The 66,863-nt window shown below is 40.7% G+C and overlaps 1 protein-coding gene across 1 annotated transcript; it reads left to right on the top strand.

Annotated features, from left to right (window-relative positions):
* Nucleotides 1-21,453: 21,453 nt before the first annotated feature.
* Nucleotides 21,454-66,229, top strand: LY75 (lymphocyte antigen 75; the record flags this gene model as incomplete). The annotated part of the gene is made up of 35 exons (XM_084265028.1): nucleotides 21,454-21,683; nucleotides 23,930-24,304; nucleotides 25,248-25,421; nucleotides 25,699-25,863; nucleotides 26,444-26,554; nucleotides 28,406-28,546; nucleotides 30,105-30,293; nucleotides 30,935-31,092; nucleotides 31,977-32,087; nucleotides 33,249-33,337; nucleotides 33,694-33,866; nucleotides 34,070-34,266; nucleotides 35,654-35,796; nucleotides 41,889-41,970; nucleotides 42,536-42,604; nucleotides 43,928-44,051; nucleotides 44,888-44,923; nucleotides 45,172-45,347; nucleotides 46,443-46,507; nucleotides 47,523-47,599; nucleotides 48,615-48,751; nucleotides 50,346-50,451; nucleotides 52,282-52,442; nucleotides 53,084-53,213; nucleotides 55,663-55,895; nucleotides 57,559-57,727; nucleotides 58,963-59,124; nucleotides 59,961-60,083; nucleotides 60,517-60,711; nucleotides 61,083-61,303; nucleotides 62,379-62,553; nucleotides 63,036-63,203; nucleotides 64,406-64,528; nucleotides 64,982-65,149; nucleotides 66,054-66,229. The coding sequence occupies exons 1-35, from the start codon at nucleotides 21,599-21,601 to the stop codon at nucleotides 66,227-66,229; spliced, it is 5,187 nt and encodes a 1,728-aa protein (XP_084121154.1). The 5' UTR covers nucleotides 21,454-21,598.
* Nucleotides 66,230-66,863: the final 634 nt, after the last annotated feature.

The following is a 66,863-nucleotide window of genomic DNA, read 5'->3' as shown; positions in this document are numbered from 1 at the left end:
AGATTTAACTCTGTGACCTCTCACCTAGGTTATGTCAGAAATGGAATCCCATCAGCTTCTTTTAAAGTCCTTTTTGGGCAATATCTGTTTGAAGAAAAAAAAAAAAACAAAACTGCCATAGATCTTGCTGAAGTTGTGGCAATAAATAGCTTTACTTTCCACTTGCAGTATTCCTGCAAGCAGTATTCAGCCTCGCTTTTCTGAGACTCTGCTCTCAAAAGCTAAGGACGATCCTCCGTGGGGGAGCCGCATTGCTGTTCCCAAATGGTGCTGTAGCCCTGTACCCCCACATAACAGAGCCTTGGAAGGGCGCTTTTCACTTTCAGTGTTCATACTAAGGTGCTAACGAAGGAGATACATTTTGCTGACCAGTTGGTCTGCGGGCTGATGGTTGTGAAGGACCCAGCTCAGGTCTCTGCACTACCTCAGTTATGGGCCCCAGGACAGCAGTGCTTACTGTCCATGGGGCTCCCACCACCCAAACCAGTCCTCCAGCCACGTCTCTGAAAATACCTGGAAGCTTTTCAGGGAATTTATTATTTTTACTTTTATGGCAGTGTGGGAAAGCAAATGGTTAGTCGTGACAAGTTACTTGGGAATGGATTTACTTGTGCCTCCAGTCATCTCCAAAAGCTGCTGCCTGCGGAGGGTGGCATTTATTGTTGGGTCTCTTGGTTTGTTTGTTTTAAGATGACTCATTCTGGGAGTTTTGCAAGAGCCCCAAGATGGAGGTACGTTCCTCAGAATTAAGCAAGTGATTAAGGCCAACTGAAATGTTTTTACATGGTATTTGTGCCCATGCACAGGAATGTATAACTGCCTTCTAGTTAGATTTCACACAGCAAATTCTAGAAACAAAAATTGCCTGTTCCATGTCATAATTATGTATAGGGCTATTTTTAAAGATTTAGTACATAGAATATTTCAGTACTGGTTTACAGAACTGTTCAAAAATGTGGTTAAAGAGGCTGAGGATGGTTTTGATCTCTATAATTTTGAACTTACTGTTTTCAGTAACTTCTATGGTTGCAGCTATCACAAGTTCTTAATGTGAGATTTTTCTGTCATATAAGGTATAAATAGCTTTTCTGTTCATATTTTGTCTGATGGTTTAACCCCAGACATTAGTCTTCAGTAACGTTTTAAAAGTTTGGGTTTAGTCCTTCAGATCTATCTGTGGGACTGTTTCTGTGTCAAGTCCACTATTAGAGTTTGCGGAATGCAACTTTGGAGTACAACTGCCAGATAATCTGCTGCTCAGGTGTATGACCTGTGATAGCTTTGTTACCACCAAAAGAAAAGCAGAAAACAGGTTGTGACCATCTCTCTCCCTTCCCCATGACTATTTCACCTATTTCAACTACAGTCAGAGGAACTTAAACCATCAAATCCCCTTCATTGCCTTCACTGATGAGTGTGTAATTGCCTCCTCCTCACAGCAAGCAGAGTGGCTTGAGGGATTCTTTTGGTTTGGGAGCGGAAGCTGTGTCATCTTCAAGGACGTGTGCTTATCAGGCTGCAGAGCTGTTGATCTTGTCAGATTTTGATGTGGTCAATGAGGGAGGGTTTTTTTTTTTCCCCACAAAACTTGACATTGGCTTTTTATCAATTTTCTTTGAGGCATGTTGTAATCTTTTAAATTTATTCAGAGGACGGTGGCATAATATATAACCCTGATCTCAAAATAGTGATCATTGATTAACATCAACTCTGATGCAGATGATCTTCATTAAGGGAAAAATAGTTCAAGCAGTCTTTTCTTCATACTTCGAAATGGCTTTGAGGGAACAGAGACCCTTCAATATTTATTTTCAAATCTTTCATCATTTAACTTTTATAATTGCAGGTATTACTCACTCAAGAATGTAATCACTGATTGCTTTCTAGTTCTTGTTGCCATAGCTTTCGTTTGTTTTCCCTTAATCAGAGGTCTCCCGTACTACTCCTGATCAGCATATGTGGTGACTATGTTCTTACTGCTGACCTTGATGATACTGGCAGCCAGGTTCACTGTATTATTTCTACTGAAAAATTAAAGTGTGAATAATAATTTTCTGTGCTACGACTTTTCTTGACTCTTTCCTCAGCTTTACTTAGCTGCCAGGCTCTAGTGTCTTGTCACAGCAGTTTCCAGGCTTTGCACCAGGTCATCCTGGTAGGAGAGGGACAACTCGCACCAGCATCCTTCCTGGCTATATGGCTGGACCCAAACTTGGGCACTGCATGTGTGGTGTCCCCACTGTTTCCCAGACCCCCAGGAGGAGTGTGCAGGAGATGCTGGGAGGAGGAAGGAGCCACAGCATGGTCAGGAAGGATGATGGATGGGAGCATGGCACTGATGCACAGATAGTCTCACAGCCTGCTGCCCATTCCCTGCAGCCCTGGAAGCTAGGGCCACCAGGGATGAGTGATGGGAACCCATTTGTTTCTGCCATAAATAAGGTGGAGATACATGGACTGCAGCACAGTAGCTTTCATGGGTAGTGTTTCAAAGTGTTTCCTATGTCCAAGAATTGGGTTCTCCAGAACCTGAGCAGGCAAATGAATGTTGGGTTTTCCTCTACCTTGTCTACCAGATATTAGGGTTTGGAAAAAACCCATGTGCTTTTGCAGACTGTTCCAGGAGAGAATTTACCTCCTGGTCCCTTTAGCAGTTCTTGCAGCATATCTCTGAGGGAAGGACATACCTGATGGAGCTGTCACATCCCAGCTGCATGGGAGTCTGTTGTAGGAACATATGTATGCTGGAGATGTCCAGCATGACTGGGCAGAGCAAAGGGTTATGGCACGAGGCTGTAAGTGGACAATATGACTTCTAAGCACAGCCCTTTCCAGCTGTGCCTCTCCTGCATGCAGTGCAGGGATTCTTCTCCCTCCTGCTCTCCTCCCTTCCCCTACCTTTGTGGGCATACGTACACACGCGTACACACTTGTGTGGGACGAGAGGAGCTGTGGGGCTGCTTGAAATCTCTGCAGTACGGTTCAGAGGGAGTGTGGGGGGAAAAGTAGGAGTTTGCACACTGTGAGACTTGGCCAGCTCTGGCTGCCAGGGCACCATGGGACAAGTTCCCGTTCAATTTAGCCCCTACTTTTTTCTTTCCTGTGTTGTCCCTCCCTCAGCGTAGTAACAGGCATCCTCAGTCTCTTGCAATAATAAACCCAGTGTAATGAAATCCATGGCTACCCTTCCTCCGGGGCATTTATAGAGAAGCAGAATGTTTCGGTTAAAAGCTAAATTGCTCACATTCAGCAACTGGTCTCTAAATCCTCAGCTAAAAAAAAAAAAAAAAAACAAACAAGAAAAAACAAGCCTCCTCTTGAGCTATAATAATATTTCCTTTGCTAATCAGTGGAATGTTAACCCTGGAAGCCGGCGCTGATCTCTTACAGTCTGCTGCAGTCCTTGTATGTGAGTAACCATAGGGAGCAAATTCGCAGGGTTCAGAGATGGTATGAATTCAGGGTGATCTCAGTGCTTGGAAACACAACCAGTCCCAGCTTGGCCAGTAGATGGTAGTGGTACACATAGAGCTGACAGAACGGGCTGTGCAGAGGGATCAGCGGCGGGTCCTTTATAAGTTTAATCAAATCAGCAGCAAAAATCCCAAGTCGTGGGACTGCAAATATCAGTGTCAGTTCTTAGCCATGGCTGCACCATTACAAAGCTGTGTTAGAAAGGCTTTCCAAGCCTCGGTGTTTCTTCTCAACCACCATGATGGGATGCACTGAAATGCTCGGAAGGGGATGATGCAGGTACTCATGTTGGTCTGAGGGTGAGCGATGGGAAAACCCACTTGGGTTTCTGAGTATTAAATAAATAAGTAAATGCATCTTTGTGGTATGCTTTGGTTCTGAGCCCTTTGATGGAAAGGTAATTCACTGAAAATTCTCAAACCAGGTCTCTTTAAATGGATTTGTTTTAATGCTTTATGTCTTGACCTTATCAATGCAGGCATTTACTTATGAATTTACATGGGAAAAGGAAAATGAAGACATAGATGTGAAAATCATTAGACGTTTTAGACATCCATAGCATAAGCAATCATTGCACAGCACTGTTGAAAAAAGATTTATTTTTTCCTCCTCTTAATTTATTCTGTACTTTGCTCAGAGCATTAAGAGTTGCTTAACTCTTTCTATATCCATTATCTTTACACAGGATGACCGTGATTTGGCTTCTGATCCTAGTATCTTAACCATGAAAAGGGGCATTGCAAATTGTTTCATAATAAAGCCTCAAAGTCATAGTTTTTGTAATGTTTCCTTAAACTGCAGCTCTTCCAGACTTCCCCATCCTCCTGAGATGAAGCAACCTCAGTTGTCACAAGAAGTGTATTAGACCCAGCTGCCAGAGTGCCTGCAAGTAGCATCGTGGTAGTTCATAACCATGAAAATGACTCTCAATTGCAATTGTTTCCAAGCATGCACAGCTAGATGATAGCGACAGTGTTCCTACTACCATTTCCTTTATTTCTGATGGTTTTTTTTGTTCGTTGACTTGTTGCTATTGTAACAAATCCCACTCTTTTCTTAACCTCAGCCTACAGGCTAAACCTCCACTGCCATTCTTGGAAAGAAGTGCTTCAAAACATCATTTTAGTAGGAAGTTTGTAGCCACAAGATACATGTTGATGTGTAGTGGGCTAAAAATCACTCTCTTCTGCATGCTAGCAGAGGAAAATAGGGAAGACTTTTTCTTTGAATCACACACATGAAGGCCTGACTGACAACCTGCTTTCCAGGGATGTGGCCAGCCTGGAGATAACAGAGACAGTCATGGGGTGCTCGAAGGCCATCCACCACCACCACTGGAAGAATTAAACAGCTGAGTCAATGTCTTGTACCATACACTGGAAAAACAAAACTATTCCTGTATCTGTTCAGATTTGTATAGATGGATGTTCATCTCAAGCAATTAAAACTTTCCATTTATGCTGTACCAAAAAAAAAAATCCTCTATTTTTTCTTTAGTTTTTTAATGAATACTGGAAATTATCCCATCTAACACATTCCTCTTGTGGAGCTGTTTATTCAGGTAATTTTTTTCTAAAGCACAGTCTTAAGCCTTGAACCCAGTCATAAACTGGCTAAATCTGCTTTGCCACTGACATAAACTTTGTGTGCATTGTAGGTGAGAAACCCCTGGAAAACCCTTGCTGGAAGCCAAAAGGAAACTTGCAGAGAGCTGATAAAAGACAAACACTACCTCATAAGCAGCTTTGGGTGGCGTGGCTTCACTGACGCTGGATTTTAGGACCTCAGCCTAGAGCTTGATGCTTCCAGGTTCATTCAGGTACATAAGCAGAATCCTTAACACTGGACGCTGCCAATGAGCTGGAGCACGTAAACATTTAATATAAAGTAAAATAATATTCCAAGTCATGTAGGGCTTCGCTTGTTACGGTCCTAGCACAGGTTATGCATAATTCCGCTTTATCTGTACTAGTTTGTTTTGGGAAGTGTCTCCTGATGCTAGCAGGTTTACCTATTACCTGAAATCTGATTCCTGCCTACATGCTTGCATGACCTAGACGTTTTGTTTTCTAGTATTTAACGTTGTAGAATATTGGAAGGATTATTTCTGAAAAGGGAAGAAGGTAATGTTTCTGCTGCCACATAGCGTGTCCTGCCAGTCCTGTGATGAAAATGGTGGTGAGAGGCAAACTGAGTCACTTCAAATGTTGTTTCAAAAACAAATATTGAAGATGGAGTTGTACATGCAGGACACATTGTGGCTATAAAAAACATAAGGTACTGTTCAGTTAAATGTGGAAATGCAACAGAACAGCTTCAGGACTCTTTCCATCTGGAAAGAACAGATTAATAGAATACCTATGGAAACAGCAGCTACTTCACCCTTTAAAGTAGTGGTAGTCCAAATAGCAGAGTTACTCTTTTCCACACACTGTACCCAGGAATGCAGCTGATGTTCTTATAACTGGAGGCTCCTGGAAAGCCTTGCCCCACCGAAGATGGCATCTCTGGAGTGTAAGCATCATGTGTCTGAATGTCCCAGTGCAGTTAAGTTGTGGGGAAGGGAAGGAAATGCAATATGGGCTCCTTTCTCCCTCTTGTACCTGACCATCACCCTCCCCTGACCTTTGCTGATAATCTGGATTCTTAGTATTGCTACTTGTCTATAAATTTGTTTCATTCTTGCCTGATTGAAAGAATGTAAAGTGGAAGTTGGCTGAGTCTCAGTTTCTCTTAGAGGCTTCTTGCCCACTTGCTCTGACATTGCACCAAACAGCCCCTCGTGAAGGGAAAGATGAAAGGAAGAGCTGATCACTGATGAAAGCAAAACCAGAACAGGCAATAGTTATTCCTACTAGTTGGGAAGATTAGAACAAGAAGTAACTGAAACCACAGCAGGAAACGTGCGATTGATAACCATGGGAACAGCTGGGACAAACAATGAGCAGCCAACATAAGTGTTGGCTTTTCAGCAGCAGTGTGCACTGTCAAATTGGATAACTGTGATTTAGAAATAAACAGATCAATCCACCACCACTGCTGCGGGGGAAATGATTTCACGACACTGCTGGGTGGCCCTTTCAGCTCAGTGTGGGGAAAAGTTGAGCAAGTATCGGTGTGTACGTGTGGGGGTGATGTGATGCATCACCCCACTGCCTTCTAGCCCAAATCTAACTTCTAGCCCAAATCTAACTTCTAGTCTTCTGAGCCACACAAGTGTTCAACAGCCCAAAGTTAGGACCTCTGTGGACACAAATTCCCTGCAGCTGGAGTATGGGAAACACCTCTGGTTAAATTTGTGGTCTGCCTTGGGATAGAAATAAACAATTCTGAAATGAGTAGAGCTGAAGGTTTCTGTCTCCCTCTGAAGACAGAGGAACATTCATGGGATGCTGAAAAAAGCTGAAGCCCCACAAAGACCACGTTGGAGTGTGTTCTCAAATACAAGACACACAAAGCAGATGCAAGATTTAACTTAAGGTGCACAGTGCTACATCAGTGCTAATGTTCATTATATTTATGATTGCATATTAAAGCAGTAGTTCTTTTGATCCATGCTAACTGCTGGGCAGGGAAAGAAAAATAAAGCTTACATAGAAAATAACCAAACTTTCTGGCTGGAGGCCAAAACTTCACAAGACAATACTGAGGCCTAATATGTTTTGTTTGACATCTTTGTTTCTGATAGATGTTGACTGAATTCAGGAGGGTGACGCCACTTTGAACAAAACCAGCCGGGGAATTCAGTTTGCTAATTGTTAACCCTCTAGGGAAGAGACTGAATTGGAAATGTGCATATGGAACATTCTGGGAAAATTAAAAGAATAAAAAATAGTTATCTTTGGAAAAGAAATACTTCCACTGCATTCAATTTTTTAGCATGAAGGGAAGGGACAATTGGTGATATTTGTCTGAATTCCTCAAGATGGAAAACAATCCAGTCTTAGATTCGTTTTCTCCCTGTAGTCCAATTCAGCAGTCCTGAGGTTGAAATAAATCTAAGATTATGGAATGATTTTGGGAATAAAAAGAAGTTATATATTGATTGTGACATAAACCATAGATGGGAGAAAAAAAATCAGCCTCTTGACCACTTTGTAACTGGGAAGGGGGGATTTTCAAGGCTATAAAGATGAGAGGAGCATCAAGCTGTGTACTTCACCTTAGAAAATATTATTCAAAAGCTACTGTGATAAACGTTCAGATACCTAATGTAAAAATACCAATAACAAAAAGGGGGAAAAAGCATAAGAATCTTTGGACAGTAGAGACTGCTGTGGCATATTTACATCTCACTCTATCTGTACGCTCTAATCTTTCCTCTACAACCTGCCCAAGAGGTGACTATACACTATTTTTCCTTCTTTCAGGTGTTTTAGGGATAGGAGAAGAGATAGATATGGACACTACATCAAATTCCAGTACAATTCAAAGTTTAACTGGTGGCCAGACTTGACTATAATTGTAGCATGAAATGGAAACAAAAAAAGAGATTAAAGGAGAAAGATATCCTAGTAAATAAATTAATAAAGCTGGGAGAAAATAAATTTAGGAACAATTTTCACCATTTGCTTAACATTGGAGCTCTTTTCCTGCTCAGTACATTGGTTGCAGCACAGAGATATCTGCTGTTAGCCAGTAAGTGCCAAAATTGATATAGCAAGGTGCATTATTGTTTAAAACAAACAGATTGTTGGGGATGCTGAAACAGTTTTTGTTTTCTTCCTCATAATTCCCTGTGCAGTCATTTTAGGTGTCAGAGTGTTAGAGAAAAATCTTATTGTTGTTAGACAAGCTTCTAAAATTTGAATTGCTTGACAATTAATTTAGGATCAGAGATGTGTGTATTTCTGACTTTTTAATGCTGCAGGGAGTATTACAAACCCAGCTAAAGTCCCACCCAGCAGTAGAGCAGCTAGCAAAGAACCTTCTGAACTTGTCCCTTCTCTGATTATTTGCAACTCTCTTCAGTTGCTTTAAACTGTTTGTATGTACTGACAGCTCTTACAAACAGCAAACAGGAGTAATTATCACATGTACTATTTCCAGAAAGCTGCAGTGGTCCCCTGGCTGTCCCAGGACTGATTAAAATCACAGCCAGTCCCGTGAAGTGAACACTTACAGCATTTTTGACAGAAAGCACCCCACCCCCCTCCCCAAGTGAACAGCAAACGGGGCTTAAGATGCTACTGAGCACTTCAAGATTAGAGGGGAAATCCACACATTTGCACAGGAGTTACTGGAGAGGGAACTCAGACCTGACTCCCACCTTGGATAGAGGGTCCTGCTGCTTCCACCCAGCCCTTGTGAGAAAAAAGCGAACCTCCCTCCAAACAAACATCCAGCAGGTGGAATATTCAAGACGTGTGGGCATGCGTCTCTGTTTCTTCACTTAGGCTGTTACCATGCTAATAGCAAGTAGCCAGATGACATCAGAGCAATTTGAGTCCATGAATCAGCCAGTCTTTATTTCTCTGTTTCAGAGAAAAATCAGGCAAAGAGAAGGAAAAAGCTCTGCATTTTGCTGTCTGGGATGCTAGTGCCAGGTACAGGCAAAAAGATTTGCCTGACTCTGGGAGCTGAGGAGGTCCAGGCTCTGTTTCCTGGCCTACTGCTATCACTATGTCATCTTGGACAACTCACCTATTTTTTAGCTCTGAGTATTTCACATATAAAATGGGGGAAAAAAATATTCGTTGGCAGTCTTGTAGGTAAAATGATTGCCAAGTACCACAGGGGTTGCAAAAATAGCACCTTGTTACTAAGGGGAACCCCCCTCCTTGCAGGAACTGCATGATGTACCTCATTCCATCATTGTTTCCAGGCTGTTGCTGAGGCCAGATTGATACATGTCTTGCCAGAAAATTGTTGGTGAAATTTAATTTCCAGAGTTCTTTTCTTCCAACTAAACTTGAAGTAACTTTTTCTCTCAGTTCAGGCTAATCACAGTAATAGGAAGAAGTTAAAATGGCAATACAATGAAATGGATGAAACAAGTCTATTTTCCATTATGTATTGGGTTAAACATATGAGATTACCATCCTAAACTTGTTTCATTGCAACATTGTTATGGTGTTATATTACAGCATTAACAATATTGCAAAATCCATGCCATTGTTTAGAAAAATAAACTAATTGAAGGCAGCTTCTGTTTAAAGTGATCTCTAACGCTGTGCTTGTGTTTGCTCACGCTGTCTTTTCACATCCAACATTTGTGTTTAAACATGTTGTGTTAGATAAAGAAAATACACTCTGACTTGGAGTCTCCACCAGCTTTTGCTTTTAAAGTCAAGACTCTTGGCTTTACTTTCACTTGTTCCTGCTTTGCTGTGCCTGTCATGTCCTCTTTGGCAGGGCTCGTGGCTGTAAAAGTGTGTGGGAGTAAAGGTTAAAGATAAATGCTGGGTTTAACAAATACGGTTATTGTTGCAGTAAGGATTCAATTCTGAAGTTAGTGGTTGGATCATTCTGTTTTTAAGGTAATACTACTGCATTCTGCATCCATGCCTGAGTCAAAGTTAAAATGAGCATGCTTTTAGCAGTATGTCTTTCTAAAGACATCAGGTTGTCAATTCAAGGGCTAAATTCATAAGGAGAAACAGTCTAACCATTGGACTTTATACCAATAAGTAAACATTCAACAGGTCACAATGAGAATGAGTGAGAGACTGCTCCAGGAGTAACAGCACTCCTTTGTAGGGAAAGCAGAGAGTGAGGCCTACATTCTGCTTTGTGCTCTCATAAATATTTCAAGTCTTTGGGTAAAGTGGGTCAGCTCCAGCAGGAGATGCTGAGAACTTGCTTTAGCCTGGTGGTTACTGAATTAATCTGGATCAATGTGGGTTCAGATTCCTCTTAGAAAAAGGGATTGCGTTTGAGTCTTTTGTAGCAAAGATGCCCAAACTGTCCATATATTTGTTAAAAAGGGGACAACAGCATCTTCTCTTTCTCTCTCTGGGAACTTTCCTAGTGGACCAGTCCATTGACAAACTTTAGAGAAAAGTGAGGAGCCGAACAGTTCTGCACTGTCAAGACTTCACTGAGTGTATCAGCAGCAAAAGGAAGACTATGTAAACCACGGGACTGCTGTTGAGTGGGGTGGTGGTAGCAAAGGATGTGGAAAAGGCAGAGATACTCAATACCACCTTCACCTCTGTCTTTATTAGTCAGATCTGCTTTCAGGAATCCCAGGCCTGTGAGACTAGTGGGGACATCTGGAGCAATGGAGACGTACTCTCAGTGGAGAAGATCAAAGTATTTAAATAAATTGGACTCAAATGAGTCCATGGGATCAAATGACCAGCACCCACAAGTGCTGAGGAAGCTGATTGGTGTCGTTGCAAAGCCAGTCTCAAGTATCTTTGGAAGGTTACAGTGGTCAGAGGCAGACTGGAAATTCAACATGCATGCCTAGCTTCAAGAAAAGTGGAGAGGATGTGGGGAACTACAGGACAGTGAGCCTTGCCTTGATATCCAGGAGGAGAGGCAGCAAATAATTCTGGAAACCATTTCCAAATATATTAGGGACATGAAGATGATTTGGGTTCACCAATATGGATTTATGGAGGAAAAATCATCCCTGACCACCCTGATAGCCTTCTATGATGAAATGACTAGCCTGGTGTATGAGGAGAGAGCAGAGAGGATGCTAATCAGAGAATCACAGACTGGTTTGTATTGGAAAGGACCTTAAATATCATCTGGTTCCAATCCCCTGCCATGGGCAGGGTTCCCCTCCATTAGATCAGGTTGCCCAAAGCCCCATCCAGCCTGGCCTGGAATATTTCCAGGAAGGGAGCATCCACAGCTTCTATGGGCAACCTCTTCCTTTACCCTCACAGTAAAGAATTTTTCCTAGTATCTAAATCTACTGGAAGGCTACAATAAGGTCTCCCTGGAGCCTTCTCATCTCCAGGCTGAATCATCATAACTTCAGCAAAGCTTTCACCACTGGCTGTCACAGTATCCTCGTTAACAAACTGCTGATTAGAAAAGTGGACAGTAAGGTGGGTTGAAAATTGGCTTAAATGCCAGGCTCAAAGGATTATAATCAGAGGCAGACAGTCCAGCTGGATGACAGTCACTAATGATGTACTCTTGGGGTCGATACTGGGACCAATACTGGCCAATGATCCTGAGCAATGGTAGAGAGTGCACCTTCAGCAAGTTTGCAGAGAGTTGAAGACTGAAAGGAATGGCTGCTACACCAGATGGTTGTGCTGTCATTCACTGGAATCTCAACAAGCTGGAAAGATTGGCCAAGAGGAATCTCATGGAATTCAACAAAGGGAAATACCAAAGCCTGCTCCTGGTGAATAATGTCCCCACACATTACTAGAGGCTGGGGACAAACTGTCTGGGATGTAGCTTTACAGAAAAGGACCTGTGAGTCCTTGTGAATACCAGCCTGAACATGAGGCAGCAACGTGCCCTTGCAGGAAAGGTGGCCAACAATATCCTGGACTGCATTAGGAGGACTGTTGCCAGCAGGTTGAGTTGGGTGATCATTTTCCCCTACTCAGCACTGTTGAGACATATCTGGAGTGCTGGATTAAGTTCTGAAGATCTTGGAGCAGGAAAGATATGGATTTACTGGAGCAAATCCAGAAAAACAAAGCACAAAGAAGATAAAGGGACTGGAGCAATTGTCAAATGGGGAGTGGCTGAGAGCTGGAGGAAAGAAGGTTCAGGGAGATCTTATCAACATATCTAAATACCTGAACTTGGGGAGAGTAAAGAAGGTGGTGACAGATTCTGCTCTTTGGCATTCAGTGAAGGGACGAGGGGCAACAAGCACAAACTGACATACAGGATTATTTTTTTTTAAATGGAAGAAAAAGGGGTTTTACTGTGGTAGTGGTCAAACACTGGAGCAGATTGCCCGTGGAGTTTGTGGAGTCTCCATCTGTGAGGATATTCAAACTGCAATTGGACACAGTCCTGGGAAACCTGCTCTAGCTAACCCTGCTCTAATCAGGAGGGTGCTCTAGATGATCTCTAGGGATACTGTGGTTCTATGGCTTAGTTACTTGAATTCATTTCAACAGGACCTAAGTATTTCTTCCAGGTTCAAAAAGTCTTAATATAACTACTTAGTTATTTTAGTGATTACATATAGCTATTTTTTCCTTTTTTTTTAATTTAAAAATATAACTAGTGCAGTGCTAAAAAGTAAGTCTTCCATAAGGTGTCATAATGAGCAGACTTACTCCATGACAGCCTCAGGAAAGGAAAGGAGAGTCAGCTCAAAAGCAAAGCCAGGAACAGGCTCAGCTTGGACATGACTGATGATCTCTACAGTGGGAGTATGTCATACACGGAGGTCACCTCTGAAGTACCATATCCTGAGAGCTTTATAGCTTAAAATCTACTCTGAAGTTTTGTCTAGAAGCTTATTAATGGTTAGTGCACGTGCAGAGCACTGCAGATCTGAGTCATAAGGGATCTGTGCTGCTCTGTACTATCTTTGTCTTCCAGATTCTCCCTCATATTCTGCATCAAGCACAGGAAACCAGCTCACCAGCAGTACTTGTGCAGTGATGAAAAGCTGATGGCAATACTCCCATAGTCTCTCCCTGATTTACCCATGGTGTCAAGCACAGAGAGAAGTTCTATAAACTCATTTGTATGCACTGTCCACCCACAAACTTTATCTCAAGTTGAGTGTTGAGTCACAGACAGGTAGTTCTTGTTCAAGTCCCAGCTTCATGTAAGCTGCGGGTAATAACAAAAGCTATTTCAATCTCACTCTCAGCAATAACAAGAGTAAGGTACAAATAATTTCTTTAGAGCAAAACTCCCTCAAATCAATAGAAAAATGCAACCAGCAAGTTCCAGTTAGGAGTGTCTGCTGATTTGTTCGCCCAGCAGGAGTGTTCATCTAGATGAAGAATGGACCAGTGGACCATCTCAGCCAGATCACTGTGGTCCATGCCTGCTGACCTTGTAAAAAAATTGTTGAGGCCTAGGTGGTAGATACGACATTTAGAGAAGATGCGTTGGCATTGCCCAAACAGATCCCATTTATCCAGTCCCACACTAGTCCTTTATCATAGTTTCTACTGCTTTGCCTGGCACTGATGTTATGCTCACCAGTCTTTAGTATTGTCCATCCTGTCCCTTCTTTTTCCCTCCAAAATCTTTTTTAGAGATTGGTGTCACATTGCCACCCTTCAGGCACAGAGAAATCTTGAAGGGAAAGGTAGGTTCATTAGCAGATCTGCTATTTCTTACCCATACTCCCTCGGAAAAGATCAAGTCCTGGGGATTTTTTACTCTGCAGACTTTAGATTACAGCCTTTCCCAGCCACCACACTTTCAGGCGGAGTCTCTGCCAACTCCCTCAGAAAGAAGAGTTCAAGTATGAGTATCATCTGCTTATTCCAGTGAACTCATGCAAATACATCATTCAGTTTCTTCAGAAATGTGTTGGTCACTCCTCTTTTTTTTTTTTTTTACTCTGCGGTTGTCATTTGAACCATCAGAGTTCTTGGTCTTGATATATTTAAGGAAAGCTTTAATATTAGCTTGGATTCCTTTTGCTAGCTGCTGATCATGCTTTTTTAATTGTTCTTTGACTGTGGTTTTGTTCAACACGTCTTCTTATGATAATTTCCGCGCTTGTCAGCTGGAGATGACTTCAACTTTTTGTTTCTAACAATCTGTGGTGAGATTAACTGCCCACTTCCTTTTACCATTTCTCAAGTCTCTAGTAGATGGCTGACACTGATACTATGCTGTGCATCCTGAGAGAATCTACTGTTCTTCGCTCTCCCTTTTTGTTTCCACTTCACAGTCTTCCTCGTTTCTATGTCTGTGTCCCTTTTGAAACTGGCTGCAACTGCCACAAACACTTGGCCTTTTCTCAAGCCTATGAGAATCTTGAAAGTAAACATGGGAACAGCAACCATGAGTTGGAGATTATTGTGCATGATTGAGGACCAAATCAAGGGCTCCATCTCTTCTGTGGGTCCCTTGACCAGGCAGTCGGTGAAGCTGTATTGGTGGAGTCTAATATAGTCTCCATAATGTTCCAGTGCTGCACTGTCCAGACTACATAGGGGTTACCACAGGGGTACAGTTTTGGGTGCATATCTCCTGCACACCCTCTCGAACCTCCTGCTCAGGCAGGCAGCCTGTAGGCTCAGTACTAAATACGCTGCCAGCTGGCATTTTAGTCCACGTAGATTCTGTGTCACCTGCTGGGTCCTCACTTTGTTCATTTGATTTAAGATCTCACTAATGAATTTCACTACCCCATCACCAGCAGAGATGACTCTTACCTTTTCTGTGTATTTTATGTTCCAGTACTGCGATGTCCTACATGTGGCTAGCATGTCATTGTCTTTGCATACGACTAGGCACTTGATTTCCTTCACTTTATTCACTGGATTTTTAGCATTTGTGTAAAAGTCTGTGTTGTTGCAGGCTTTGTTTCCATCTTCATCTCCTGTTTGAAAGGCACTGTTTGTTTTCCACTCGTTATTTCTGATCTCTGGCCCCTCCTGCACTCAAGGAGGCACAATGTCTAAGCCTCTGCTGATGGCATACTACTGGGCTGCAGCTCCTCAGTTTAGAGCTGAATCAATCACAACCTTTAAATGCCAGCAGTTTAACCTCCAATGAGTCCATCCTTTCCAAACAGGCTCCCTTTATTTCAGAGGCACTCCCAAATCCAGATCAATCTGAAAGTTTGTGCTTTACACCATCCTTTCAGCTGCACACTTAAGATTTCCCTCTTTTTGGTCACATACAGGGCATGGGGCATTTTGGAGAGTGCTGTTGGAGAGACTCTTATCTTCATCTTCCCTCCAACAAGCTGAATTTTGCCTCCAGAACATCTGAGACTCAAACCCACAGGATCTTCCCCAGCACTTTTAAGTAACTATTCTGCTTTGCATGTTTAAAGAAAAAAAAATAAAGTTTTTTTGCTTTTTCATTTAAATTTAAAAGCTCTTCCACCTGAATTAATTTTTATTTGCGTAAAAAACATGGAACAAATGTAATGTGGTACAAAATCTGAGTTGCCAGCTCCCACAACCGTAATTTGAGTAATAAACCTACACTGGCACAGTAACAACAGCAAACAGCTTTGAGGAGACTGAGCATGTTCCTGCTGCCAGTAGAACTGCTGTGTACACCACAGCACAGTTTCCATTAAAATTGCACGGTACAGGTGTCTGAGGCACTTTTTGAAAGTGCTACAGAAGAATATAATTTACCACTTACTTCATGATTTTAAGTGATTCTCAGTGTTAAAGTGCTGCTTGTATTATGTTGTTGTTGTTTCAGGAGCACATGGAGATCCCAGCAGGAGTCAAAGTCAAACCAACACACAGAGGAAGACATTCCCTGCTATGAACAGACAAAGATGCAGGTGGATGTGTCCTTTCTTTGTTGGTATTAGAATAAAGGTTTGTGATTTCTTTTATTGTTTCTGCAAGTTACCTACTATGTTTCTGTGCAGTGAGAGAAACAGAACAGTCTCTAAATTGCTACAGTTACATCGAGCCTGTTTGTTATGAATGATGACACTTTAAGAGAGTAAATGCAAGGATCCCTAACAATAACAAACCCTTCAAATACAATGAAAACTACAAACCTTGGAACTCATGCCAAAGATTCATGTAGAGATTGTTAGAAATACATAAAAATTCAGCTGAGCAAGTGTGAGATTTTCAGCTTTTTTCTATTTGTGCAATACGAAAGCTTCAAAATGTACTAAAAGGTTTGGCTGCTGCAAATGAAACAGGAAATCTTAAGTAACGTCAGAGAAAAGACATTTCCTTTGTGTCCCCTTTTTACTAAAAGTGAAATATTCTTTAATGCTTAAAAATAATCAAGTACTCAAAATCCAGTCAAAAAAGCCAGCAAATAAAGTAAGTGTCCATGAAGAAAAGATCCAAGTGGAGTTAATGCAAAACCAAGTCAGTAACATTGCTTTAAGAGCTCTCTCTCTATCCAAATCAGTTGCTGGAGGCTTGTCACCTCCCCATTGAAATCTAGTGACTCTCTTTGTCATGGCCATGATGGGATTAACTCGATCAAACCGCACTTGTGCATATGTCAAAAAAGAATCATTTGACTTTTAGCTACACTTACGGTAAAAGCTGCCCTCGTCCAGCTTTCTGTTCCATTGAACTGTCTTTAAACGTGTCCAGGGACGATATTTTAAATGGCTAGCAGACACTTTACTGAAAGCAGAGCCATGTTCTAGTATTAAATTTAGCAGCAGAGTCTAGGTAGGGTTGAAATCTTTGTCTGCTGGCTGCTTTTGTGGGCACCGCGTCTTTCTTAGAGAAACTCTTCTGCCTCAGGAAATAACTGATCCTGCAACTACCGTAAAGGCCTCATTTGTTTGGTGGGGGTTTGGGGATGGTTGGGCTGTTTTGTGGTGGGTTTTTCCTTTCTGTAAGGTATTGCAATCACCAGTGTTGCAAGGTGCAAAAAGTAATAAACATCTAATGTTCCTGTTTAGATGTCAGTTTCAAAATCACTGCTGGGGGGGTGGGGGTGGGGGGGTGGGGGGGGAGAGAAGAGCAGGAATTATCATTTCTAGAGACTCTCCCCACTATTTGGAGATGCTGGAGGTAGCAAATCCCTTTCGAGCATTCCTTTTGTGCTCTCTGGCATGTGGATGTGCTCAACCTAGCCAGAAAAACTGGATTACAATGTGTTGATTGTAAAAGAGGGAGGAAGGTTGCTCATGCAAAGTATCTATTTCATGTGGTGAGCACAAGAGAGATGGGGTGGAGATTTATGGACGGACAGGTGTTGACACTTTCTGCAGGTAATGCTATTGTTGTAAACATATGGGCATAAAAGCAAAGAAATTATCTGTTGGTGAGCAAGAAAGACTCTTGCTAGAAATACAAGGCTGTTAGTCATGACACTGGCACCTCGAAAGGCTTCTCTTTTTTTGACTGGAAATACAAAATAACCTGCTTGGAAACAAGAGAAAAGGCTGCTGGGCATTAGCATCAGGTCTTTGGTGGAGTCCCTCCTGTATCTGAAATTCTGTATTTGGTTATCTCTGTAGGCACGGTTGAAGTTTGCTCGGCTGCTAGTGCCGCTTTGCAATGAGCAGTAGGCATTTATGGGGATGTGATAATGTTTGTGATTTGCAGTACAGAAGCTGTTCACCGATTATGCTGTGAGTAATGCTGCTGTGCAGCTCAGATTAAATGCAGAAGCCTCGGTGATATAGCTAGGATAAAACCTGGAAGAAACAGGCTTTGGCACTGTTTGATAAGCTTGGGTACAAAAGCACTTTCTCAGTTAGCAGAAAGCTGTAGAAGATTTTCCTAAATTAGCACGTGACATCCACTGATTTTGATTCATCCTGACTGCTCTTTCCAAAATATTAGTTTGTTGTTTGGGGGTTTATTTGTTTGTTTGCAGAGTGATTTCTCCCTTTACAACCATCTACCTTGAGGTAATAGTTTTAATCCTTCTTCCACAGGAGAAGGCATGCTGCTTAGGTCAGAGGATCAGCATACCAGCAGAAGAAAGGTTGAGATGCTGCCTTTGAAAGCGGGGTATATTAGGAAGAGATGTGTGAGAAAGTTTCAGTCTTGTACTGGACACAGGGGCTGGCTTTTCTGGATAGGGGGTCTGGGTTTCTGCTTGAGCTCTTGGGAACACCTTTCTGCAAGGAGTATGTGCTCTAGCCTAAGGGTTTTTTCCAGTGCCCAGATCCTTCCAACTCCTGTAGGGCTGGTCTGTGCGTCAGTGTCCCCTGCAGAGATCACTGGTGTCACTGTGAGTGTGCCCTGTACAGGCTGCTGGGCTGACTGGCATCCTTTGCCTTCATGAGGGAGTGCACAGCATCATAGTGCACCAAATTTGGTGGGCCACAGGGGCACTGTGCAAGCCTGATGAAGAGTTAAAAGTCACAGCTTGCATATTAGCTTTCAATTTATCATTTCCACAGGCCACAAATCATTGTATGCAACTTATCTTAGAAGACAAAAATAAAAGAAAGAAGCAACAAACCAAAAGGTAGAGCTTTGTGTCCAGGCCTTTTTTCAATGCTCTTCATATTAAAAGGCAGTAAAACTACTGTTTCCATGTAATTTTTAATAACTTCCTGTTTTTCAAACTTCTGTCATCAAAACACTGACTCCTTGTTTTGGGCTTAAAGCAATCATACAGTTGCACAGGTGTGAGTCTATATACTCTTACCTGTCTGCTGCTGGGGCAGAGGGATTGGTGTGTTTTGGTGTGCTCACAAGCACTGTACATTAACGTTAGAGGAGTTACACAATGTAGGACAGGGTTCTAGAGCAGGAGATGCACACAAAACTGAAACTAAGAGGCACCACTGCAAACAGTGATCTTTCCTATCCGTGGGCTTTCTTTAATTTTTGAGTCAGGACAGAAGGCTGAGCCTAGCATGTTATCTAGCATGTTATAAAAAGATAAACGAAAAAGGACTTGAGATTGGAAGTGCATGTTGGAGAGCACATGTTAAATACATTAAGATGCCTTAAGAGAACCTTGCCTCTGCTAGGATACACATTTGCTGACACACGTTTGGTAAACGAGATGCTGTTAATTTCAGAGTTACTGGTGTTTGTTCAGTAAATACACACTGCACTCTATCAGTGTCAAAGTTAAACTCTTTACTACTCTCCATAGCAAAACTGGGAGAGTCAGATATTACCTTAAAAATAGCACGCATTCGGAAAGGTTCATGGAGATGCAAACTTCACATCTACTGCTTCTTGCTATGATGTTTTATTTTAAAAGAGATACACCATCCCACCATGTATTTAATTTTAGTTTCAATAGCTTGCTTTTGTATCAGGCTCATCAGTGGGGAATTTCTCCCTCCCACTCCCTGCGTGGAAACTCGAAAGCTTTGCTATTCCAGAAAACGAACCATTTCTGCTATCAGAGCTTCAATTTTGCTGCAGCTATGGGCCCTGTCTGCCTGAACCCAATTGCTGATTTTTCAAAATATTCCTGCCTTGGCACTCAGGTCTTGCTCTGTGGTTTCCATTAGGAGAGAACATTTGCTCCCTTACAGATGCCTGGTTTTGTTCACTGTCTTTCCGCTTAATTCCCAGCCCGGCACACCCTCAACTCCCGTGTTCCCCGGGTGTCCGCATTCCCACACGATGGGCACATTTGAAATGCATAAAACAGACTGCACATTGTGCTTTCCATCTTTATGAAAATCTAGTATTTCTTTCCATGAATAGCTACTCCTTCAAGTCTAATCAAACTAGATTTTCCTAGCCAAAAATTTTTGTTCTTGCAACTTTGCAAGCGTTTTCTTGCACAGCTGGGGTTTGAGCTATACAGCCCTTCCAGGTCATCACTGAATCACCCAATATGCAGCTATAAACAGACATGATTTTATTTTACATACTTTCCATCAGTTTCCCTTCTCTTTTCCTCATTCAGGCCAACTGGTTCTCCATGTCTGTGCACTTTTATTTTTGGTTTCTTCCTGTAGCCAGCATCCTAATTTTCTCAGCAACTCTTATTTCAAATGCTCCCGGTTTCGTTCCCTACTCCTGCTTCCCTGGCAAAAACAGCTCAGACAATTGAAATTTTAGCTTCTAGCTACCAGAAAACTCTTAGAAAGAATAGTGAGGCTGCCCAGCTGGTTTTGCAAACGTCCAGCTAGCCCCAGTGAGTAAATATGCCAAGGTGGGTCTGTAACAGGGAGGGAGAGGAAGTTCAACAAGGCCAAGTGTGAGGTCCTGCAGATGGGTCAAGGTAATCCCAATCACAACCACAGCCTGGGTGGAGAAGGGGGTGACAGCAGCCCTGGGGAGAAGGACTTGGGGGTGTTGGTGGATGAAAAGGTCAACATGAACTGGCAATGTGCACTTGCAGCCCAGAAGCTAACTGTGTGCTGGGCTGCATCAAAAGCAGTATGATCAGCAGGTCAAGGCAGGGGATTCTCCCCTCTACTCCACTCTCATGAGACCCCACCTGAAAGACTGTGTCCAGCTCTGAGGGCCCAAGTAGAAGAAAGATACTGAGTTGTTGGAGCAAGTCCAGAGGACTCCATGAAGACATTCAAGGGGCTGGAACACCTCTCTTAAGTCAGTCTGAGAGTTGGGCTTGCTCAGCCTGGAGAACAGAAGGCTCTGAGGAGACATTACAGCAGCCTGCCAGTACCTAAAGGGGCTACAGGAAAGATGGGGAGAGACTCTTTAAAAGAGCATGGAGTGACAGGACAAGGGGTAATGGCTTGGAACTGAAAGAGGGTAGGTTTGGATTAGATATTGGGGAGAAATTCTTCACTTATGAGGGTGGTGAGACAAGGGCACAGGCTGCCCAGAGAAGCTGTGGCTGCCCCCTCCCTGGCAGTGTTCCAGGACAGGTGGGATGGGGCTTTGGGCAGCCTGGGCCAGTGGAGGGTGTCCCTGCCCATGGCAGGGGGTTGGAACTAGATGGGCTTTGAGGTCCCTTCCAACCCAAACCAGTCTGTGATTCAATGATTCTTTGACCCATTTTTAGGTATGTGTCCATGCCTGCTAATATTTGTTATCCCTGTACATTCTGCTTTTTCTTCACTTTCAGCACTTACACTTTCTCTTTCTTTTCCAACTGGAATTTTAATTTTTTTTTTTTTTTTTACTTTCACTTTTAACACACACACACACACACACACACACACACACGTGATACTCAGGCCCACTTTTCCATTTTTTCTTTGTTTTTCTTCAGTTTTTCCTCATTTTTTCCCCCCTACTTTTTTCCCCTTCGTTTTTCCTCTTTAAAAAAAACAACCAACCAAACCCCCCAATTTTTTTCTCCTCATTTTCCCTTCACTTTTTCCACGTTTTCCTCACATGCACCCTGCCATCTCACTTGCGATGCCCCATCTCCCCTGCAGCCGTTCCCCTCAGTCACGGCCACGCTCCCGCCGGCCAACGCCGCCCCGATCCCTCACACCCGGCCGCCGCCCCGGCCCGGCCCGGCCCGGCCCCGCCCCGCGCTGCAAACTCCGGGCCGCTCCTCTCCCGGCAACAAGTGACGCTCCCCGGGGCGGGCCAATCCGGCTGACTGCTCGCGGTCCTGGCCAGGCGGCGGCGGGCGCGACGCTTCTGCACAGCGAGCCCGGCAGCGCGTCCGCTCCGCGCAGCCTACGCGCCGCGGGAGGATGGCGCGGGCGGCGGAGCTCTTCCTGACCGCCTGCGGTCTCGCCTGGCTCCTCGGCTGTTGCGCGGCCCACCGAGACTCCTCAGGTAAGCCGGCCGCTCACCTTGCGCAGGAAAGAGGCGCTGCGCGGGCGCGCCGCTGCGCAAGGGGAGCGGAAGGGCCTTTTCCGCCCCGCAGGGCGCCTGAGGGGGGAAAGGCGGCGCGGTGACAGGCGTTCCTTCCCCCACGCCTCCCCGCACCTCCGGGCGTTGCGCTGGGCAGCGAAGTCCAACTGAGCGGAGACAACGTGGGAAACTTACAAGGAAGAGTGAAAGCGGAGGAAACCCAAACTCAGACCGTCCCCCGGGCTGCGCGCTCCGCCCGAGGCGCCGCGAAATCAGCTGCTGCCCCGCCGGCCTCGGGCGCCACGTCCCCGGTGCCCGCGGTGCCGGCGGCCGCCCCCGAGCCGGGGCAGCGCTGGGCCGGCGGCGCGGAGTGGTGGCGGGGAAGGCGAGCCTTCGGCCTGTTACCTCGGGAGGAGAGCTAACCCGGGCTCGGGCGGGTCGCCTGCAGCGCGTCAAGCCGTGGGGTTCTTTCTGCAGCTTTGTGGGCAGAGAGAGAGCAGGAAGAGCCTTGCTCTGGCTTTCGGGGAGCAGGTGGAAAAGTTTCCTGTTGAGCAAATTCTTGGACGCCAAAGCCGCTCGCCTGGTGCGAAGTGCTGGGCAACAAGTTGGTTTCTCTGCTTAATAGTTTATGTCCTGTAGCAGTACCGGGCTCAGACTTCTAGCTAAAGGCGTCAGGTAAAACTTCAGGACCAGAGTGCTGAACTGGAGTAATTGAGCACCAGTAGGAATAAATCGCTCTGCAGAGGGGTTTGGTGAGATGGTACCAAGCGCAGATGCCAGGGTTATGTGTGAAGAAGTGAAAGAAAAATGAGGAAAGGGAAGATCTGAGGAAAGTCCAATAACATGTTGCAAGCAACTGAAAAGAAGAAGAAAGCCTGGAAGGGAGGATACAAAGCAAAACCCAGATACAGTGCTGAAAAAGCACAGGGTAAAAAGATACCGCAAAAGCAGGGTCGGTAGTTAAAATTTCTTGTTTAGTTAATAGGATGAAAGAGATGGTTGGTTGAAATGTGCTATTTAGAGAAAGTTACTTCAGTAGGTGGCTTAGAGATTCTTCTTCATAGTTTGACCAACTCAGTACTATTTAGATACTACTTGGCACTTACATAGTGGAAAATTCATGAGTTTACTGGGAAGTAGTGGTAAAATTCACTGCATAATATCACTGAATATTTTCCTTGCTGTTCAGCCAAACCTATTATTAAGTCACACTTAAAAAAAAACGCGGTAGGAATGTGATTGACAGTGCATTACTATTAAATACAAAACACTACTCAGCAGATTCCTCATTTAAACAGCAGAGTGGGTCTGGGATAGCCAAGGTCCATTTCAGCCTGGTTAGTGAAAGTTTTATACTGTGAGCCCATCTGTATTGTGGCATAGAAATAGTTTGGGGCTTTTCTTTTTTTTTGGTTTTGTTTAGTTTAAACCTACTGCCACTCGTCATAGAAACGTTCATGTACTGTCAGAGGTGCCAGCTTGTTTCAGTAGGGTGATCTGTATCTTTTTTAAATTTTGTACTATGCTCTGTCAAGGGTTTTTTGTGGGTGGCTCTTTAATTTTTTTTTCTTTCTAATGAGCAACTACGTCACAGCTGAAAATGAAACTAGGGTTCCTGTATCGTTTTGAAAATTATTCTCCTTGTGTTTGGTGGGATATTCATTCTAAAAACTATTTCCCAAAAGCAGTGCCTGTTGTTTTAGTAGCATTGCAACTCCACCTGCAAACTGGTTGACATATGAGAGTCATGCTGTGTATCATATATGATACACAGTTTTAAAAAATGCTGAAGTGAAGATTATTGTTTATTATATTTTGTGGTACGAGCTGTGTGTTACTGCATGAAGAATATTTTTTTTTACTCCGTAAGCTTGCAAATTAATCATGTTGATTCAATCAGTATGTGTTAAAGGAAGAATTCTCATTGATAGGATTGGACTTAGAAAACAGCCTAATTTTATCTTCCATTACTTTTTAATAACTTGAAAGAGATCTTTTTCTTTCCCCCCCCCCCCCCCCTCCCCCCCCAGGTTAAAAGAATACTCACTAAAGAGCAGGAAAGCATACTTAATATGGTGTATACAAAAGAGATAGTATAATGCACAAACAGCAGTTGCTGTACTTTTCTGGTAGCATTCTCAGAATGCAATTGCACTTGTAAAATGAAATTCCCATGGAAGTGATACTGAATCATACTCATAGGTGGATATTTGTTTGTTGTTATACAGGCAGTGATGCTTTTACCATTCGCCATGACACACTGAACAAGTGCATACAAGTTACAGACTCACGGATAGTGATAGATGACTGCAAGGAGACAAGTGAAGCTTTATGGAAATGGGTATCCCAGAATCGCCTCTTTCATTTGGGGTCCAGGCAGTGCCTGGGACTTGATATAGTCACCAAATCACCATCTCGCCTGAAAATGGCTGACTGTAACTCAGAACTAATGCTGTGGTGGCGATGTGCTGATGCTTCCGTCTTCGGTGCGTCTCAGTACAAGTTGACTGTCAAGGCTACCTATGTAACCGCAAGCATAAATGCAACAGACCAGTGGAGAAGGAACGGTTCTTCTGATGATATATGTCGGTATCCTTACCGCGGTGAGTTGGCACGAGGGTGGTTTGGTGGGTTTTTGTGGGTTAATGTTGCTAAGGGCTTTTCCTATGCCAGTAAATTCTTAAAATTAATCATCTGAAAAGACGGACCAGTAAAGCGATAGAATGTTTTGCTGTCGAGAGATACTGATACTTGAGTATGAAACTTAAACCCCTTTTAATAAAAAATGAATACGTGCAATTGCAGAAGTTGTGTTATTGAGTGGCTTTCGTAGTGTGTTTAAGTTCCTCCCCCCCCATACTTTAGTGAACGCCTACTTAATTATGAAATATCAACCACACTCTATCAGAACTGACGCTGTCCTTTTCACAGTATTGGGAATTTTACTGTTGGTGGGGTTTGAGGGTATTTTCTTTGCTGGTACAGTCAAATTCAGTGCATGCTGGTTGCTCACAGCCTGTTAGACTGTCAGGAACGATCCCTTTGCTTTGGTCTGGTAGTTTGTCCACTAACCATGGAAGCAAGTCTCATGTGAAATCTCACGCTTGCTGGAAGAAGTGGTGAAAGCAGAATTTTCTTTGTATTTTAATTGTTCAGATTGGCCAGTTTGAAGAGCCCAGTACGCTCTGTTTTGAAATGTTTTCCCTCTCCTGCATGTGTTGATCTTTAGAGCCTTGTTCTGTAGTACTCTGTGCACACGACCTGGATTTCAACAGGACAATGTATTTTATCCCTAACTTCCCAGGAAGGGGAAACAAGTTTCTGCTGTGTTATGTCCTACTCAGAAGAAAAAGTGCAGAAAAATACTTTCTTCTCATTTCTTTAAGTTCTGGCATTTCTCTATATTATCCATCGGGTGTTTTAAGATCACAAGTGGAATTTGCATGCTTTTAAGTTAACTATGTTTGTAGAAGCAGAAGCATTGATCTGCTGTTGTTTGCACCCGTATACAATTTAATTCTAATGTTATTTTTGGTTTTTCTGCAGAGGTTTATACCAAAGATGGGAACTCCTATGGAAAACCCTGTGAGTTCCCCTTTCTGTATAATAAGATGTGGCATCATGACTGCATTCAGGATGAAACACATACAGGTGGGAAATGGTGTGCCACGACTGAAGATTATGCTCATGATGGAAAATGGGGAATCTGCTTACAACCAGGCAAGTTTGGTTTCTAAATGGATATCCTAAAAGTATTCTGTCACTTCCCTTATGTGTGGCTTCACTGTGGTGTTGCATGCTGTGGTTAGGCTGGGTAGAAGCAGGTTCCTTTTCTCTTTCAGTTTTGACAGGATGACAGGCATGTGCTTACTCTGCAGTGTATGTGATGACCAGTATAAAAATCAACAGACTTTCAGTATTCTAATTTTTCTTTTGAAACATTCATGATGTTCTGATGTAGTTGTAGTTACAAGTACCTTCTGCTTTCGTTAAACAGAGGATGGTTGTCACGATTTCTGGGAACACAATCCAGGGTCTGAAAGTTGCTACCAGTTTAATACACAGTCTGCTCTTTCTTGGAAGGAGGCTTATATTTCATGTCGAAGGCAAGGGGGAGACTTACTTAGCATCCAGAATGCGTCTGAATTAAGTTACATACAAGGTAGGTGTAATTATTCACATATGAGTATCAGGAAATCTTCACAACCAGCATAAAATTAAGAGACCATTTTGGTTTCCATCTTAAAATTCTTTGTTAAAACTTGGTTATACATAAAATGCATTGGTGCTTTTATTTGTATAGCAAAAATTAACTGCTCATCTTTAATTTAGAGTTTTTGATTTATCTGTGTGATTTCGTTGTAGTGGCTAACTATTGGTTGTATGTATAATGAAGAGTGTTCCTAAAATCTCAGTGTGGGCCAGAGTTGGTGTTTCAGCAGCTTGTTGCCCACTTGTGAAATCATCCTCACTGACATTCAGGCTTGGCCTGGAGGAGTTATCGGTGAGCCTCTGGGTATAAAACCAAAGGGCAAACATCTGAAGGCGTTGGGAGGGAAAACCTGTGTGGGTGAATTTTTCCTCAGTACAAAAAAATGTTGCATGTCTGATTATAGTAGCAATCTTTCCTTCATCAAATTCAGCCCCCCCTAGGCTGCATTTTTACTTTAAAGGAGGCCAATAAAGAATTGAACATTTTCTATTAATTATTTTCTTTAAAAAACAAATTCAATTTTCTCCAGGTAAGGATGACATTGCTGAGGTGTTTTGGATTGGCTTAAATCAACTGGACATTTCTGGAGGTTGGCAGTGGTCAGATCACAAACCTTTGAACTTTCTTAATTGGCATCCAGGTAATGATGTTTCTGGTGGCATTAACAATATTCATGACACAAAGTTTGTTTTTTGCTTTGCCTTTTGTAACTCTTTAGAAGTGTATGGAGTGACAGGACAAGGGGTAACGGCTTGAAACTAAAAGGATAGATTTAGATTAGATACTAGGAAGAAATTCTTCCCTGTGAGGGTGGTGAGATCCTGGCACAGGGTGCCCAGAGAAACTGTGGCTGCCCCCTCCCTGGCAGTGTTCCAGGCCAGGTTGGATGGGGTTTTGGGCAACCTGGTCTAGTGGAGGTTGTCACTGCCAACGGCAGGGAGTTGGGACTAAGTGATCTTTGAGGTCACTTCCAACCCAAACCTATCTGTGATTGGACTTCATCTTGGACTTCATCAGACCAGTCATTGTTCCATTTCTGTTAAGAGTTTTCTTCCCAGCCAGTGAATCTTTTTGTGCTTAATTTGTATTTATGCATTATTAGGTTAATCTCTAAAAAGGTAAAACAAATAGTACATTTGAAGTCCATTTTAGTAAAGAATCTACAGCTTCCCTGGCTGCTGAATTTCTCCTCCCGCTGACAGAATGGCATTGACTTCCCCAGATATTACAATTATTGATGTATGTGCAAGGACTGACATTATTTAGAAGTTGAAGTTGTGTTTTTAAGGTTGCTAATATTTCTTTGAGGGGGAAGATGGAAATAGTATAAAACCTTTGAAAAAACTTTTAATTACTTGCAAATTCTTAGTAGAATTGGTGTGAGTCTTGTTTTTGGGATTTTCAGCATGTATTTGTAACATTCTCACAAAAGTGCCCTGGATGCATATATACGAGAATCCTGGAGGAATAAAAATCAGAAATACTGAAGCTAATGTTTTTCTGTCATTCAAGCTGAATTTGACCTTTTAAAACTGGAATTCTCCTTTTCCCTCAGTCTCTAGAATAGCCTTGCAACATGAATTCTGTGAAAGATAAGAAGTGGTTTCTGTTACTTCTCTGAAAGCTTTACAAAAAAATTTCTAGTGAGATTATCTAAATGCAGTCTTTTGGGAAGGCTAAGAGCTTTTCTGCTGCTCATACTTGTAGGTGCACCTTCTCCTGGAATTATGATGGTGTAGGACTGTAGGACTCCAATGCAGAGTTAGAGACTTAGACTGCCCCAAGTTACAGTGGCATAACTTAGATTGCAGTCATGACAGACATACTAATGTCTACACTGCTTGAGAAAAATGCTCACTGGTATCTATCAGTTAGCTGGAAGTTGTGCCTGTTACTTCTTTTCCCTTCACTGTACACCTCTGAAAAGAGCCTGGCCATGTCTCTATTGTACTATCCCATGAAGAGCTAAGATCTCCAAGGGAAGCTGGGGGACAGTGAAAAAGAGTTTTCCTCTGTGATGTTTTTGATCTGGGGCCTCGTCTCAGGTTTCTGTTAAGGTAAGGGTCGTGGTTAGTGTTGAGAGAAAGAGTGCAGAGCTCTGTTTAGAGTGGGGCTGGAAATGGGCAGCCAAAGGAAACCGAGGTCTGCAAAAAGAGTTCTCCCCTGAGATCTTTCTAGTCTGGGAAAGTGCTCAGCCAAGAGTTTGTTGTATTGTAAATAGAACATTCCTCCTGGTTCTGTGATTTGACATTGGGAAAGAAGTCCAGATTCCTTTATGCTGAAACTTTCTCTCCTAGAAAAAACTTGCAGTGGGGCCTGTGGTAGGACAGGTGTTTCCATTCAAAGCAAGTTATGTTCTTCAAATACAAGGTGCTGTACTATGTGAAGTATATTATTCTTGTACTGAAAAACAGCAGAAGAAAACCAAACAGTCACCACTTTACTGTTTAGTAACTTGAGCTCTTCTATTTTTATTTGTTCCTGTCTTTAGTTATGCAGGGTTTGTCCCCACTGGATGGGACTAGCTGTGTGGTGATGAATGCTGCCTCAGGTCAGTGGCAGAGTTACCACTGTGGGATGCAACTTCCGTATATTTGCAAGAAGCCACTCAATGATGTCCCAAGCCTCCCAGGTAGGACAGTTTGTTTTTCTATGTTAATGTGAGTGCAGTGTTCACTTATGGATGGAGTTGTCTTTTTTTTTTTTTTTCTTTTTTTTTTTTGCCTCCCCAAGCCTGCTTAGACATCTCTGCCAGAACACTTTTACAACACCTTTGGGGTTTTCAGCACAGTGGAAGCAAACTCTGTATCTTCAGTGTCAAGATGATGCATCACAATCAAGTTTCATTTTTTTTTTTCTGCTTTCTCATAAGCATGTAAAGCTTTTGCCAGCACAACCCTGTGCCTTTCGTTATGTTTTCCTCTGTGGTTTGTGCCTTCATTCATCTGCTACTGAAAGTCAAACTGACAGTTGCACCTCAAACGTTCCCATCTCTTTTTTAAGCCCATTTCTCTCACTCTTGGTGTGTATTGACATAAAGTAGCACCTACCTGAGGCTTGGACCAAACTATTGAATTCAAATAGAAGTAGCTAAATGACGCTGCTGTCCTTTGAAACCAGGCCCAGCACTGGAAATCAGAGTGCAAGAGTTGGTAGTACTCTTGGTAGCACAGCAGCTCTTACAGGGTATCAGTAACTAATACAGTAAGAAAACCAGAAGAGTTTAAAGCTTTATTCCCTCCTCAGCCCTTCGTTTTTTACAGTGCCAAGCTGTGACATGTAACTGCTTCCATGCTTTTGGCCATCTACCTAAACCTGGGTGACAAACACTTCTCATATCCATGGCCTGTTCTTACATGGGTGCTTTGGCCTTACCCAGTGTGATTGGAGTATTTTATGGTGTATTTCAAACCAGAAAGGCTGTTAGTATATACCTTTTTCAGTATGCATCAAAACCAGTTTGAATTCTTGAATATCTTTTGTTTTCAGAAGAAAAACTATTTTAAATTAAGCGTTTTGTTTTCATTTGCTATTCCAGTTTCTGGTGCATGGTACTGTATATAGATACAAATGCCCTAACAAAGTGTAAACCCCTGTCAGAGCAAAGCAAGTAAGATTTTGTTGAAGCTACTGTCCTGCAGTGAAGTAATTTCTTTTGTCTTTAATTGCTATTGAAATCTTGCTTCCTGTTACTTCTGAACCTTGCTTACACTAAAACCAGCTTAGTGTAATGCATTCCAGCTTTTTACTTTCACTCCCACTTCTTTCTCCTTCTGCCTACCTTATCACTAGGTTGGAAAAGACCTTTGAGATCGAGTCCAACCATACCTATCCTCTACTAACCCATATCCCTGAGCACCTCATCTACCTGTCTTTTAAATACATCCAGGGTCAGTGACTCAGCTGTTCTAGGCAGCCTGTTCTAGGGCCTGATAACCCTTTTGGTGGAGAATTTTTTTGTGCCCCAAAATATTACTAATTCTCATCATGCTGCTCAGTCAAGTCTATTTGCTTGACTAAATTGTGCCTGTTTCTTAAAATACTAGCTGTAAAGAGGCATGAACACACTTTAATTGCTGCTTTCTGGCTGTTTCCTAGGTCCTGCTGGATTTAACACAAAGAAAATGCCAACCTATTGCACTAGCCAATGTAAAACAAAAGCCTCTAATTCCCTTTCTCTTCACTATTAGACTTTTGGAGACACTTGGATACTCGCTGTGATTTGGACTGGCTTCCACACAATGGTTTTTGCTACAAGCTGATAAACGACCAGGCACCTTGGAGTACAGCAGATGAGTTGTGCAGAGCAAATAAGAGTAACCTCATCAGCATACACTCATTAGCAGATGTCGAACTGGTTGTTACGAAGCTTCATAATGGTGAGTTGGGATACTTGTAAAAGTCAAGAACCACGTGCTGTGATCCATAAATTATAAATGCCTTTCCATGTTCTAGCATATGGTTATCATAGCCTCTAGTTTTTAGGTTAAGGTGCTTGTTCTGAGTGTTGCTGTTAGGTCCAGTCCTTCTATAGTAGATCTTGCTTTGGTTCAATCTATTTTTAAAATTTATTTATTTAGTTGGCTAACCCACTTCTAGTTGCCTAATCCTTTGTGTTTAGTTTTCTCATTCAGAGAGAATTGTAGATAGTTGGGTCAATATTTGACTGCTGGGTCGCTGAACTAATAAATATTATCTGTATCCTGTGATCTTACATTTTTGTGTGCCCTCTAAAAATTAAATTTGGTTGAACTGTTTTTATTTCAGTGTTCGTTATTTCTTGATGTGTTTCTGTTTGTTACCTTTTCTGTGAAATTTAATCACATTTATGAATACAAACAAAATAAAATATCCTGTACTTGTCTCAAATCTCCTCCTTTTCACAGAAAAAAAAAACCATTGTGACACTTATGTGGTTCAGTATAGTGATAAAAAGCTAATTTTGCCAATTTCACATTCCTTATCCATTAGTTTGAATATTATTTTGAAACCATGGTGTTGTCCTAATTTTAAATTACAGATGCTAAAGAAGAAATATGGATGGGTCTCCGGAATGAAGATGTACCAACCCTGTTCAAATGGTCAGATCGCTCTCCTGTGGCTTTTACATATTGGGATCAGAATGAACCAAAAGTTCCTTTTAACAGCACCCCGAACTGTGTGTCATATTCGGGTGAGGTAGGAATACAGTGTTGGAGTTTTTTTATTTCTTTTTCTTTTCCCATCGTAGTGGAGGCAACACTGATGTGTATGAAAATCAAGGGGATAAAGCAAATAACTAATTTTATTTCTGGAAACCTTTAAAATGCAGATAAAGTTTTTTTTTTCTACAATGACATTTCTTAATTATTTAGTTGTTACTTGGTAGCTGTTTACTGCAAAAAAATAGAAGAAATTTGCTCACAGCTCTGAGACTGCCTCTGCTGTTGGCCAGGCAGTTATCCTTGTTACTCTGCTTTTTGGGTTGCCTTAGTCTTGCATGTCTGTGACAGAGAGCTAGGAAGGAGTAGGGCTGAAACAGTGAAAGAAAAAGTCTGGTTTGGTCATCTGCAGGACTATCTGAGGATGAGTAGTGAGACACCTCAGTAAGAGGAGAGAACACTGAGAAGGTACAGCACAGGACAAGCAAAGGATAGGAGGGGGAAGGAGGTCACAAAGATGAGTGGAGAGGCTGTTTCTAATCTCCCAAATTCAGTAGAAAACTGAGGCAAGCGTTGGTCTCCTGTGCTGTCAGGGTAGCAGTGGAGCTCCTGCCCAGCTCTTCTGAGCTGCCTCCTCCCCGCCTCTGCAGAAAGCTGAGCACATGCCCAGCACCAGGTCCTTCCCTGATCTTGGCACCACTTTTCATTTTTCAGATGTGATCCAGAATCCTTCTATCTCTATGTTTCTGAGCTTTCTTTATCCCTTCCAAACATGCACCTGTGTGTGTAGTCTAGGGCCATCCCACCCCTGATATTTTTGCTAGAGGCATTTCAGCTTTCCCTCTTACGAACGTTCAGCCCCTGCAGTATGGAAGATGAAAGACTTTAGAATTTTTAAACTTTTTTTTTTCCTTCTCACAGTTGGGACAGTGGAGAGTCAAGTCTTGTGAAGAAAAACTGAAATATGTGTGCAAGAAAAAAGGAGAGATTTTGAATGAAACAAAGTCAGATAAAAGTTGTTCATTGAAAGAGGTAATAGGAAGTCTGTATTTCCTTTATTTTCACTTGGTTCAGAAACCTGCATAAAATTATTTATTTCCTCCTTGCCCATACAATAAAGTCTGTGGAACATTTTAGCTGAGAAAGAACGTTTATTTAGCATGAGCCGAATTTCAGATTCACCTAAGCAGGCTCTGGGTGTGTTACCACTCTATTTATTGATAAAAGTATTCTGAGCTTTTAATTTATTTATATTTCATTTATTTGTTTAGGGAAAAAATTGCTTTTACTAGATACGTTACCAGTAACGCCACTTGTTCTGTGGTTTTTGCTTTAAGCATGTTGTAAAGATGAGGATAAGCACTTTGCAATGTTAAGGTATGCAGAGGTTGATAAATGAGATTAGGTTTCTGTTACACTTCTCTCTCTTCTGTTCTTTGACTTGAATAAAGGTGGGAGGATTTTTGTGGGTTTTGTAAACATCATAACATGTTACAGTCTAAGGCTTGAAAATAAGTCTCTTCTGTTTTGAACAATGTAGGGATGGTAGTTGCTTCTTCAGTGTGTTTTTGGTTCAGTTTTGTGTGCATATCTATTGCCTGCAACAGGAAACAGGTTTACCCCTTATCTTTCTGCACAACCTCAGAGTAATCTTACTGTGCTGGTTAGACACCAGTGGCATTGGTGGGCTAGCATAGAGCTAATGCATTAACATTCCTTCAAATTTCAGTGTAAATATAGAGGAAAAGATTTGAATAACACAGAAATTTTGTATGTTCACAGATTTCTTTCAGTATGATTTTTTTTTCAGAAGTAAAGGAACGCTAGTAATGCCCTCTCATTATTCCTCTGTGTGAATCCTGGCATTGGTGAAACAGCATGAAAATGCCTATTGTTTTGAATAGGACCAGGCTGTTCCCCTTGTGTTTCTTTCTCTAAATGCACATAGCAGTCAGAGAACTGCACAGTTGAGCTAAAACAGTGGTGTGTTTTATTCTCATGCTTGCATTCATTCTTAGAACTGTGAAGCTGAGAGTAGGTGATACTAGACCTTGTATGTGATGCACTGCATTTCTTCCTTGAATGTGCTGTGCTGTCTTGTGGGCACCAACCAATGTTTGCCCTTACCTATCTTCTCCTGTAGATAATGCCTAGATTAGGGTGTTTAGATGTGTTTTTTTGTTTTCTAACCAGGGATGGGAAAAACATGGAAACTACTGTTACAGGATTGATAAAACAGAAGTTTCATTTGGAACACAGTGCAATCTTACAGTGATGAACAGGTAAAGCACACCTCTGTAATTCATGGGCATCTTTTACAGTATCATCGTAGAGATACAGCCAGAGATTAAAACCCTTGTATGCTAATTAGTGGTTTATAAAGTAAAAATAGAGATAGAATTGCTTTTGCAGGGAGCTAGCAAACAGTGTTTTCCATGGTGTGGTAATGGTAAACCTGCAGTGTAAAACCTTCTCACAAGTATGTGAATTCCCAGCCTGCTTGACTCCATGTTGAGTATGGGACTGCCTGGAAAACTGCTTGAACTAACTCATATGATGATATACCTGCTTTTCGCATTGACTTGGTAGTTTCACATATCTTCCAAATATTGACTCAAATTAATATGTGAATTTTCAGATTTGAGCAAGAATTTATAAACAGCCTAATTCGAAAACACACCAAAGTTGAAGAAAAATACTTCTGGACCGGTTTGCAGGATATTCGTCAATCAGGAATATATTCCTGGGGTACAGTGGATGGGGAAAAAACTGAAGCTGTGACATACACTAACTGGAATTCCTTGCAACCAGGTGAATTTAACAATTAAAACATATGTGAAATTCTATAATTTTCCATTGAGCAAGCATTGGAGTACCATGTTACAGAACTCCAAGGATTTAATAAATCAGACATTAAGAAATCTATGGCATGCTTTTATGTTCAGTTTTGGTTTGTGTTTTTTTTTTAAACCAGCCAGTTGTTCTAAATAGGCCTTTGGTGGCTTAAATCTTAGCGTTTTCAGGAGGATGTGTGGCCATGCCCAGTGGAAGGTCTCTTGGAAAGTGGGAAACTAAGGACTGTAAAACCACTAAAGCATTTTCTGTCTGCAAAAAATATATTGGGCTGCCTAAGGAACCAGAAGTGCTCCCAAAACCAACTGATCCCTGTCCCCCTGGATGGCACAATGGATCTGGCCTTGCCTGCTACAAGGTAAAGCATTCTTCCTGTTAGATGTTAATTGTTTGTTACTGTCCTGGGGAAGAGTCATTTTGTGCCTTACAGCTGCTGTAAAGGGTATTTCAAAGATGTTTTTGTGCTGTAAGGAGGAATTCCTGTTGATTCAGGTTGACTGCCCCCAGGTGTTCTCAAGCATTGTCTTCTGCTGATTCCTGAAAGATGCAGTGGGCCTCTTCTTGCTCTTTCTGTGGCCAGCTCTGCACATCAGAGCTGAATGGGGTGACACATTTGCCCATGCTGCCAACTCAGGAGCCTAGTGCTGATGCAGGGTGCTGTGCCTGTATCCTAGCCTGCCTGCCGTCACCTGGCATGCAGAGACACCTGCATAGGGAAGGAGAGTGCTTTGTATCACCTTCCCTTGTCCTTTTCCTTTCTATACTCAGAGTGTAGATAGTTTCTCTGGTTTGAATACAGATATCAAACTTCCTTAAGAAAGCACAGTTGCTATTGTATTTTATTGTTTGTTAAAAAAATACTGGAAGTAAGCACCCATGCTGTTAGCTGGAATGACTTCAGTTTTATTTAGAAACACAGGGTTTTCTCCTCCTATTGTGACAATCAAATCAAGTTAAAACTGAGGCAGTTTATTGAATCGTTTCCCCATTATTTCTGGACTCAGTATCTGCAGTAAACTGTGTCCTGTAAACAGCTCATGTAGCAAAGTGGGGAAGCCCAGCCTGAGTAACAGGGCTGTGGGCAAGGATCCCGAAGGGATGGGCCTAGCTGATATGCAGCATAGATGTCCCGTAGCTGATGGGATGTGACAGCTGGCCCTGGCATTTTCTCCAAAACTCTTGTTGACCAAGTGCAGCATGTCTGTGCATAGAGATCCAGATGGCAGTAGTTTGCTTGGATTGAAGTCAAGGAGATCAAGTGGGAGGTGTTAGTTGAGGTGTGTGAGCCAAGAATGCAACTCTTGACACATGCAGGTAGCAAAGGGTGTGACAAAGAACTTTCTTGACATGCAGCACCCAAACGGGCCTGGTTGCAGTGGAAATTAGGCTTTGCAATTTGCTGTAAAGTTCAAAGAACAACTTCCCTTAAAATCTAAAATTTGGCTTGAAGTTTTGGAGTGAGTTGGGTAATGTTTTGTAAAATCTTTCTGGTAAAGAGAAACAGAGAAAGCCTGCCATATGGAATACGTTGCATTTGAAAGAAATTTTGTCAGCTCAACTTCAGAGTCTGGCTGCTGTCAAACAAATGGAAAAAACCAAAATAATTGTTAACAAGTCAAACTCTCTCACTATGGAAATACCAATTATTCATTCTTACCTAGGGCGGCCATATTTGAGTAGTACAGGAGGGTTTTAAGAATGCTGTCACTTGTGTAAATTTCTGCTGATGTTTGGCTGTTGTGAAGTTCTTTCACAGTGAAAGAGTGCTGCGAACCAGGACCTGGGAAGAGGCAGAAAGGTTCTGTGAAGCACTTGGAGGCCATCTGCCTAGTTTTAGTGACTCGGAAGAAATCAAAGCACTTCATTCCATCCTGAGGCAGATAATCAGGTAACAAGCTAGCCGTGGGCTAAAAGTTTTTATTTCAGTTGCGTTCTGCAGTAGATCACAAATGCTGCTGCTGACCCCAAATGGCAAGTATGAGATAGTGAGTGGTGACTGTGTTTCCCACAGTCAGAATGGCTGGAGCTGCATTTGAACTGCTGGTCGTTTCACTGCCTTCCTGGAAAATGTCAAGGGAGTGCAGCTTGGGCAAATGTTCCACTTTGCTAGAGGGAGTGCAGGAAAAGAGTGTTGCTTTGAGCATCTTCATTCCATGAACTTAAGTCTGTGTTGTTACAATAAGTGTTTCCTTCTTTATGTTGTATTTTGGCACAACTGGATGATAGTTGGTCTTATCCTTTACTGATACGCTCTTTAGATGTGAGTTATTATTTCAGTTTTTCAGATAGGTCTCATCTTTATTCATGAAATGCTTCCTGACTAAACTGGGTGCTATTTTTTGAAGATGTGAATAATGTAGTGTCCAGCAATCTGGTTGGCACAGATCCCATTTGGCATAACTGCAATAACACTATGTGAGCATTAGATGGGTGTGTTGAGTTTTCTGGTATCAACAAATTAAATGCTACATAATTTATGAATCTAAGGCTCTATTTTTAATCAAAGGAACTGTCACTGCAAAGCTTTATTAGGCATTGGTGGGATGTCAGATCCTTGTGTAATTTTTTTTTGATTGACAGCCTGGTTTTTCAGAACTTTTGCCAGCTTAAACTCAAATGCTGCCAGTTATGTGATCTAAATTTTGTCGTCAACAAAGTAAATTGCGATTATTTCAGAAGCTGCCAACACTGTGATTAAATTTATAAAACTTGATGACTGAAGAGATGCCTTCTTGAAAGCGCAGTGAACTTTTTTTAGAAGTGCACAAATCATAAAAATTACTCAATGTTTATGTTATTAGGAGACAAAAACAAACTTGTATGGTCTATATATAGATGGTTTAGCTTGTATAAAGCCACTTGTGACTCCTTTGCTAAAGGGACTAAAAGTCCTTCAATAAAAATCGGTGCACAAATAATTTTTAGCCCTAGATCTTAAAATTATTAGCAATGAAAAAATTTGGTTTAGTGTACATAATCTGCTATGAAACACCAGTAGAGGAGTAACTGATTTTATTTTCTTACAAGTACTTGAAACTACTTTTCAGCCTGCAGACCATCCGACGTATTAATTATAGTTAATGGCTATTTTTTGTTGAGAGTTTAAAGGTGGAGACTCTACCTGTCTTTCCGGAAAGTCAGCTGACACACGATATATTGAGCCCAGTATAAATGGACTTTGCAGCCCGTGTTGCAGTAACTACATGTGTCAGATACTACCCATACCACAGTATTTGCATACTTGGTTAACCCCTTTTCAAGCATTGCAGAAATCCCTGAATAGAAATACTACATATTTGATATTGCCTGAAGACTTTTAAATAATGTTTGTTTGTTTGGGTAATGTAATTAAGTGTTTAGCTTAGTTATGCTTTTAAATTATTCAGAGGTGGTGATTATATAAAGTGTTTTGGAGGTTGAGTGAAGTGGGGCTTGTCTGAAAATAAACTCATTTGAGAAAGGAGAGAAGAAACCAAGTGAATTGTTTCACCAAGAACAAATGATTTGGGTAACTGGGAGAAATCACCTTAAGATAATGTTAGATATGATTAGCTGCTGGAGTGCACTGGCATCCAGCTTATCCGTGTTCCCTGCATTTACTCAGTGCAAACTCTGCCCCAAACTATGCATTCAGTGCATTCATTTCTGCTTGGGGAAGGAGCCACACCTTGGCTTTTTTGGTTTTGAGGGTTTTTTTCCCCTTGCACAGTTCTCTGGTGACTCATCGAGAACTGTTTGTTTTTAAGTGTTAGCCAAAGTCAGGTTGGTTCACCAGGAAAAGGGCAGCTTGCCTAGTCCATTCTGTTCTTTACTCGCGTTCCACCTTTGAGGCAAGTAAGAGCCAGGATTACTCCAGCCAAGTCGGGTGATTGCCATTGGGAAGGAAAATGAAATTTGCCTGCCAACCTTTCCTGTCTGAAAGAAATAGGAGATAACCTCTTTTCCTTTGAGGGACATGATGGGGCAGAGCAGATCTGGTTCAGTGACTTCCATTCTTTTAGGCTTGTTTATGTGAGCATTCTGCAGCTTACAGCTGGCAGCGACGCTGGACGCTAGAGAGTAGCAGCTTGGATTGGTTAGAAATAACATTTCAGTAAGGACACCTTACTGGAAAGAAATCAGTTGCCTTTTGTATGCACAGCTCTGCTGCTGTAATTGTCCTGAATCTGGAAAGCCTCTCTAACATTTGAGTTTGCAAGACTAAAAGATCTTATTCTCAATCCATTGGCCAAAACAGCAATAAAGCTGAGTTGTGGTAACTGCATTAATACAGCTTCTCTTTTATTCCACTGAGGAGTAGGTGATCAGCATGATGGACTTCAGCTAATGGCAGTAGCCTGTTGCAGAGGGAAGAGCAGGGCATCAAATGAGCTTCATATATACTTTTAGGCCAGCACTGCCTGAAATGAAATGGTGCCTTAAATTGCACCTTTAGGGAATTGGCCCATGTTAACTCTTGTCTAGGCTGAACTACAAGCCATAGTAGCTTCACTTAGGCTCTTAATCTTGTGTTGGAGCTGACGTAAGGGACAGAAAAAAATCCTTTTTCTATTATAGCAGCTAGAATATGACAGTAGAGAAATTTCTGGTTTATATTCCCTTCACAAGGATTTAAACTGTATTTATCCACTCCGGCACAATCGAATTTTATGAAGTTTCAGTTCTGTTTGAGTGAAAAGCCACCAGTGTTCTGCAGGGATTTCTGGAGATTTAGGATCTTGCATTGTTTATCAGTGTGGATTCAATTGTAAAGCATGAATTGCACCTATTTTTTGGGATACAAATCCTCATAATCTAGGTTTTTGGAGACAGTTCTAGGAATGGATCTCTAAGAATACTCTGGCACCGATAAATCCCTTTTGATACCAGTCCATAGGATGAGTTTAAAATGCTTTGCAATGAGGACACTGATATCTAAAGTACAAGTAAATTCCTTGCTACAAGCTGAGTTGTAATAGTCTTAAATCATATTTCTCTTAAATAGTTGGCAGAATTCTTTCTTCTGTGATGAGGTGATAGTATAATTTCAGAGGACTACCAGAAGGCTTTACTTAGCACTTTTAAGCAAGGATAGTGTGGCAGTTACTGAATTACTCATAGTAATTAATGTCTGAATGGTTCCAAAAGAAGCAAAAATGTACATTAGTGTACGAGCACCCAGTCAGCTGGAAAACATTGTTATGTTTGCAGGCCAGTAATTGTGATTTGGCAGATAAGCTGGGGACATTCTTGACCTGGCATGCTTTTTTTTTATTTATTTTATTTATTACAAAAAAGCCTAATACAACTTGAAAGACTTTGAAAAATTGCTCTAGTCCTCAGGTAATTACTGCAGATCCTTTTGAAATGAGTGTCTCAGATTTTCTTTTTAGTAGATATTCCTCTGTGATGATCAATTGCTTAAACCGCAGTAACCCTGTAGGTGATGATTAGGAGGGGAGGTTTAAACAATGTCTGATTCATAATTGGAAAGACAAATCACAGAAAAATAAAATCCTAAAGGCAAATTGCCAAAAGCCACTTAGCTGCATGACAGCTGTGAATGTTTGGCTCACAGTTTTCCCTCTGGAGTGGTATGGGGCATTTAGGCTCTTTAAAGGCTCTTCAGTTCTATCATTAAAAGACTACTCAGTATGATAAGATCGCACTAGCGTGATCACACTATCATGCCAATGTCAGAAAATTAATACTGGAGCTGAGAAAAATATAAAAAAATTATATTTATTGGTGGCTGCTGCTTTTCTCCCTCGTGGGAACTCTCCCAGATAACATGTTGTTGCCCTTCTTGGGTTTCATGGACTTAGTCCACGTACTCCAGGCTAAGCTGTATTAGTGCTACACTGTCAGTCATTTCAGGCTCAATTTAGCATCTTTATGGTGATATGTGCACAGTTAGTGGCATAGTCTTGCCAAAGAATTTTTTTAACATTGCCCCATGATTTCATAATGTTGCTTATGCAGGCGAGCTCGGGTCTGAGCTGAGCCCTCCATGTAATGAAGTATTTTCCTAAACTTTCCATTTTCTGTCTGAAGATGACTTTGTCAGCACTACTTTTCTGGGGAGCCTTTTCCAAACTCTGACGTCTGCTGGTGAGCAGTCTCTTTCCAATTTTGACCCTAAATTTGTTTCTTTATGGAATAATACTCCTGATATAGTTTCACAAGTCCCCCATACTTTAGCATTAATTTTTTTACTCTTGTTGTCATAATGCCTTGGTCAGAGTGCCTTTTCCACAGCTCTTGCAGTAGGGTTTCACATAGCCTGTGATGTCATTGAAGACTTGTGACCCTTCTCCCTTTTCCTTCCAGCTCCATGCCTCATTCAGAAAGTGTCTGTTGCCTGTCTTGGGCAGGGTAGCAGATCAAAGTGAAGTATCACAAATTGCACTGCCTAGCACAAAATGGCTACTTTTGAGAAGTAAAAGGTTGCAGCGCAAAACTAACCTTGCAGTTTGAGTAGCACACACTTGATATTTTATAGCACAGACTGGTTTGGGTTGGAACAGACCTCAAAGATCACCTAGTCCCAACCCCCCTGCCATGGGCAGTGACACCCCCCACTAGCGCAGGCTGCCCAAAGCCCCATCCCACCTGTCCTGGAACACTGCCAGGGAGGGGGCAGCCACAGCTTCTCTGGGCAGCCTGTGCCAGGGCTTCACCACCCTCACAGGGAAGAATTTCTTCCCAATATCTAATCCAAACCTACCTTCTTTCAGTTCCAAGCCATTACCCCTTGTCCTGTCACTCGATGCTCTTGTAAACACTCTCTCCCCACCTTTCTTGTAGCCCCTTTAGGTACTGGCAGGCTGCTGTAATGTCTACTCAGAGCCTTTTCCTCTCCAGGCTGAATAAGCCCAACTCTTTCAGCCTCACTTCTTAGGAGAGGTGATCCAGCCCTTTGATCATCTTCTTGACCTCCTCTGGACTTGCTCCAACAGTCCTATGTCCCTTTTTTGTTGGGGACCCCAGAGTTGGATGCAGTCTTTCAGGAGGGATCTCATGAGAGTGGAGTAGGAGGGAGAATCCCCTCCCTTGACCTGCTGGTCACACTGCTTTTGATGCAGCCCAGCAAGACAGTTGGCTTCTGGGCTGCAAGCACATATTGCCACTTGTGTGTTGAACTTCTCAGCAGCCAACACGCCCAAGTCCTTCTCCACAGGGCTGCTGTCTCCCCTTTCTCCACCCAGGCTGTGGTTGTGCTCAGCATTGCCCTGACCCATCTGCAGTAATGAAGGGGATGGTAAAGGCTGTTACTACAGAGTTAAGTACTTACAGTTTAAACCCATTTTTGGGGACAAGTTTGTATCTTGGAGCATAGCTGAAGCCTTGAATTTAAGCATCCCTTGCTTATAAAAAAATAAGAAAAATCTAGGGAAAAAATTTCCAACTGTAATCCCGTAAAAGGGAGTAAAATTTCTATTGCCATTGTTTTATACAGGCATTGGAGTCAGTGGTGTGATGTGCTCATTTATGTCTGTGCATTCTTTATGAAGGTGTGTGGTTGACATGTGCCCATGCTTGGCTTGTAACACAGACAAGAGAAATATGAAGCCAGTTATTCTATACGAGTAGAAGTTTAGGGAAGAGTATATTTGAGCTGATGATAGAGAGAGGTGATCTGAGATGGACAAGAGAAAGAGAAGCCAGCCAAATTAACACTGAGTGTGATTCTGGAAGAAAAGAGACTTTTATGTCAAGTGACAACTGATAAGGTGGTAATGGAGAGAACAAAGGAATTACGTGCTTTAGTTGGTTTCTCTGTGATTAGGGAAAGACAACCTACAGATCTTCCTAAAGAAAAGTCCAGAAGAGGTCCTAGCCCTGATGCCCATTTTCTCTTGGAACTGCTACAACTTGCAGTGGTAAACTTTTGGTTTTGCTGCTTGATCCTCTCATGTAATGCCGTGACGTAGGTCGGTGTTTCTGTTAAATCTGCTGAACCATATATTTGGCTTAAGATTTTATCTTGTTGATTTACAGCAATGACAGATGGGTATGGATTGGAATGAATAAGAGGAGTCCAGATTCCTTGGGAACCTGGCAATGGAGTGATGATAAGCCCGTAAGTTAACTTCTAACCAGGAAACATGTCTTGATTTATTTTAGCTTGGACTGGATTGAAAGTAAATTGATAAATATTTTAATTAAAATATGGCAGATCCTTCAACAGATGAACGATTCAGAAGATTGTGTGCTTAAGAGCTGCCATCCAGGCATATTTCCATTTAAAAACATACCTTTAATAAGGGTAACTTGATTTCTGTCTCTCTTGCATTAAAATATTTTAACAGAAATACAGTAGTAAACATCTAAGTGCTGGTGGATGAAACAAGTTGTCTTCATGCCATTGAAGGTGGGAGGGTCTATCAGTTTCATCTCCTTGATATATCAGACTTCTCCAAAAACATCTTCCTCACTGTAATTGATTTATTGTAAAGTCTGTACCTCTGTCTACACCTGCCCTTAACAACAGATATGCTGTGCAGGCTGATTCAGTAACTGCCCTTTAACACCTACTTTTAAGAGTGATAAATATGATGGATCCCAGGTTTCAGTGGTTATTTCTGGGGATTGCCATGGCAAAAATAGAATAAAATAGTAATTCTTTCATCCTGTCCATCCTGTAGGTAACTAGGGTCATGCCACTCGATTATCTGGAAGATGAGTATGATACAAGAGACTGTGCTGCATTAAAGGTTAGTTTCAAGGGTTTTAATAACAGCATACATATTTTTACATGGAACTACTTGGATAAAATGCTTTTGCTAGCCATATGTTGAATTTAGATTGACTGCAAATATGTTTTCTTTGCAGGGTGAAATAGTTTCTTGTGTTCCCTTTAGCAACCTGCACCTATTATCAATTCTCCCTTATTCATACAGTTATTTTTCTCTAATGAAGTGCTGTGCTAATGATAACCTTTCATGAGACTCTTTTTGAGCTACAAAATATTTTAGTAACACTATTCTCTATTGTGTAATGACATACTATGTATCTCTTCTATATTACACATAAAACTTAAAGATGTAATGTGGAGTCCAAACCAAAAAAGGGTGCAGAGCCCTACCAGTAACTTCTGAAGTCTAGACTGGTTTTTCTGAACAGCAGCTTAAGAATATGTTTGAAACCAAAGTAGGGAAATGCATAGCTGGGACAGAGTGTGTGTTTGTGTTTGGTTTTGTTATGTGTATTTCCTTATGAAATAGAATGTCAGTTATCTGTCAGTTTCTAATTAAAAATGTCAGGTCTCTGCTTGCTTCTGAATTATGTTCTTCATTGCTTAATTTAGTCTCAATGGCATGAGTTTTAAAAATGCCTTTAATTTTTCTGATGTATCACCTGACTTTTTATAGGATTGTTCCAATACCACCCCTTATTTTAATCACAGCCATTTCCCAACGTTCTCTTGTTTGTTCATGACCCCAGGCCACAAAGCTGTCACCATTACACTGCTACAAATTTTAGATGAGAGGAGAGCAGTTTGAAGAGGACTCTGTGGATGTAGTAATCTCCTTCCCCTGTCTGCTGGGTGTAGATGTTTTCTTTCACTAAATGATTAAAAAATCCTTGTTATTGAAGAGATCAGCAAAAGTGAAGTTGGATTTTAAGCTTGAGTGTAAGAAATAATCTTAGATTATTTCTGTGCCATTAGAAATGATTGCTGCTTTTGAGCAGAAACATGAATCCTTTCAGGGCAACAAGTCACAACAGATAATTCAATAATAAGCATTGATGAGATCCTGTGTTCTACAAAAAAGCACTGAAACAACATTACAGGAAGTTATTTGTATGTAAAGTGACCTTAAGCCCTTTACTTGATTGCTTCACAGAAGCTAGCATGGGAAGTTATAGTTGAAGAGTTAAGAGTTGTATCTGCTCATTTTTTGCCAAGTAAGTTGTGGTACTAAGCCCACAGTAAAATATACTGAGAGTACCTTTTTAGTACAGTTTCATCTCACATTTCACATGTTATAGCCTGTGCCACACTAACTCAGTTCTCTGTTTCTACTTTTATTCAGACTTCTCCGTTTTCACGGAGATCATTTTGGAGATTTTATTTCCATGAAGGCAGAGACCTGGAATTTTACTTCAAGCCTTTTGATTGTGATGCTAAACTTGAATGGGTCTGCCAGATAACAAAAGGTAAACTGCAGTTGCATCAGTTTTTTCCTATAAAATATTTAATTATTTATTACCACTACCATTATTGCCCAATAACAGAAACTTTGCAAACAGTATTTTATCACTTCCCTTCTGAACTGTTAAGAGGTCAGTACATGTGATGTCTTGTCTGTATCATATGCAAACAGATGTGCACTTAGAATGTTCAAAGATATATCAGAAAATGACCATGAGGAAGGTGCAGCATCACTGGTCCCATATTCTTTCTCCCATGAAGTGAGAAGTGGCTTCTTATTAGGTGAGATGATACAAACCACCAAGTTGCAGCTTTTGTGGAATTTACTTAATCTTAGTGATGTTTGTAACTAAATGACCACAGACATCCTGGGTGCACAGTTTGCTTCATCCTTGGGTGAATGAGCCTTCTTCTGGTAAAACAGGTGCATTCTAGTGAGACAGAGCAGTGGGAGTGGCACGGCATGTCTGCACAGATCCAAGTTTTTCCATGCAGTACGAAAAATGCTGTAATATAGCAGGCTTTTACATTTTGGTGGTTCATTAAAAGGGATTTCAGAAGATGAAATCTTTTAGTTGTGGGTAGGTATGTGTATATATTACTTTGACATTTGTATTCTGCTTAGGAGAAAAAAAAGCAGCAGTTGTTTAAGGCTGAGATATATACAAAATTACATTTAGTTTTACATCAGCTTATCTTAAACTATGTAACCTGTGTATGATTCCCTTTTAGTCATGCATGCTAAGAAGCATGAGTACAATACATCGTTTCCATTATTGGTGACCACAGTTTTGTTAAAAGGTAAACTTGAAGTGACTATTCCTCTTTTCCCTCTGGACAGGTAGTACTCCAAAGAAACCTGAGTGGTACATACCAGGTAAATAGACTTCTTGCATATATATTATTAATACTCTGTCTTTTATTACTTTTATTATTACTGAAATACCTGTTTGATACCAGCAAAGGTCATGACTGACAGAATTTGATTCTGAGAGCACTCAGGATGCAAGGAGGAGCATTGGGTCTTCCCAATGTCAAACTGAAATTTCTTACTAGTTTCAGAAGAAGAAAGGATGAGTTTTTCGGAATTTATTTCTTAATACATGTGGTGTTTCTTCTGCATAGATGAAATTGGAATTCATGGAGCCCCACTTGTTGTTGATGGAGCAGAGCTGTGGTTTGTACCCGATAAAAACCTGAGCTTCCAGGAAGCTCTTTTCTACTGTCAAAGAAATGATAGTGATTTAGCTACTATGGATTCTTACCTAAAACTCAGGACTATACTACATCAAATAGAAAAGGTAAGGAGGTGTAATCTGTTTAATAGACACTTTCCACTATAGGGAAATTTTCTTGCCAGCTTTTCCAATAAAAGATGATGCTGATCCTTTATTTATTTTCTTTTTCCTTTTCAATAATTTGTAATTGCACTTAAAAGGAAAAGGTGAGTTGAAAGAGAATTACTGTAATGTAAAAGAAATGCTGAAATTCACAAATTGACTGTCTTAACATGAGGAAAAAAAACCCACCTCTGAATGGAGTGAAAGCGTCCTAACAGGACCACTATGAACACATCCCATAGTCTGCAAAGACTTCACTAACACTTGTGCCAGTTCCTAATTTCATGCACAGGACAGCACATAATTTTTCACCGGATGAGAGAATTTAATTAAAAATGCCTGATGGTTTGGTAGCCTTTGCAGAAAGGGATTGGTGGTGTTCATAGCATGAAAGTAAATTATTTTAAGGAATCTTATCAAAACATTTCAAGTTTCAGCACCTCTGTTACTACATTTCTTCAATGTTCCTGCTTGTGAGACAACAATGTTTTCTGCAATTAAAGAAAACATTTCTTCTAAGCTCTTTTTGTGAATTTTCTCCTGATGAGATGTTGCTTGGAAAGAAACTACAGGGCAGGAGAAATTGAGGATTTGACCTGCTCAATGTCTTGCCGTTTCATGAACTATTTGTTGTTAGGCTATCTGCTGGAAGAACAGGATTATTCTGTGGAAGGAATGTCCTGTGGAACCACATCAGTTTTTGGCAGCTTGCAGCTATGCCCTGATTGTCTGGTAGAGTTCCTGCTGTGCATATTGTGGGAATGAGGGGTATACAGCACACACTTAAGACAGTGCTGCAAGATTTCCTGTAGCTTTATCCAGCATAGTGGTAAACGTGGGCCTTTTTTTCCCTGGTAGGTGCCAGGGTCCATCTACTTGGCATATCAGTTTCAAACAGTATCCTTTCCTATTATTTCCAAAGAACAGTAATTGCTGCACATTTTGGAAACATTTTAAATAAAAAATAAAATTTTATTTGATTTACCCTTGGTAGAGACTGGAGCTCTTTTTCTATGGGTTGTAAAATATGGGGTATTTTGTTCTTTATTTCCACAGTTATCAAACAGCGAACAGAAGTGGTGGCTGAAGTTCATTGATTATGGCTACAGCTATCACTCACCGTATGTAGAATAATTATGGGATACTTTATTGTAAGCTTTTTTTGATGTGCTCCTTAGGAATGTAGTTAACTATATAGAGTAGTTTCAGATGGCAAATATTTTATCCTCAAATTTGTAAAAGGTGAGACAAATAATTTGAACTAAGTTAGAAAAATGAAAAATACAGTTGAAATGTTTTAGTTAGCTGCCAAATTCTGAGTTCTATTCCCATTACAAGCATTATTGACATAAAAAATGAATTCATAATAGCTGCATTAATAATTCATTTCTAATGTATCTATTGAAGCCTGAAGATTTCAGGTTGTTGGGCTTTGACATCTTAGGCTTGTCATATGAATCCTTGAAATCTGTGGTCCTGATAGCTAATGCATTCTGTTGATCTTAAAATGCTTTAATTGGATTTTTAAGCTCATTTCTATGTTCTGTCTATAATTGGGGAACTGACGCAAAAATAAGTTTCTGAAAAAACACTGTTGGCTCAGAGGGTATCTAAGAAATACCTGAGGACAGGGAATTTGAAATTGGCTTAAGACATTCCTCTTCCAGTTGGGTAATGCCTAAGTCTTGAAGGGTTTATAGTATAGCCCTGTTATTGATGAGATGACTGATAGCAAACTTTGAATCACGCCATCCATGGCTCCAGAGAAGGATCATGGGCTTCTCACAAGGCAAATTCTTCACTTTCAAAGTACTATAGTGATATATTACTTTGAAAATAAAACTGGGCCCATTCTCCTCACTTGTCCTGACAATCTGCTGGTGATTGTGGTATGGTGACAGATAACCTGCTACCCTTATTCTGCACGTCTCCGCAACGCATTTAATTTGGGCAAGGTACATAGCTGCTGAACCTACCACATATTTGTTCCTAGTCTGTTTTCCTCCCCTCTGTCATTTCCAGTGTTGTAGAAACAGTTACTAGCCCAAATTTTTGTTTGCACTGGCTCTGTTGCTATCAGAATTTTCAATTGAAGGTCACATGGGATTGGAGATTGACTGAAATGTTTGTATCCAGTTTACAGTTATTTTCACGCTTCCATGATCGATTCCTGAGGGATTGCTGGCATGTTTCTAGAAAGAACTGGTATAGAGGTATGGTTGTTTTTAATTTTTCACCCCTTTCTGTCATTTTTGTTAAAGTAATTACTGTTCTGCCCACATTCTTCTATTGAATGCAAATTGATGTTGAATTAGGAGTGAATGGCTTTTTGATGATGATCTTTTTGAATTTTGAATCATTTATTTCTTCTTTATGATAGAAGCCATGATAATATCTCTTGATGACCAGAGGCAGAGGACAATTTTTTATAACTGATTGTCACTCTCTGCAGCATAACTTGATTAGGTGAAATCTGGTTTTGGTGGTTAGCTTTTGTTGTTTCTGCTACATACTCTGAGCTCTGGAAGCTGTGTTAGAGGAGTTTGTCTGAATACTTGCAACCACATGTGAATCTGGAGATGCAGATTTCATTAAGTAGTGGAGGTACCCTGGTGGTACTTGAAGCTTCTTATTTCCTTTTTAAAATGTTGGTTTATGTTGAGGAAAATGTATAACCCCAGGAGAACAAATAGTTCTTCCTGTCTACTATTTGCACTTTAAAGGAAATTATTTTGTTGCATGCTACTGGCTTGTTTTCATCCCAATTAGACCAAAATTGCTCTTGACTAAGAAGTCAGTCCAGTTACTGTAGGAGTCACATAAAGCAGTACAGGCCAGATGCTCTTATTACAGATGTTAAAGGATTCCTTTTTGCTTTAATGACCTTTAGGTCACGCACCCTCTATGACAGAGTATGAGATTAGTCCCCATTCAAAATCTACATTATTTTTCTGTTTTGAGTTCTCTCTGCCTATATCAAGTGTTATTACTGGAGCTAAGGGATCAGACTCTGAATCCTTAAGAGGAGTATTTTACTGTCTGGTTTAAATTATTTACACTTGTCTTTTGCTTTGCTGTTACTTTCAGTGCTTTAGATTGCATGGTACTTCATTGTGGTTGCACTGAAATGGACTTCAGCTTGGTCTTTAGCATAGCATAAAGTATGGATGGCAGTTGGATTGTGATAGGCATTACTGTAACTGGTTTTTAAAACTTATATTTCTGTAGACTACCCAATTAACTGTAACGTGAAACTGCCCTTCATCTGTGAAAAAAACAATGCCTCCTTACTAGAGAAACATGATCCCAGTTACCGCCCAGTCAAAGGAGGTTGCCCTAAAGGCTGGCTTCAGTTCCGGAATAAGGTATGGAGTTAATACCAACTGACTAATTATCCTTACTTGGTTTTTGTAGCCTTGTAAGCTGCACTGCCCTGCTCAAAGAGGTGAGGAAATACCTCCTGTGTTCAGGAAGGAACTGGATGGTGACTTTTGAAAACTACATGCTGTGATGAAAATTGTCTCCCCCTTTTCTCAGTCCTTACTCAAGTTTGATGGTGTCTTAATTTCAAAGCAGTAATTTTCAGATATTCTGCTTTCCCATCACCACACATTTAGGTCCAAGAATGTTGGTTGATTGTATTGTCTAATCTTGGGCTCTGCTGTAAAGGAAGAGAAGGATTAGAAAGGGAGAAGATGAGGTTTCTGCGGCAGAAGTGTCTTGATTCTTGAGTAATCTGCAGCAAGCCGGCAGACACTCTGCTTCCTAAATTGCCTTAAAGTCTTAACTCACTTAAGAATTAGAAACAGCTTCTTAGAATGAGCCAACAATGTCCAGAAGCCATACTACAGTATATTTCAATGCTGTGTTTTAAGGCAGCTGCCTACAGTCTTAGACTGATTCCTACATTTGGTCCTACGTTTTGTACGTGAGAACGAACATGCATCAAATCTGCACGTTACATTGTGCCAAGGTTTGCAGATTTACTTCACATCATTGCAGAATATAAGTGTTGAGTTCCCATGTAGTTTCTCCCAGAAGTTAACATATTACAATACAGGTTCCTGAACCAACTCTGTCTGACTCTATAGTTCATGTATGAATTCTCATTCATAAAGTGTTTGGATCCATACTCAGTTCCTTGCCATCCCCTCCTGCTTTTAGACTTCCTATGACTTAATCAATTTAGTGGGATAGTTGTCCTAGAGAAGATAAACCTCTGCAGAGGGGTGTTCAGAGGGCTTGGAACCTCATGATCTTTAAGGTCCCTTCCAACCCTAACCTATATGATTCCAATTGATTCGGCTGCCGCCTTATTTGTGTACTTGATGTTACTTTAGATCAGCCTGGGTTTCAGCTTTTGAGAGATCCTCAGTTGTGCCAAATAACTGTAGAAGGCTCAGCAGGCATCATGGTTGGAGATTCTGCAGAAGACAGGCAATTACAGAACTATGGTGTTTAACATAAAAAATAGGAAACTCCCTCTTAACCTGTGTGATTGGCTAAAAAATAAACACCTCAAGGGGGGCTTCAGACTGCCATATAACGATCACAATACTTGCAGATCATAGAATCACACCTACAGCACCCAGCATTCCCAACTGGAATATTTATATCATTCTTAAAACAGCATATTAATATAATTCTTAAACCAAAATGTGATCCCAATGTAACCAATTAAAAAATTACTGAATTCTAATGCTCAGTGAATGAGGAGTTACTCACTGGGATTGTTCATCACTTTATATTTAGATATATATCTTTATAGAGCTGTTCTGTTGAATCTAATAAGAAGTGCGTGCAGCTAGTATGAGTTCTCTTGCTTTCTGAGAAAAATACATTTTATTGTAGGAAATGAGAACGGGGGTTTTTTGGGTTGTTTTAAGAACTTTTCTTACAAGTTATTTCTTAAGAAGCAGTGTTTTGAGGAAAATCAGTTTCATTGTGTTTATTTTGCAGTGTTTTCTAAAGATGAAGCCTGAATATTTAACATTTAATGCAGCTAATGAAAAGTGTGTAACTTTTGGAGGCTCTCTTCCATCTATCTCAAATCAAGCTGAGCAAGGTACGGTGCTGAACTGGGGGCACATTTAACATACAGCTTCTCTGCCAAATTCAGTGTAGTTCTTCTTAAGAACTTGAGCATAAAACTTTATTTATATACAGGCATACTGGGAGCATTCTAAAAATCCAAGACGAGTTAGAAATGTGTTACCTGCTGTTTGCATCACTGGAAACATACCATGGAAATTGAGTCAGCAAACATATGAGACAATTTGAAGAACAGCTTCTTTGCGTGATTTGAACCTGTTCTAGAAAGAAAAGTAAAACCTTGCATTAAGAGTTGAGGATTGAAAGGCTACCACTGAATGAAGAATTCTCATGTTTTGTTTTACAAATTAAAACATAACTGAGACTATAGACTCTGTACTGTGAAAACTAGTTTAGGAGCTGCTTCCAAGCCAAGCTCTGCTGTCTGTGTGGGGATGAGATGGCAAACACAATACCCACTGGAGCACTGTGTGCTCCAAACACTCTGTGTCTTGAGTGCTCAGCAGGTTAATATGGCAATGTGTCCAGACCTACAACCTGCAAGCTCTCTAGGACACTGATAGGAGAGTGGAAGGCAACAGGACTGCAAAACATAGAGTTGTTGCACCTTTGGGACCTACATCTCAGCTGTCACATAGAGTAATTGAGGTAAATGCAGTGGGGAAGAAACGCATTCACACTGGCTGCAGGTGATTTCTATTCTTTGATGGAAAGCTGAAGGAGATTGCTGTATTTCCATCTATATTCTTTAGGATAGTTAACAGTTATCTGCAAGTATATCTGAAGTAGCTCATTTGATTCTGTGATGTGCACAGTGTGGCCTCACCTGAAGTACTATGTGCAGTTTTGGGCACCACAGTACAAGAGGGACATAAAAATATTGGAGTGTCCAGAGGAGGGCAACAAGGGTGGTGAAGGGTCTGGAGGTGAAGTTTTATGAGGAGAGACTGAAGTCCCTGGGTGTGTACAGCCTCAAGAAGAGGAGGCTGAGGGGAGACCTCATTGCAGTCTATAGCTTCCTGACGAGGGGGAGTGAAGGGGCAGGCACCCAGCCTCTCTTTGGCAGCCAGCAATAGAACCTGAGGGATGGTATGAAGCTGAGACAGGGGAGGTTTAGGCTGGATGTTAGGAAGAGGTTCTTAACTGAGAGGGTGGTTGGGTACTGGAACAGGCTCCCCAGGGAAGTGGTTATAGCACTGAGCTTGACTGAGTTCAAGAAGCTAAGGGGGTTACTGAAGTTCGGGGGGGTTGCTGAAGCCCATTGTCCCCTGTCATAATGCTCACTAAGAGGGGTCTGATTTTAAGTTTTCCTGGCTGATTTTTTTTCCAATTGAACCTGACATCCTTTGCCCTGTCCTTTTTCTGATGGTGGGGTAGGCAAACTCTGCCAGTATCCAGGAAATGGTTCTGAATGGTCAGTAGGAGAGGAAGATGAGAGATAAGACTTCCTCCACTGATTCAGAGGGGTAGAAGGGAGCTCTTCTGTTATTTCTGCAGGGAGATAATAGAAGAACTTGCAGACCTGTGGAAAAGCACCTTTGAAATTTAGATGTAAGTGCAAGAATACAAAATAGTGGGCAGTGAAACAGGTTGAATCCATTGCCTGCTCCTGAGATGTGAATTTGGAGGACATATACTAATAATCTGCTCCTTTGAGATAAAATCAGCATGAAAGGTGTTATTGAAGGAAGGGATGATAAGTATTTGGCAGTCCTGAAGGGCTGGGAAAATTAAGTTCATACACACAGGGATTGCATTATCTTATGTAAGCAGAGTGTTTTTTTCAAGTGTTGACTTTTGTTGTCTGAACCACGATGTGTACATTTACTGTTCTGCCCAACAGATTATATAACATCCTTGCTTCCTGGTATGCAGAAAGACATTTGGATTGGTTTGCAGTTTCTCTTCAGCACAAGGGAAAACAAATGGGTAGATGAGAGTAGACTGTCATATAATAACTTTCACCCACTCCTGACAGGAAGAATAAGGAAAATCCCAGTTGACGTAAGTTCTGACTTTTCATTTCTCTTGAGTAATGAAATTTGGAATGTTGACTATATTAAGGAAGAAAAAAAAAAAAGTAACAGACCACGTTCCTCAGTTAGTGGTTTTAATTGGCAAACAAGGTGACTGTAATGGAGTTCTGATTACCTTTATTTGGATGACAACTCCTGAACTGAAACACTGAAGGGTGAAGGAAAAAAGCTGAAACATCTATTTAATGACTCTCCTGGAACTTCTATTTGCAATTTAAAGGTTACATGAAAATAGTTATCAAAAAGATGTCATCAGTAATTCTTGGTTCAGTTACATCTAGAACATATCTGTAGACTATTACATATTGGTATTTTGCTTGCTGCTCTACCCAGAGTGAAGCATAACAAAGGCAATTGAATCACACCTAAAAACAAGATTTATTTTAAATTAATTCAATATTCTCCCCTGTATTTGACTTACAAATTCTTTTTGAGTTCAGGCACCTGGTAGGGTTTGTAAAATTGGTAAGCTGTATTGCACCACTCCTTTGAAGGTGCTTAAACAAGTTCAGACAGCTTGGATTCTGATAGCTTCATGTTACTTCACCTTGTCTACACAAGTATGTTTATGCCTTATTTGAGTCTGATAAACGTATTCCTGGTTTTCAGCTTTTTGATGAGGAATTTAACAATCAGTGTGGTGTACTCCTCAATGATCCCAAATCACAATATGTTGGAACATGGAATTTCACTGCTTGTGCTGACAGACACTTCTTGGGTATATGCCAGCGGCCGGTAGGTAAGTGAAGAGTCAAAATAACTTACAGCCAGGATTTGCAGGTAAGTTGAGTGTGCCAGGAGACCTTTTAATGCATGTAATTGTTGTATTTGAAGAGCAAGAATTTTGTGGAGACTAAGCAGGTAAATTTTGGAAAAGCAGAGTGGAGGATGATCTGGGACCTATTTTATCAGCTGTTTTGAATTTTCAGTTTTGTTTCTCATAGCCCAGTTCAGAAGGAGCTTCTCTTTTCCTGAAAGAGTCTGTGTGGTTTCAATGGAACCATGTTTCTGCTGACAGGGTTTTAATGTTCTGTGGGTGTAGAGGTCATGTATGTCAAGGGGCAGAACAAGTGATGAACTTCATCTTCAGAAGTGGAAGTGGGAAGCCCTGGGAAGAGATCTTTCATCCTCCTTAAACACTTCCTAAGGGTTTTGTAGCTCTCTCAGGACATGAGGTATCATACGCTCTTAATGTTGAAATAAGTCTCCCTAGAGCAAACCTTGAGGGCATAAGTGGAGAGTGATGATTTGGAGTGATGCAGCTTTCCCTAGCTTTGTACAGATCCGTTGGTGTGAGTGGGTTTTCTTTATCTGAACTAAAAATAATATTCTGATGTAGCCATGTGGGTTGGTCGACACCAATTACTGGAATCAGATCAAACGCATACAGCTATTATGTGCATTTAATTACTGCTGTGGGCTAATGTTCAGCATACCTACTTCTGCGTATGTTCCTCTATGTAAATAATCCTTTTAAGTAACTGACACTCTATCTTCTAAAAAAAAAAAACAACCCCAAAAACAGGTGTGCAAAACACACAAGAATATGCCCACCTTCTCCATTCTCGAATAGATGATGCTTTCCCCCCACCCTCCCATTTAACAGAAAAAAATGTTCTTCCTTTCAGTGCCAAATACTTCAGAAATTCCAAGTGGCTAGATTAGAAGTCTGGTTGGAAGAGATGTCCTCATAAATAATTCAGAAAAGGGGATTTTTATTAATAGGAGATCGACAGTGTATCTGTGTAGATCCGTGTATTAGTAGTCTGGGCTGACTAAAATACTAAGTGCTTCTTCCTAGCCACAGCCGTAGAAGGTGTAATGAGAAGGAGGTTTGGATGTGTCCTGCTGTGGTCTGGTTTTACATCAACATTGTACTAGGAATCTAAGGAGAATTTGGGTTGGAAGGGACCTCCGCAGGCTGCAGGGACAACTAAAGTCGAGGTTCCCCTAATTCTAGGGGAAATGGCAATTCAGTTTCCTTGGAAATCTTGACGTGGTTGTGGTTTGCAGAACTTCTTGAGTTGTTAATCATCAGCAATTGCTTCTTTCAGAAATGGACATTTCCTTACTACCTTGTTTCCAGTTTGGTACCCCTTGATGTGTGATGGCACCCTTGGTTCCACGATTCTTTTCTGTAGCTGTTTACTAAGTGAAAGCATTTGGCAGCAGACACAAACCACTTCAAACAATGTTTCAGCCTTGTCACTTTTCTGATCTATTGAAAGCTGTAAATTGCATATAAAACCAAATTAATATTATGTTTCCGTCATCTTATGTTTTGGAAAATGGCCCTGTCAGCTTTCAATCAGCCATTTATATCCTGTTATTTATAGAGTGATAATTTTTCCTTTCCCCCTCTATCAGCCTTTTTCTGCTTGAGATATTTTGAATGTTGGAGTTGTATTCCCTTTTGGAAAGCTGGTTTCTTTTCGGTTATGTATAAAATTTTGGGGGTTACCAGGTTTGCATGCTTTAATTTACCACCCCAGGAATGTTTGCATCCTTTATTAACTGCAGTGGCTGTGCCTTGCTGAGCTGTATGCCTTCAGTATGATGCTGATAACCATGATAACACTCTGTGCTTTGAGCACAGATACTGAATTATTCCCTTCACTATGCAAGGTAGATTTTCTGCAATTAGTTAAGCACATGTGAAGGCAAAATCAATTCCAACCATGAATGGCAGTACGAAATTTTGGGAATGTGCTGTACACTATAAGAGCTGCATAGATGAGTTTTGTGGTGCCTTAGATTTGCATAAGCATAAATCCGCAGGCTCTATAAAGATCAATGAGTCAAGCTCAGCTGTTGCTATGTCGCAGAAGAGAGCAGTCACTTTCTTGTATTTAAAGGTCTAGAATATATTTTTAATTCAATAAATAGTATTATTAACATTATTTAGCAGTTTAAAATAGTAAATATAGAAAGATGGCGAACCTAAATTGAGAGAGATAGAAAAATAGATTGGCTGGATATAATCCCTTTTGGTTTTTCCTTTATATATTTTCTATCTAGAAAGATATTTATTTCTAATAATAATCTTTATTATAATCTACTGTATAAGATTTTTTTCTTTTCTTTCCCTGGGGGAAATTAAAAGAATTTTTTCTGTTTGTTGTAGAGAAATTGGGGGTTTAAAATGTATTCCAGTGTTCAACCATTTAATAACTTGACATCTTTCTTAGGCATAGGAAAAGCTGATAACCAGACAGAGGAAGTCCTTAATGAAACACTGAGCTATCGAAATTATCGATACATGGTTATCCTGAAGAATTTGTCCTGGAATGATGCAATGAGTGAATGCATAAATAACAAGATGCAGCTGGTTAGCATCACAGATCAGTTCCAGCAGGCTTTTCTTGCTGTTCAGGCTGCCATTCATAATTACCCACTGTGGATTGGACTCTTCAGCAGAGATGTAAGTTCTGTCTTCCCTTCAGATTGTAGCTTAAGATAATTTTTAGAGTTGTGTGAAACACAAACTGGGATACAGAAATGGAACGAAAAATTAATTTCTGGGGTAACTGTGTTCATTTAGAAGTAACCATCTGGAAGGTCTCAAGATAGATGTTCTAAATCTTAATTTTCCCAGGTTACTTAGTGGTTAAACTCCACTGGATGTATTTGATGATGAGAGAATTCTTTTAAAAGGTATAGGATGAAGGGTAGCAGTAGCATTTCTCTTTTGTTAATGAATGAGTGTTGCCATGTAATACCATAGCCAGTACCACTCTAGAAAGACAACACAAAATCTCTTTTAAGAGAGAGACTAGAAGTGGCAAATAAAAATCAATGCATATCATTGAACACTTCTGGAGATATATTTCTAAAGCTCAACTATCATTATTTCATGTCCTGTGTGCCTGTGTTTTGATTTAGACAGGTTAGTGGGTTTTCATTCTGTTTTGTCTTTGGAAAAGCCCCTGCAGGAGGTACTGCTTTGTCTTTATTAGCCATAGGACCTCTTGAAGATCTTCATTGTGATTGAGAGGTTGCTCAGCTGTTAATTAAATGGCTTGGCCTTGCTTTTAGGGTTTCTTTCTTTATCTTAAGACTCGTGTGCTTGAGAAATTGCAAGAAAAAAAATAACATTTATTTGAGAAACTAATGACCTACATGATGGTGGTCACTCAGTTTCTGTGGTGTTACACCCTTCCTATGTCAGTAAAGGGCTATTGACTATTCCAGGTAAAGTAGGAGTAAAAAAAGAAAGATTTAAGTATATACTTCATGGAGAACATTTTTAAAAGGAAACAGGCATTAAATCTTAGTGAAGATGGGGAAACCAGAACAACCTACTTTCCCTCCTCTTTGAACCTTTATCTGTAAGTGAAGATCAAATGATTCATACAACATGCTGTATGCAACTCAGGCATGCTCCAGCTTTTCACAATTGCAACACTTTGTTATTTGGGCACAATTAAGTCACATGAAAGGGAATTATAATGGTACTGGTCAACAGAACTTGTTACTCCAGTGCTGGAATCACAGACACAAAAGAGAGATACAAGATAAATTAAATTACAAAGCGGCAGGGGAATTTCCTGAAGAAAACTTCTACATGTAAGATTCTTAATGGATGGTGTGCTTTTTGTGTGTGGGGTTGTTTGGGGTTTTTTTTCATTCTGCCTGCATCCTCCAGGGCATGAACACATCTGATTTATTAAATCAGTTAAGTATTCCATAGATTACTTTCAACTCAGCATGGAGTAACTGAGACTGGGCCTTGTTTTCAGATAGTATCAGTTTTCCAAGGCCAGATAATTGTATCTACTGTTGATTTTCAGGTGCAAATTGTATCATTTGGACATCTCATTGCCACGCCTTCCTCCATAAGTACAGGAGTTAGACATCACCATTTGATAATCTGCCACCCAGTTCATATTTTTGCAACTGCAGAATTTAAAATAACAGTTTGTCACATTGTGAGCCAGCAGATCAGATTGTGAGGGCAGTGGCACACTTGGAGTTCTCACCGGACACTGTAGAAGTCTAGCCAGTGTAAATATATTGCCATGTCATTTTCTGTACCTAGTATTTTTTATTATGTAAGCTCATCCCTTTGACTTGTACAATGCCAGGGTGGAAAACATTATGGCTGGCTGGATGGCAAGCACGTTAGTTTTAGTCGCTGGTCTGAAAATGATGAAGAAACAGGCGAAGAATGTGTGGTTTTGGATACTGATAGCTTCTGGAAGACTTCTGACTGCTCCTCTGAAAATCAAGGTGCTATTTGCTACGCATCAGAAAGTATGTATCCTGGGATAATACTTAAGAATAGCTGAGTTTTGGTTTATTATGAGGCATACTTGATAATGGCAGATTGCAACTTAAAAATACAACTTTTTTAAAACTTGTTTCCTCTGATAGGCTGATTTGCATGTCAGGAAAAAAAGAAAACAATTTCACATAGGGAGGGGCATGCACCGTTTGGTCTTAATCCAGTGGTCTAATGTTCCTGACAAATGCATTTGGCAGGGGTGCTTTGGGGCAGACTGTACCCTTCATATTGTCAACTGGTCCTACTTTTGCACTCTTTCTGTAAGATTGTGGCATACTAATCTTTCCCACTTGCATGAGGAAGAAGATTCAGCCACCTCTGTACTATTCATATCTTAATATGAGGACTTCCTGAAATCCCTTCAGACGTGAAAGTCTGTACAGGGAGGACATACATTACCCGATGATCTCTCGAGGTCCCTTCCAACCCCTACAATTCTGTGATTCATGACTACAGGGAGAAGGAGGATAGCAGGTAGTCACAGAATGGAAAGTTGTAAATTACTCAGCTGCAGTTCACAAAACCCTTCTAACTGTATAGCAACTGTAGGAAGACTGGTGGGGACACAGCAGAACATCTTCTGGTGTAGCACAGCCCTTGTCTGAAAAATTAAAAACATTTTTCTGAGAGATTGTCACATATTTCTTCCCCATGAGACCAGTATAATTTGGTTTTTGTTTGGTTTTTTGTCCCTGAGACTATGTACAACACAGCTTAACAGTGTACTGACTCACAGTGAAGTGTATACACAGCATCATGACATCCTTAACTATTTTGTGCTTGCAGTCTGCACACCTTCAGGAAGATTGCTTCTCAGGTATTAGACAGCACCACAGAACTGTGGTACCAGCTGTGAAGTAGCTTATTTGTTTTGGTGATCTGCCTTCATACAAGATGCAATAAGAGCTTTAATTATTGGTCCACACTTGGCTCTTTTATGTGTTTTTTTTTTCTTAAACCTATAAAACAACAGTGATGAATAGTTGTAAGCATCTGTATTCTTCAATAATGTTTACTGCTTTTGTTATTTTTAAAAAAATCACCATTATGAGGAAACTTAAAGCAACACTTAAAGCACATTTAGAAGCAGAACTTAATTTATCTTGCATAATTTTAAATGGTATATTAAAGTGTTTTGTGTTGTATAAGGTTAAGTCTTGCTATTAATAACCCATGTCCTAAATGTCATCTTTCCCTTCCTTAGAGAAGATTGAAAAAGAAGAAGTTACACAAGTTAAATGCCCACATAAGATTAAAAATACACCCTGGATATCATTTAGAAACAATTGCTACACTTTCATGATAACAAAAAATAGATGGAGAGACCTGAGGTCTCAAGAAGCTCATCATTTGTGCAAGCAAATGAGTAAGTACTTTGTCATATTACTTAAATCAGCTGAGGGAGATGAGTTTTAGATCTGAGTCACTGTCTTACAGTGACAGCAAAGTCAGTGTTGAGCAAAGGCATAACACTTGGAAACAAGCAGTAGTGTTGCACTGCCTAATGCTGTTTGCCCGTGCGCTGCTCTGATGAAAAATATCAGAGCATGGGTAGGAAATTTTGAGGGAGATGGTTGGGAACTACTAAACCCTGGGATCTCTGAAAAATTGCAAGGTTGTAGTCGGGTTTTTTCTCTTTATAATATGGAAATTTTTAATAGGTTGAGTACTTGTTATCACCTTGGTAACACTCTGGCTTTACAGTCACATTTCCTGTGTGTCCTGTTGTGGGTTTTTTTTACCATCCTGAACAAAGCATGAGCTTAGGAACAGCTTCCCTCTTACATTACATCGTTGCCCATGGCACTTCAGACATGCATCTTTACAGAAACATTTTATTTTTCATGAGTTTTTAACGCTGCTTCTCTATGAGGCAGTTCCAGAAAATCAGGAAGTTGCTGGTAGTTTTATGTTCTGTACAGAGAATAGAATTCTTACTACATAGAACTTGAGGTGACAGTCAAATCCATAAGTATCTCTGGAACTGATGTCTTTGTTTATCCACAAAGCCAGGGGCAGCACTCTCAAAAACGCCTTTAAAAATTGTTTTTGTCCTGTTCTTTAAGTCACTATGTGATAAAGGTCTAGCTTTTAGGTCCAGACTGTCTATCTGCAATAATTATTGATGATGATAATAGCAAAAAATATTTATTTTGTAACTGAAAGATGCATTTGTAAGTAATTTTTAAAAATCTTCAACAGACCCAGAATCGTATGTTGTGAGCATTCGAGATGAAGAGGAGAATAACTTCGTTACTGAGCAGCTTCATTCATTCAGCGGTCTGGCTGTGTGGGTCTGGCTGGGAGTGATTTATGATGACAGCGGTAAGATTTAAAGGCTTTTTCTTTTTATAACTGGATCAGAGACAAAGTTTACAGCATTTTAAGTGCATGTTTCTTGCATGTTTCAGTGTACAACGAAAGTAAAACTGAATGCATTCATATAATAATGCTTTATATTTGTATTTATCTTGTAGAACAACATAACTGGACATGCTTTCTGTTTGAGTAATAATTAGATTCAATACCTCCTGTTTAGTCTAGATTTGATTTCCCTGGAAAGCGGGACTTAAAAGGGCCTGGATGAGTAACGCTAAAGTATTTAGCATTGTTTACAAAGCTGATTTACAGTAACTTAAAACATCACTGCATTTTTTCCAAAGTGAATATCTGTTAATGTTCTTGAATGTATTCAAAGTTAAATGGTATTTCTACACATAATGTCAGTGTTTTAATAAATATGTGATGTTTTCCGCAGATAAAGTTCTCAAGTGGTATGACACAACTCATCTGACTTATAATAACTGGAGGCTGGGAAGACCTAGCATAAAGAAGAACAGTTTTTTTGCTGGTGTAAATCTTGATGGGTTCTGGGATATTTATAATTATTCTCAAAGTTGGCATGCTCATCACTATACTGAGTACAGTATTCTTGCCTGTAAAATCGAAAGGGGTAAGTAGGAGAGGAGATCTGTATGTGGTACTGAGGGTCATCGTTTATGTCCTGGTTCTGCAGTACCTGCTATATAAGGCGCTTTACTTTGCTTCCAGTGAAGCACATGGCACAGCAGTGACAGGCTTCTGGATTACATGGTCCGTCTGTGCATCACTGCTGTAATGCTCCATTCAGGAGGAACGTGTTTGCTGCACTCCTCCATCAAACTGCTCACAGTGTTCAAAGCAGCAAAAGATAACCCAATATAAGTGTCTTGTTCTGAACACCTTAAGTGAATTGCATTAGTATAGACAGATTTTACCGCTTCTGTATGTTCCTTACAGCGTGAATGAAGCAGACTGAACTTACTGTCTTACTCTTTGAAATAGGTCCCCAACAGCACAAGCCTCCATTGCCTGAGTCTATTCCACATGGAAACAGAACATACAGGATCCTTCAGAAGAAGTTAACATGGTATGAGGCGTTGAGAGAATGCAAACAAAATGGGAGTGACTTAGCCAGTGTACACAGTGAATCACAACACTTATTTCTAGAAGATCTTGTCAAGCAGGATGGCTATCCACTGTGGCTCGGGTTGTCAGTTCATGATGTAAGTACAGTCTCAGTAAGGCAGTCTCTCAGTCTTGCTCTCAGTAAGACAGTCTCAGAGCTTGTTATTAATTTTCTGCTCTGGGTACAAAATGTTTTCTGATGTTTTTTTCAGGTTTCTTAGAATTTCTATTCCATGCAGTAGATTACCTTCTTTTTCAAACCCATTTAACATACACTAAAATTTAATACACTTTAATGTACATAGCCACACAGAGATATCTTTCTAAATCCTTAGGATTTTAAAGTAACATAAAGGGCCTACATCATGCCTTGTGAGACCTTTGAAGGCTTCAGACTTATGGCCTTGTGTGGGGTCATATTCCATAAGCAAATATGATCAGACAAGGCTGTAAAGAAACCTGTTTAGTCCACGCCAGGACCAGCTCTTGGGCAAGTTATGCGTCCCTTCCCCCAAGAGGCAGAGCAAGATGCAGCTGCAGATCTCCCTTCTCCTTTGTCTGCTTAACCTTGGAGCCAAAAACCTGTGGCCCCAGCCCTGCTCCCCACACCTGGCTATAGCAGTTAATGGCAAGGAAACCTCTTTGCAGACACACGACTTGCATGCCTGCCTTTGCTGCCTCCATTCCTTGTTTGGTTCAAATGGGTCCCTCCTCATAACCTGACGTTTCATTATGATGGGTTTCCAGCAGTGTACCTGTAGTAGGAGCTACCACAGCAAACCATTCCTGAGCAGGCCAGCATTGCAAAGTGAGGCCATCTCGACAGTTTAGTATTCTGCAGCATACTCAATGTTCATAGCAAGGAAGGCAGACAGCTTAAATGAAACAGCAGGATGAAATTAAGTAAAATGTTCCCCATAGAATAAAGGTTTAAGCCTGCAAGCACAAGGCTCCTCAGTTCCCACAGATAAGTAGGATTTCAGTGTTAAGAATTGATTGGAAAATGTGAACTATGTTGTATGTTTGTTTAGTATGGATTTAGAAAATGAGACTGCCTGCATTTTATCACTCTACAAGTGATAAATGTTGCTATATGACTTACTAATGACTGACAAGAGTTAAACCACAGCCATATGCTATAGTTTAAAAGTTGTGGGTTTTTTCTTTAATTAGGGAAGTAAAGCTAATTTTGAATGGTCAGATGGAAGCGACTTTGACTACTATCCTTGGGAATTAGAAAACTCAAATAGTACTGAGAACTGTGTTCTGTTGGATACTAAAGGATCTTGGAACCGTACAAAATGTACAAAAGCTGCTGAAGGTGCCATTTGCTATAGCACTCCAAACAGTAAGTGTTATTTTTAGTATTTTGCATAGTTGTCTCATATCTTTGTATGTGATATTTGGAACTATGACACATGATGCCCTCTTTAAGGCTATCAGGAACGATATGACACTTTTTAATTCTTAAGGGAGACTAAGAATTCTCCGTTCCAGTGGAGAAGAATCTAAAGCAGTACTGGTCACCTGTGGTATGAATATCAAACTGTATCTTTTCTGAACTGAAATCCATATCAAACACACCAAACTTCAGAACTCCCTAAAAGGCAAGAAAAAAAATGGTGTCCAAGCCTTTGGGACTTGTCTTATGCTAGTTTTCAATTAAATTCATCTATGACACATGAAGAAGGAACATAAGCTAATTGAATCATGGTTTTTGGTACAAGTAGTAGTCCTTAGTAATACTTACCTGTCCTTATAACAGGAAAGACATTATGAACAAACTCCTACAGTAGAAATAACACTGATTTTTATATTTTGCCTTTGCAGAGAGACAATTGCAGCCAAAGCAAGCGAGCAGAGCTTCAGGATGCCCCCAAATAGATGGTACCCTACAGTGGATACAGTATAAGGATCACTGTTACGCATTTGACATGGCATTCTACAACTTTTCAGTGTATAACATGGAAGATGCTAAGAAGGTCTGCCAGAAACTGAGTATGTTTAGACTCTTATCACATTACAACTTGCACTAGTCCTTTATTTGAAAAGAAAGAAGAAAACCCCAACCAAACCAAACTACCTTGCTGTATGTGACCTTTTATGCTGCTTTAGCTTAGGAAAAGTAATAGCAAGCTTTATCTTTGAGCATCTGATTAAGATTCATGATGAAACTCTGCAATGTGCTAACTGTTTGGTACCTGGCTTTCTGCAAGTAAAATGCAGATAGCCGTTGCTAAAGGATTCAGAAATGTAAGGCTAACAGTTTGGAGGAAAACATCTTGTTTGCATACAATTATCTTTGTAATAGCTAGTGCTGTTAGCTGTGCTTTCTCACTATATCCTCACATTAGCTGCTGGCTAATAGGGAGCTGGCTAATATATCAAATGGTACAAAGCACATATTTGATATCTTTATAGATATTAAGGCACATAATGTCACTAAAAACCTTCATTAGATGTCAAATTAAGGAACTTTGTCTCTTCTTTGATACACTATGTGGGGAATTGTAATGCAGAGGATGATGTTAAGTGGTCGTGCATACAGAATTTTTAATTCTTGGGAGCCAGTGACTGTCATAACTTTGAATTCACTGTGTAGGATGAAAAAGGAAAAGTGCACATCCTGGATACAGTTTTCTGCCTGGCAGTTGAAAGAGACCTTTTCTAAACTAAGCTTCTGGATTATATTTGCATATACCTGTAAAGAATGTGCACATTCTGAGCCTGACTCCTGTGTACTCTTCCCTGCCTCTTATTCCTTAGTTGCTGTAATACTGAATGTAAAAAACCTGAGGCACAATAAGGGATTGATTTGGAAAGTAACTTGCCTCGAGAAAATGCTGAGCTTTTGTTCAGTTATATTTTTGAAAAGGGCTTATTATTTAGACAAGACTAGTAATTCTGAATGTGGCATATCTTTCAATATCTTCTGTATACACAGTCTACAGCTGTGGCAAGTTTACATCATTTTGTATGACCTGCTTGAATAACCAGTCCCCTGAAGCTGCTTGTGTAACATGCTGTGTTTTAGGAGATGGGGTTGTGTCTTTATTCTGTAGGTTGCCTCAAGCTAATTTCACAAGCCTAGATTGACAACTTTTTTCCAATAGTAATTTCTCCCTCAGAAAAATCAGTGTACAAGCACAATGAACAAATCTCTGAAGCTGCAATCCTGACCAGTTTCCTCTTCCCCTTAGGTCCTTCAGCAACCCTTCTGACTATAGTGGATGCTGAAGAAAATGCATTTGTGAGCACACACATAAAGGAAAATGATCTCATCACCAGGAACGTATGGCTTGGTCTGGCTCAGAGCTCCAAGGGTAAGTAGCAGCTGTGTATGAGCACAAGTGCTTCATGTGGTAAATACAAATGTGTAAATCCTTAAATAAGAATATACTTTTGCAGTGTTGATAGCCTACAGCAACTCCTGGCTGAGGTTGGAATCCTTATTTAGCATTATAAAGCCCTTTGGACTTCATTGTAGCTTAAGTCACCCTGTTGCTCACTTAAGACAAAGAGAAGGTACTGGAATTCATTTCCACTGTCACTTGGTGCCTGGAGGTGAAGCTGCAAATACCTCAAGTGCTGAAGATCTGGAAGATGAGCTTTAGTTAGAAGTCATGTGTTCATATTTATTGCTTTTAATATACAGGATAGACAGCCCTGTTTCTTTTAGAAATGTAAAGAAACACAATGTTATTCACCATCTACTGGTAACATTACAGCATGGTTTGGTGATGGAAGCTAAGCAGACTTTTTTTCCCCAACAACAGGTCGGTCCCTGAATTGGCTTGATGGCTCATCGGTACATTATGCCAACTGGGGAAATAAAACTGCAGACATCAATGAAAAATGCAGTGTTATCCTGTCCTCAACTGGCACCTGGTCCAAAGTTGACTGCAGTCATAGTCAAAGCAGAGTGGTTTGTAAAGCTCCTTTAGGTACGAAGCATTGATTTTAGCAGAGATTCAATTCTGCACTGACTATATTCAGGGGGTTTGGTGGGGAAAGTCTGTGCTGAAATAATGAAAGGGCAGTTCACAAAAGAACCTGTCAAGCACCTCTGCCTCTAAGTTGGAGTCTTCTCTTGCTGTTTTGCCATAAAACAGCATTCAGGAACAAGTTGTCCAGGAATTTACTTCTGACTTTCAGTATCCACCTCGAGGATAAGGGAGAGAACTGAAATTACTACTTAAAAGAGCATGGAGTAGTTGCTATCACTTCTTATTCTGGGGCATCTCTCATGGGTGAGTCAGTGGAGGTGGGAACAGAAAGATCTCTGCTTGCAAGAGATAGCAAGGAAGTGGACACTGGAGATGGTGGTTCAGTCTTGAGGAGGCTTCATGCAGCGCCAGGCTCGGGCCTCACATCACTTCCTCATGCTTGCTGTGTCCAGGAAGGCAACAGTTTCCTGAGCATTAAAGCAGCAAGTTCTGAGAAGTGGTGGATTTAACTTCATGCTGCTCAGGATCTCCACAAGATTCTCTCGGGCGAAGGGAAACATAATTTCCTCACTTCAAGAGTTTGGGTACTTGATAGATTTCTGAAGTATGCAAACCTGGGAATGAACACAGCATTTACTAGTAGGTTTTTTGACCTCCAGAGGTTCCTTCCAACCTAAATACATTTAGGAAATTAACAGAATGATCACAGTGAGCTACTAGATGCTGACTGATATGGAAACCTAACTTCCCACTGTTAAGGGGAAAGTGATGAGTTAATATGATAGAGTTTAGTTGAAGGCAGCACAGTATTAGTGTATAGCTAGCTAAGCATCAACTCCACAACAAAATATTCTTTCCAAAACTCTTAAAGAATAACTGTTTGTATTTTGTTCTGTTACAGGTTCTAATCATACTGGGGTGGCTGTAGCATTTGCCCTGCTAATTCTCTTAATCATCGTTGTCATATTAGTGTGGTTTCTCTATAAAAAGAAGCATCTTCACTGGAGTGCCTTCTCTTCAGTACGTTATCAAAGAGGGATGAATGATGATGAAACTGATGATATGTTCACAAAATAGCTATTGAAGCTGTTCCTTCTGGGTAATTTAGCATGAACTTCACTGTGTGAAGCCTTAAGGAATGAACTACTGGATGTTTTATTACTTCTTTTTAGAAAAGTAATAAGAAGGTTATTAATGGGGGCTAAATTTTGTTCTTTTGTACAAGTGCAATTTTTATTCAAGTCCATGGTAATTATTTACATCTGGCCTCAGCTATTTAAGGTTCAAGGTTTCTAGAGTTCTGTCATTTTTTAATTTATAGTATTTTCTCTTTTTATTGCAAAGAGTTTTTAATGGAATGATTAATGCCAGCAGTACTTTCTGCAACCACCACCTTAGCAAATGCACTTAAAACTGCCACATGAACTCCATAACTTTTTACAGTTATCCATGGATAACTTCATGCCAAACTGTGTACCAATTTGATATGCTGTAAGGGTTTTGCTGCTAGGCTTGGGTTACCCCCTAGAAGCTAATATGAAGATGATAAATAAGTGATAAACTGTCTTGGTGTAGCAACTTCTCTCCTGAGCAGTTATAAATTTTGACATAGCAGGGGGAGAGGGAAGTTACCAGGGATCTAAGTATTAATTCCCACCCAACTAGAATTTTAATTTTCTTGTTATAGTGGAAAAATATCATATTGTGATTG

This window comes from Gallinula chloropus (genome assembly GCF_964237585.1).
Source record: "Gallinula chloropus genome assembly, chromosome: 5".
Classification (NCBI taxonomy): Eukaryota; Metazoa; Chordata; class Aves; order Gruiformes; family Rallidae; genus Gallinula; species Gallinula chloropus.
The sequence above is the reverse complement of the archived record's forward strand: the minus strand, read 5'-3'. Positions and strand labels throughout refer to the sequence as shown.